At 41.6% G+C, this 72,089-nt stretch overlaps 1 long non-coding RNA gene across 2 annotated transcripts; it reads right to left on the bottom strand.

The window, feature by feature from the left end:
* Positions 1 to 36,951: 36,951 nt before the first annotated feature.
* Positions 36,952 to 63,692, bottom strand: LOC117595001. Of its 2 annotated transcripts, XR_004576291.1 has the most exons (4): positions 63,637 to 63,692; positions 39,018 to 39,131; positions 38,210 to 38,263; positions 36,952 to 37,568 (listed from the first exon to the last, which is right to left on the bottom strand). It is a non-coding gene; the product is annotated as an uncharacterized LOC117595001 (long non-coding RNA). The 2 variants fall into 2 exon arrangements; XR_004576290.1 differs by lacking the exon at positions 38,210 to 38,263.
* Positions 63,693 to 72,089: the final 8,397 nt, after the last annotated feature.

Raw genomic sequence — 72,089 nt, 5'->3', positions numbered from 1 at the left:
GGGGCCTGCGGTCCCGGAAGGGGAGAAATGGCCCAAAGATCACAGAGTGTATTTTGATGAATTGCGAGCTCTCTTTCAGAATTCTCCAATAGAGTCGGAGAACGGAGGAACCTGCACCCGCTGGACCAGAACCTGCCCCAGGCGGAGTGGGTGCTGCTGAAGGTCATCAAGCGAAAGTGGTCGGAGCCAAGGTGGACGGGTCCTCATCAGGTGGTGGAGAGAACGAGCCATGCGGTCCGCCTGAGGGACAAAGGAGAGACGTGGTACCATTGGAGCCAGTGTACACCAGCGCTGGAGCCAGGGAGGTCGCTGACGGACCTCATCCAAACCGGGAAGGAGGAGCTTTCCCCAGTGTGGACGGAAGGAGGACCAGAACCAGCCGGACCGGTGCCAGGAGCGGACCCCAGGATACTGCGGGACTACAAGCCAGAGAAGGAGACAAAGGACGGCGCCAGGGGAATAGAGTCTTAGGGGAAGGAACTGAAGAATACTGTAACAAAAGTATTGATTGAATAAGTTGAACTGTTGTAAGCAGTGTCTATATCAAAGCTAAAATTGAAAGGTTACAAGTAGAGAACAGGAAGTTTAAGAGAGCAGACAGCCTGTCTTTGACAAAAACAGGAAACAGGTTAAAGACACACACACAGTCTGGAACAGAGCTGAATTAAGAATAGACACCAGACAGAAACCACAAAGGGCAAAGATGACGCTTGTACTGCAATTACACATATAAGGTATAGAACATAAATTGGACCAATGACACACTTGCTTTGCTAACTTAACGCCTCTATCTTTTGGGCGTATTTGAAGTATAAATAAAGCTGTATGACTGTTGATCTTTGGACATTGTGCGGCGACACTTGTCTCCGGAAGCTTCTGTAATAAATGGATATACGATACGATAATTGACCTCACTCCTGATGTTTTATTCTCCTTTCCATCAGACCAACTCTGGGATGTGTTGACTTCAACACTACTTATGACAAAAACATTTGTACTCGTCTGAATCAGGCTGAAACAAGTAAGAGCAGTACAAGTGCTAACTCAAAATAAACATTATCTACCTTTTGGGCTATGTACTATGTTAGTGTTGGTTTGGAAGCACTAGGTGCAATTCCAAGGAAAAATAACTTTTTCTAATGTCCATAACACTAATAAAAAGCACAGTGTAGCCTATGACGTTAAAAAAATTTGGCCCACTTGGAACGTTTTGTAGCCTACTTGTTTTTCATGCAAGTTCTACAGCCAAAAATTGTAGAATGTCATGTAATCTTTCACATCACATATTCCCAGAAAGCAATCGCTGGCGCACCGCAGGCGTTTTGCTGCTGGCGGCCACCTGTGGCTATAATGTCGTACAGCCAGCGGGCCACCAGCTTTTGCCACTTTTCTCCAGATCTCAATTTGCATAAGCTAATTTGCATCTCATGCGGCTTTCCAGCAGCGGCCCGACTGTGTTACGCTGGTGGCTAGCCGCCGAAAAGAGGGCGTGTGCTTTAGTCTGCTTTATCTGCTTGTGTTGCCATTTTCTTCCAGCAGAGATGCTATTGTACCCTTTTATTCTTGTACTGATTATTTGATTTATTTTAATATTGTTAAATCTTAGTGTACAGAATTTTGGTCAACATTGGTAGTTTTTAAATAAAATAGACTTTGACACTATTGCTTGTGTAAAGGACTTTGTGTAGACATGTACAGTAAACACATCTTGCCATTGCTTACCATAATATTTTCACGAACTAATGGCCATTTTTCACTACATTTTTCAACTTGATCTGAAGCCTCGACTTTTTCTTCATGGGGGACAGTTGTTTACTGTGTTTAAACACCGCCGTGTCCGTAGATGGCGCTATAGTAACGAATTGCGCATGTTTAAGGCAAGACCATATGGGCATCTTGACGCTATTTGGATTCCTCACTGTTGTACCGTGCTAACTAGAACATTCATTTTAGCGACTTGGTTCTTTCGTCAACTCTTGTTCAAAGTTTATAAGCTATATGCTCTGAATTGGACAATACAACATGTGGATTATCACATTGTTTTACTACAATTTGATGAACTCCCGAAACAAACGAAGATCAAGGATTTTTCTGACATCAGACCGAAAATTGTTGAACGCCGAGTCACCAACATCTATGGTGAGTTCTGTTCTATTATAAGTAACTAGCGTTAAGTGTTGTTAGGTTACTGAGTAAGAACGTAATAACTGTTTTGTATTAAACAATGACTGTTTGCAATATTCTATTAACATTCTAATTATTTAGTCAAGTTGCTGGTAGCTGAACGCAAGTTTTAAACCGTTGGCGGGAAAAAGAGTTAGAGAAACTGAGTTTGAAAAAACCAGTGTTGTCCTGAGATTAAATACCTACAGTAACCCTTGTTTATTCATGTACTAACACGTTTGGTTGCTTACTATATTTTGTTTCTTCATTTATCCTCAAGTTTGGATGTTTTGTGCTTCTTCGCATATCAACTGTTGAACAGGTATGGTAAAATCGTTAACTAACTTGTCTAAATCGTGTTTCTTAGTGTATCAACAAGTCAGAATTTTATAATATGTGCTTACTCCTTGTAACTTTTATCAACTTGGATGAATCTTGTTTCTTTGTGTAACGTTATCCACATCATGTGGGTAACGTTACCCTTGGTAGTCAATTTAGATTAGCTGGACCTGTTGTCTGTGTATCCACATTGTTCTTAGCTAGCCTGTGTGTGTCTTATGCTTGCTGTTTTTTTTTAAACTTATTTTCTAAACATTGCTTTGAGGTGATGACGTTTCCTGTAGTTTTGTTCCCGGAGGAGGATGACTGTGTGGCAGCAGTTCCACGCCAGGTATGTGAATTACATGTTGATCTCGTAATTGCTGCAATGTTTACTTGGTTTGACCATATTTACCTGTTCACCAACTTTCATGTTTATTTTTAGGATGGAGCAAGCACAGTACTCCAAGGCACCAGAGAGGTACTCCGCGCCACCATGTAGAGGATGGCTACATAGGTAAGTGTGGGTTCATTCACTTAACCCAGATGCTTAACTTGTTATTAAAAGCATGTTGCTTCCAATTTTATTTGTCAATTTCAGTTTATTTTTAAGGGCAAGAAGGCAGAGGTAGGGGGAAGTTTTAGCTCTGCACATGAAGGTAAAAATGAACATTTTGGTGGAAAATAACCAGATATTTAGGACTGAAAAATTAACTGTCTGTCTTTACTTTCAGAACATTTGGAGAAGATCAAGTGGCTGGCTGACTGAAGAGAGGGTCGAGCTGAGGGCACAGCTGGCACAACAATCAGGTAAAAACAAGACTATAGTTACGCTAGCATCTTGTCATAATGAAACTGCATTTGTCTGAACATGAGCCCTTTACTGAAATGCAATACTGTACAGCTTTTCTGAAATTACATGTATATGGCAGTTTTGTTTATTTCACTATTAAGTTATTGATATTTCATTGTGCTTTTTAGCTTCTGATAAACGTCTGACTGAAAAGAATGTCAAGCCGAGGGCACAGCTGCCTCTACAATCAGGTAAAAACAAGACTATGGTTGCGCTAGCATGTTGTCTTCATGAAACATTTCATTTGTCTTGAATGTCATGCAATTCTCAAAATCATGTCAGACCATTTAAGTACAATATCTGATTAATGTATTACAGGAGCCATAAGGAAGAATCTTTCTAACCGGGAAGCCACTGACGAGGCTGTCCAGAACCAAGTCCCCAGGTACCAGAAAGGGGTAGCAGACCATGCAGGTGGGAGATGTCGCAGCGGTACAAGGGACCTGCCGTGAATATGAATGAAATCTCCAGCACAACCAATATTGCTGCTAAGCTGCAGTACTGTATTACTATATTTTTTTTTACTGCTGCTATGTACAGTGTTATATATATGATTGCATTATCCTCTTAATATATTCATAGCTCTGTGTGAATGTTCTTAATTCTGACTGTAGTTGTAGTGTTATGCCACCATTCATATTGCACTTATTGCACTGATATATCTATGATATTCAATAACTATTGATTGCTGCTAGGTCATACTTATGTATTTTACTGCCATTCTAGCCTTTGTTTATTTTGTATTGTATTATGTTTATTTTGTACTTTCACATTCAAATACTGTAATATTACAATCTGTTGCTGGACATGTTTTCTTGCACTATTTGATTTTGTAAAAAAAATTAATTCAATTAATTTGCACATTCCGTATGCTTGCTCTATAATGCATGTTTTTTTTAATGCATCTTGCACTATTTGAAATAAATTGTTTAGATTTTATTCAGTTCATTGTCATTTGTGATTTGACCAAAATTATTATAAAGGATTATTATAAATAAAACCTAATATTGGGGCGTGAGACATTCCGCTGTGTTTATTGCATAAATGTGGCTAGCCACCGTTGACTGCAACTCGCGCTATTAAAAAAAAGCATCTGCCGCTGGCAAAAAATGCTAGTGGGCCACTGGCATGTTGCTTGCTGGGTACATGCGAAAGGCCAGGCTCCATATGGCGAACTTGAAATCTGATTGGTTGAAGAATATGACAATCAATAACCTCCTCCCCATTTGCTTCAACAGAAGATGGGATTAATTAACTCAGATTTTCACCCTGGAGACAGCACATGTGGAAACTCTGATTGGATAAAAGCCCAGATTTTTCTGAGTTGCACTGGAAACAGCACAACCAAGGGAGAGAAAAGCAATGAAACTACGTCAGTAGACTGATGTGAACAAACTTTGTTAAATACATCTAGCGTTAATGAAAATATATATTAAATTATAAAAATAGAATTTTCTAATTCTCATATCACATGGCCAGCAAAAAAGTCCTCTGGTCAGTAGCAGTTCTGAAAAATATCTTAAATTTCCGACATAGTTAAAAAATACAACCCCATTCCCAATTATTGTCTACCTTACTATTTTGTTCAATTGCATTATATATTTTTTTAATGTTTTATTGATGTTGCAAATGACAGGCTAGAGCGTTTTACCTACCTTACTTGCTGTCCGGTAAAGAAAAAGACTGATTACATGATGTCTGGTCTGCCGCACATGTGGTATTTCACGATTTGCAACTTGTCTGCTAAAGATTTATCAAACAAAGTCAGATACAGGTGACAAGCTTAGTGACTCAGAAACAGGAACGTAATCAAGATTTGAACTTCCGGTCAGATTGGTGAATCGTCTTGTTCAACCATCTTTGATTGCAGAGACATTTGGTCCCAGAATTCAGTGGAATGAAAACAAAAATGGCTGCGCATGTAAACAGTAATTAGCCAAACAAGCTCAACATAACCTTCATAAAGGTGTTTTTCACTGATCGTATTTGTCCATTACTATATATGCAAGTATTTTTTAATTTTTCACCCTCTTTAGTGAAAAGGTGAATAATCATGTAAATAAAGGCATTATTAACACAAATCATTGTCTGCTGGTTAGCATATGTTTTATTGATATGACAAGTGGAGTGATTCTCAGGAAAATAACACCATTTAGAAGGTTGCTCAATAAATATTCAGTATACTCACTGTGTTGAGGCTTCTGGTTGCATTGCATTGTGGGATTGTTGATATGCTGTACGCTGCCTGCTGTTACCTACCTGGATACCTGCCAAACTTTTTGAAATTACTCTATATTGGTCAAAATTCTACTTTAAGAGTTTTACCAACAAAATATTTTTTATCTGCTGACCTCTTACCCAACTTTACTACACCGGGACTCTTTTTGGACATAATTGACAGAACTACTCACCCCTGAACACCCAACGCTAAATATCATTAAAATGCCTTATCACTGTAATTGTTGTAGCAACAACACGGAGGAGAACTATCGTCTTCAGGTACAGATAGCAGAATTAGAAGCTCGGCTTCTGACGCAAATGTCAGGCAAGGATTATGTTAGTGTAGAAGTAGAAAAAAACTGCCACCAGGAAGAAACGATAGTCTTGTTAGCCCCCCGGCACAGCTCCTGCAGCCGGGCAAGATCTTTATCTTGGTCACTGGGAAGAAATGCCGTCAACCAGTTAAACCTGAATCGTTGCTAAATCCAACTGAGACTTTCAACAGGTTTTCCCCACTGGAGTCGGAGTCAAGGCCCAAGTTGTCTTCGGAGGGGAATGATCTGCAGGCATGTTCTACCGGTGGCCTTGAAAAACTAAAAACTTTAGTCATCTGTGATTCCATTACCTGCAGTATTAGACTAAAGAATCAGCCGGCGATCGAACACTGTTTACCGGGGGGCAGAGCCACCGACATAGCCACAAATCTGGGGCGGGTGCTAGCGAAGTCTAAAACTGGCAAGTATAGAGAGTACAGAAATATTGTTATTCATGTTGGCACCAACAACATTAGGATGAAACAGTCAGAGGTTATGAAGCAGAACATAGCATCAGCATGTAAACTAGCTAGAAAGATGTGTCAGCATTGAGTAATTGTCTCTGGCCCCCTCCCAGCTAGGGGTAGTGACGAGCTCTACAGCAGACGTGCGCAACTCAATCGCTGGCTGAAAACTGATTTCTGCCCGTCGCAGGAGGTAGAGTTTGTAGATAACTGGCATTTTTTTTGGGACTCTCCCAGAAATAGGGCCAGGCCTGATCTGCTGAGGAGCGACATCCTAGCTGGAGTGGTGCTCTTCTTTTATATAGGAACATTGACAGGAGTCTCACTCCTATAGCCTCACCATGAGATAACATAGTGGAGTCTGTCGATAGCATAGCATCCTGGATTATCGGATCACTGTTTTATTACAATTTGCCGTTAAAACATGAAATCCACTTGCTCCGCAAACAATGAGTTTCAAAAGCCGTACTATAAATTCTCGGACTACAAATACATTCCTTGATATTCTTATATTCTCAGTGAACTGCTGAAACCCTAATAAATTTAGCTGCAAGCAGCAATGAAGGAGTCCAAGCAAACAGAGTGCTAGACGAGGATTGGCCTTTTAAATCTGATAGGTCTCATAGGCCTTGTCATCTGTTTGTGTAAGCAATAAAGAGCATTTAATAGATTTTCTGGTATAGTGACCCCACAATGCCGATTAGTGCCAAACAGCTGGCCTCTTCTGCACCTTATTCCAACTATGAATATCAATTTTGGTGCCCATCAGATGAAACGTTGCTGAGATATTGCCTCACTTCCTATGAAGTAGTAGAATACAGGAAGTTGTTAACATGTGACTTATGCATACCTCCGCTGCACCTCATTCCAACCAAGGATACCAAGTTTGGTGATATTCGGTTGCTGAGATATTGTCTCACTTCCTGTTTGGCGGCTTCACTGCCGAATTTGATTGACTGTAATAGACAAATGATTATGCAAATCTTTTGTTAGGATTGGTTTGAAGAGCCTATGTGCCACGTTTCGGAAAGATTGGACAGAATTTGTGGACTGTGAAAACTTTTATAGGTTTTTCACAAATTCCAAAATGGTGGAAAATCTAGTTAGGCAGAAATGATGGTCCCAGAGATATAGCAAAGCATTGTTTTGTTTGATAAAATCCATTTTTAAATTGATAAGGATTCATGTTCTTCACAGCGAAATCCAAATCTATCAACTCAGCGCAAAACTATTCATGAAATTCTAAACCCTTACTAGGTTTTAACACAGCATAATTGGTATTTCTGAAAAGAAGAGAGTCTCTAGAATTTAACCAGACATAGTTTATCCTTCTACTTGGCCTTTATGCTTCACACAACGTCAACAAAGACAATGCAGTCTGGAACCGTTTACGCACAAGCTTTTGTTTTTTGTAGCATGTATCTTCCTCAAATGACCAATGGATTTGAAACTTGCTAGGTTGAGAGCACACGAGCCACACTTTAAGACAATTGTTGAACGATCACCTTCAGACACACAGGACACACCAAGAGTGCACACCACCCCCAAAAATATTCTACCAAACTTGACTATTGCACAAGACTCATAGCTGTCGCTGCTCACGGAACTATACTCAGCATTAAAAGTTTAAATGGCTACTCCTAAGTGGAAAAGCAACATAGGAGACCGATTTGGACTCAAGCTTTTGAAGAAATATGGACTGAGTCAAGCAACTTGGTGAGTACAATAAGATAGATTACCCAAGACATGCAGTATATTAGCATTAGCATGTTAGGCTATGTCATATAGTTTCCTACTAACAATTGGGTCACGTCATTGACACGTTAGATCATTGGATCCGCCTGCTTGTTGTGCCTCCTGTTTGTACCATTATGAAGGGAAGCAAATTTTCCATCATGTATAACATTCCTGGGAGTGTGTAACCCTTATTTTAATCACCTTTGCACTGTTGTTTGTTCTGGGTAGGTATGAACTTGAAAATTCATAATGTGTCCAAAGTGTCCAATTTGGCACAAAGTGGCAAATCTGGAAAGGACACTTTGGCCTTGCTTTAAAAATGACTAAGTAGATCACTGAATTTTATATGTAATGGCCATGAAACCATACCCAGATCCCTGCTGACATCTATTGAATCAAGTGGAAAGTTCCTCTAGGTTCATAATCCATGTTTGGCCTTCCCCACTGCAATTCAAACATGAGGAGGAATATTTTTTTTTCTTACAAAGAACGCATGTTTTTGGTTTGTTTAATCTTCTGCCAAATCTATTGTGTTATACTTTCCTGCATTCATTTATAATTGCTACTAACTACAGAGTATCCCCTTTCAAATGGAACCAAAAATATGTTTCTACTATATTCAGGTCATGAGCTACAAGCATTTAGATTTGGGTACACCATTTTAGGCGGAAATTGACTTTTTTTGCCTTATCCATGAGAAGTTACGGCTATAAGAACACCATTCGTGGATAGGCCTTATAGGCCTGATAAGATGTGTAGGCCTGTTTGTGTTCAGGATGGAGTGTTTAATGTGATTTACTGGAAAAGCACCCCCAAATGGCCAATTGGCGCCACACACTGCACATGTCCTTACCTTGTCATACCAATGATGCATACCAAATTTGGTGAGAATCGGACGAGAGATATGCTTTTACTTCCTGTGAAATTGTAGGACTCAGGAAGTTGTTGACGTATAACTCAAATAAACTAACTCAAATAAACCTACCTTTAAAATTATAGACTGATCATTTCTTTGTCAGTGGGCAAACATACAAAATCAGCAGGGGATCAAATACTTTTTTCCCTCACTGAATAGCCGGGTGCATGTGCATCGCTTACCTGAAGAACACATGGCACCAGGATGAACTATGGGAAGGGGGCAAGCTGGTGATTGCAGTGTGATGTTTTGGACAATGTTCTAATGGGAAACCTTGGGTCCTGCCATAACAGACTGTGTTGTCTGGCTTGATATAAACAAAGGAACAAATGCTGTAGGTCTGATTCATTTGCATGTTTTAATCCCAGATGAAGTAAAGCACAAGGTGCCAAGGATAATGGGCATTTGCTTTTTTGCAGAAACACCATGTCATAATGGAATAGCTGCATTGTTTGTACACTAGAACTACAATGGCAGTCATTTTGACTGCAGGTAATAACTTTGTGGAAATAAAACCCATGTAACTATAGGACCCTGACTTTTCATACGTATGTGTATCTTTTATTCTTAAATTGTTGTTTCATTAAAAATCTATATGGATTTTTTTCCCCTTATTTCAAGGTTGTGATCACACCAAACAGCCGCTACATGGCAGCAGTGGACTGGTAGCGCAGTTTGTATTCATTATTATAATGCAAACGACATAATACAACAGTGAACTACTTACTTGTTATCCAGATGGGTATCGTAGCAAAAAACCCATACCCTTACGTTATTCCCAAAAAACACACACCTTTCCCATAACTGTAAACACTCTTCACCTGTTTCCACATGATTCAATGTTCAAAACTCTTTCTGCAAAACCTTACACAAAAGTGGACAAATAAAAAAGTGATTGCACTGAATATCCAGACCTCAAGTGTGAGTTGAACAACAGCTCCCTCACCAGGTTGTAGTTCTTGAGTTTCCTGCGGCAGCTCAAGAAGTACAACCTACCAAATCCAATGGTGGTGCACTTCTACACTGACATCACATCTACACCCTCTCCCCACCACCTCCATCACCATCTGATACACTGCCACTGCCTAGGATAAGGGCATACTACAGTGTATAATTTGCTTTGCTGAGAAAGTGATTGGCTGCAACATGACATCCCTTGAAGAGCTGCACACCTCCATGGCCCAGAGACGGGCAAAAGAGATTGTGGCTGACCCCTCCCATCCTGGGCATAAACTCTTTGAACCACTGCCCAATGGCAGGAGGCTGAGGTCCATAAGGACCAAAGTAAATTTTCTTTCCGACTGCAGTTGGCCTCATCAACAACCCGTGTCTCTCACTGACTCTGACAGTAATCTTGAGCCCACTGACACCAAACAATCATATAGAATCTGATTCTGTAAACACTTTTTCATATATTCTATTATTGTGTCACTTAATTGTACTGTATTGTACTGTATTTGGAACTTATGCATTTGCCTGTTATTGTCCGTGCACAATTTTTTTATTGTTATGCATCATCAGACCAAAGCAAGTTCCTTGTATGTGAAAACCTACTTGGTAATAAATCTGTTTCTGATTCTTTGTGCTATTGTGCTTGAAGTGATATTGAAGTGATATAAGTGATATGTCCAACATGTGCACATTTTGTGTAATTAGAATATGATACACACTTTGAAATACATTTGGTCACTATAAATCAAAGGTGATCAAAGATATGGTGATTACAAAATCTCAAGTTTAATGATGCACTGTAGATCCCCCTAAAAGTTTTTGGGGGACTGTTTTGGTGATGACAGAACTCATTGATGCGAGACACAATTTTTGTTTGGCTCAACAAGCAGCACCATTTGAGATAAGTTTGGTGAGCACAGAGAAATCGCAATTTGAAAATCTCAAGTTTGACCATACACTGTAGTGCCCCCAATTGCCAATTTGCACCTCACTCTGCAGGTGTCGCTATCTTGTCGAACCTATGATGCGTACCAAATATGGCGAGAATCGTACATACGTTTGTGGAAATATACTTTCACTTCATGTGAAACTGTAGAAACGCAGGAAGTTGTTGACATATGACATCTGCTGTGTTGGTAATATCCAATTTTCTTTTAGTAATTATTGATTGGAAGCATCCACAGATGCTATATATGATGTTTTGTGGAAATCGGATGAACAGCCTAGGACTGGTTTGTTTCGGTTTCGTTTTAATGTATTTAAAATACCTGGAAATGAAGATGATGCAGCTCATAGGTGCAAGAGGCAATTTTGTTTCACTCAATACAAAGCACAATTTCAAATTGGTTTCGTGACTTCAGCCCTAAGGAGCACAGAGAAATCACTATTTGAAAATCTCAACTTTGACGTTGCACTGCAGCTCCCCCCAATGCCCGATCTCGTCTATATTTGTATTGGTTGTTGGGAGCCTATAGGAGCCTAAACTGATAAAGTTTGATAGCAATAAAAAAAATGTAAAGCCTTTGATTTATAGCTTGAATTTCATTGGCCTGTGGCAGTCACATGGTTTGCATTACCAACTTCTTATTTACTGCAGTACAACAACTTGAAACAGCTGCTGCAGTACAACAACTAGAAACAGCTGCTGAGATACACCCTCACGTTCTGTTTGACGGCCTCATTGCCATATTCGATTGGCTGTAACTGACAAACAGTCTCGCATATCAAAAATCCATCAAAAATCATTTTTTAGGATTGGTCTAAAGATCATCTGTGCCATTTTTCAGGAAGATTGCTCAAAATGTGTTTCCTGTGAAAGATTTTTTACCCTCTGAGTACTGCGCTTTAAATTTTTGAATTTTACTACTTTTATATTTGGGCTTATAAACAATATGTAATTTAAATTGATCATTGTGTATTTGGCATCAAATTATTCCAAAGTACTTCAGCTAATATAAGCATGCATGTTAATGTTCTTATAAGGTAGTGTTTTAGGGAAAAATGCACAATAAAGTAAATCATTTCATAAGCGAAATCAATTTTTTTCAATAAAGAATCATGTATTTGGTATCTATGGACTCAGAGGAACACAAGCTAATATAAGCATGAATGTTCATGTACTTATAAGGTAGTATTTGAGTGAAAATATGCAAAACAATAACGAATTTCTAAAAGTTTCAAAAAGTTATTATTGAAATTGCACCACACAAAACCATGTCAAACAGGTTTCAAACTATGTACATATTTTTATAAACACTTTCTTACACAAATATGGATTCCAACAATAAAATATAAATAGAAAATGCAATAATGAACATTTTGTGCAAGCAGTCCAAATCGTTTTTTTTTTCAGTCAAATGACTCAGGTATGCCACTGAGTAAAGCAAGCCCTCTCCAAAAGGTTGCAGAGAGGGACCTGGCATTCGCAACACTGCCAGGGGGTCTTGTTGTAGTTTTTGCTTTTCTTGCAGAGCTCACAATACCTCCTCACATCATCAAGGCCTGTGTGCAGGGTTTGCTGGGTCCAAAGGTGCAATAGGCACAGGTATGTGGCTTGTCTTCCGTTCTGCAGCCACTGCTTCCGGAGTCACCCCAGCAAGTTGAGCTGTGAGCAGCTCCATAAAAGCTCTGTGTGCCAGGGACTTAGTCTTTTGTCCTGCACACAGCTCTTTGTGCAGAATGTAGCTGTTGCATATGGCTATGTCCACAAAGTGCATGAATATTGTCTTATACCACCTCATCACTTTGTGGTGAACAGAGGTGTATTGGATCCGCTGATCTAACGTCCACACCTCCCATGTATTTGTTATACTGCACAATTGGACTGGGTACGGGAACGCAGATTTTCTCCCAGGCTCCAGCTTTGTTCTTCTTTCTTCTCATGACCTTGCCTGACTTGTACACTTGATGGATGGTTGAACAAATGGAAACCTCTCGTGTCCATCCACTTGACAAAGAGCAGGTTGCCATCTCTAATCCACTTGATCGCACCTCTTTGGGTTTTTTTTGACAGGGCATTCACCGTGGTCTTATGGGTTTCCTTCCTCCCGTCTCGATAGGTACCACAGGCTACAAAGTTCAGAGAAGACAGGTGCTTGAAGAGTTGAGGGCTTGTATAAAAGTTATCACAGTAGACGTGATAACCATTTCCCAAAAACGATTTGTCCAGGAGGCCCACAACTGCATCATAAGAAAGTCCAAAGCCTGTCTGGAATTTGGCCTTCACAGTGTACAAAGTGAAGTTAGATGTGTATTTATTTCTGTCATCAGAGGCTTGAGACGGAACAGGGGGTCATATTCTGGAGAGCCCTTTTTGCTGTCATTCACAGCGTCCTCGGCCGGGTCACTCATATGCAGGTTTGATGAAATGAAGAGCCACCGGTCCCTTGGCATCACTGTACACAGAAATGACACAGAGAAAATGTTTTTTAGCCTCTAGTAGGATTTTACTGATCCAAGCTTTAGAAGTCCCATGAAAACCACTATGGAAAGATATTTTAGGAACTCTGCAGGGGTGACATCTGTCCATTTGAATCGAAGTCCTTGGGCGAGCCTCTTTTTGGCTTGTTTATTGAAGTTGCAGCACAGCCATCGAACAACACTTATGCTGAAAAACAGCAGGAACAAATCAAGAGGACTGTATGATTGACTTGTATCCAGCTGAACTCCCGGAGGCCTGGCAGGGGCAAATCTGGGGTGAGTGGGTGCCACATCTGGCATTTTCTGAAGGTTCAAAATGGCTGGAAAATCTAATATGGCTGCAGTGAACTGCTGAATCACTAATAATGAACTGGTACAAAAACCATAGTGTTTCACCAGTGAACTGCTGAAACGCTAATAATAATAGTAATAATTAATTGGTACAAAAACAATAGTGTTTCACCAGTTAACTGCTGAAACACTAATAATAATAATAATGAACAGGTACAAAAACAATAGTGTTTCACCATTGAACTGCTGTAACACTAATTTAAGGTGCAAGCAGGATCAAGCGTGTTTCAGCATTCAGCTGCTATTGGCCTTATTTCACTATTGTGGATCCATGTGAACCATCTATTCATAAATTCTCAAAATAAAGCATGAATTTTATTTCTCGTCCAATGATGTGGCCAAATTGAGCCAGAGTTCATACTTTAGCTAGATTGATTACCCTTCTTATGTGTGCTAGTGTGCCCAACTTATTGTGGGAAGTTTGTGGAAGGTTAGCTGAAACATTTGACCCAAGTCAAACAATTTAAAGGCAATCTTACCAAATACTAATTGAGTGTATGTCAACTTCAGACTCATTGGGAATGTGATGAAAGAAACAGAAATAAATCATTCTCTCTACTATAATTTGGACAGTTCACATTAAAAAAAACTGACCTAACTGACCTAAAACAGGTAGTTTTTAATAGGATAAAATGTCAGCAATTGTGAACAACAGAGTTTGGGCTAAGGTGTATGTAAACGTCCGACTTTAACTGTATGTACCATATGACAAGATACATTACTAAAGAGCTGTAGGCTAAGCAAAAATATTATAGGCTAAACTCAATTGCTTCATCCCCTGACTTGTAAAAATACCAGTCAAGAGGTCACAAGGACAACAAATGTACAGTACTAGTGAAACATTTGTACACACCGACTCATTCAAGGTTATTTCTTTATCTTTACTATTTTCCTCATTCTAGAACGAAAGTGAAGACATCCAAACAAATATCACATATGGAATCATGTAGTAACCAATAAAGTGTGACAGCTTTGCACACTCTTGGCATTCTTTCTACCAGCTTTATAAGGTAGTCACCTGGAATGCTTTTCCAGTCTTGAAGGAGTTTCCACATATGCTAAGGACTTGTTGGGTTGCATTTCCTTCACTCTGGTCCAACTCATCCCATAACATCTCAATTGGATTGCGATCTCATGATTGTGGAGGCCAGGTTATCTGAAGCAGCAGCACCACTCTACTTCTTGGTTAAATAGCTTGACACACAGTCTCCTCTGAACAGATAATGTTGCGATGTGTCTGTTACTTGACCACTCTGAAGCTTTTATTTGGTCTGCACTCTGAGGTGCAGTTAATTGCCAATTTTTGAGACTGCTAAATCTAATGAACTTACCATCTGCAGCAGAGGTAACTCTGGGTCTACCTTTCCTGTGGCAGTCCACTTGAGAGACAGTTTCATCCTAGCACTTGATACTGCAATGGAAGAAAGTTCTGGAAATCTTCCAGATTACCTGAACTTCATTTCTAAAAGTAAATATTTACTGTATTTTCTCTTTGCTTACTTCAGCTGTTCTTGCCATAGTATGGATTACCAAATGTATACCAAACCTACCTTGACCCAAAACAACTGATTGGCTCAAACGCTATATGAAGGAAAAATAATTCCACAAATTAACTTCTAACCTTCACACCTTTTAATAAAATGCATTCCGGGTGACTACCTCATTAAGCTTGTTGAGAGAATGCAAAGAGTTTGCAATGCTGTCATCAAGGCAAAGCTGTCATCAATGGCCATCTATTCAGTGGTGTAAAAATTAAAAAGTAGAAGTATTTGGCTGTGTTCACCAGTTTTGGGAAGTTGCTAAGGATTAGCTAAATTACCTAAACAGAGTTCATAACTAACAAATGACCTTAATTGATAATTTACACTTTTATTTTATTGATCACTGGTTTGTTTTGAACTCCCTTCAACCTGGTAACTTATATCTTAATTAGATACCTCCCTAAAGTGTTGAGCACAGCTGAACCCAGTTGAGTACTTTTAATTTGTACTTTGTACACCTCTACTTCTATGTGATTGTTGTGATCTTTGATCATGGATGAAATAGACAAAAGAGGACTTAGTGATCATGTTGAGCTTCTCTGTTAATTCTTTTTGTTGATTTGGATACCTATTAGCTGTCTTTAAACCATCAGCTAATGCTGGTCTCCACACAACAAAAATTACAAGATACAGAAAACACAATATAGTTTGATGAGACAAAGAGACACGAAACATCAGTTGTTTAGCAAGAGTAAACTGGACACTGTTTTGGAAGTGTTCCCCTGGCCATACAACATGATAGGATGAAACCAAAGCTTACAGAATCCGGGCAAAGCTGAATAAACAGTACATTAAGAAACAGTTTGGTTTTGTCAGTGTTGGAATGTAATGTTTAGAATATTTGATTGGGTGATTTAATGTTTAATTGTCTAACTGGCATATCATTTAATTTTGTATTTTTAGGTTATGCCATTAACTTTAAGATTTTGGGCAACATTTATTGACTTTCAGTAATGTCTGTTGTGCTTTTTTGGACCTGTTCTACTTGTAATTTATGCAATTGAATCAACTTTTACGATAAGGGTTAAATTAGACCTCAGATAATCAATTCAATGTAACACTTATATTCCTTCCAACAATGTTAAGTCCATAACAACGTCATTACTCTAGAATAAGAAATATGCTTGTTCCAGGCACCCCCAGAAAAATGTATATTTCTGTAAACAGATGTTGACCTGACCTCTACATGAAACTTGCCTCCTTTCTGCAACAGGCTATAGAAAATTCAATTACCAGTTTCAACTTTCTAGAACAATGTTGTTAAATTGAACCGTGCAAGTCTAAGGAAGGAGAAAACATTACAAGGATTTGTATGAAAACTGATCAGATTTACACAGCAGAACACACAGATCTCTGCAAAGGACCTTCAGCTCAGTGTCTCATTCTTGACTGTAACCAAAACATTTAAAAAAAAAAATTCGAGACACTTATATTTCAGTTATATGTTATCTAACAATTTTCATCCTGAAACAAAATAAAATTAAATGGTATTGGACCTAGTGTTAAATCTTGACAAAAGATATTAAATGAAATCACATGGACTCATGTGGATAAAGTTGTAACATTAGTTAACTCTTCTTCCTCCATTAGTACACTCCACGTAATGACATCAAACCCATACATGACACCTAGCTTTGAACACTGTGTCAAACCAGGATGTCCCCAAACCGACTAATGGCCAACATCAGTTGGTGTAACTTAATATTCAGGATCCCCCATATTAAGTAATGCCCTCGACTTGCGGTCTGCAGATATACCTTATTGTTAAAACCAGAAATACTATACTGTATACTCTCCTAATTGGTCAGACTACCTTTCATTTACAGTTCCTGTTCTTTTTCATTCTACAACACTGAATAAAGCTTGAGAATAGAGTTCAGTTGTTGGAGAAACAAAATTATTATATCCTTATTATGACTGGCTTTTCTCTGTTGACTTGGGCAAACTATAAAACCAAAAACATGATACTGTATTTTCTGCTTCAACATCTAAAATTATTTTTTACAAAATACTAGATTTACACTTGTCTAGAACTGCCAGGCCTGTCAGACCCCCAGTATCCACGTGGTTCAGCTTCGTTAACATTAGATGTGAAATGAATTTGAGGAATACAATAATGTATTTGTATTTCAGATCGTATGATAGGAATATGAAAAAAACAATAACTTCAAAGAACACACATAGAATTTTTTTTAGGCTCTAAAAACTGATTAAATTAAAATACACCACACGTAAATACTTCAGAATGAATCCAATAGTCTTGTTTTTTTTTTTTACTTATTTTTATGATTTTCACAGGAGGTGCTAAGGGGGTGGTCTCTTGATGCATGGAGGTGCTGACATGAATGGCTTTAACGAGCGCTGACGCAATTGTTGCTACTTCTATAGGAGGAAACAAAAGGAGATTTCACTATCTCAAATATCTAGGCCTAATACTCAAAGACTCATAGACAAATCCGTACGATTGACAGAAAATGCGGTTAAACGGCTTAAGAGCCTGCACTCCAATTGACCCCATTATAATCTATTCAATTATGAGAATTGTGAATGAATGCTTTATATCTCAGGAATTATGCAATACATCATGTGGAATTTATTTAGGCTTTAGGTGAAATTGGCCAATACCTTTCTTCTAAAACATTTCTGATAGTTATAAATTATTGCCTTTTGTTTTTGCTACTCTGTTTTCACACAAAACTCAAATGATTAAACAACAAAATAGCATATGGAGTACGGCCTTTACATAAAGTACACATTTTCAACATCAACAAATAACTAAATTGCAGGACGTCTAGGCCTATAACTTGTATTTGTAAAATAATTTATTAAATACAGTGGGGAGAACAAGTATTTGATACACTGCCGATTTTGTAGGTTTTCCTACTTATAAAGTATGTAGAGGTCTGTAATTGTTTTATCATAGGTACACTTCAACTGTGAGAGACGGAATCTAAAACAAAAATCCAGAAAATCACATTGTATGATTTTTTAATAATTAATTAGCTTTTTATTGCATGACATAAGTATTTGATCACCTAGCAACCAGTAAGAATTCCGGCTCTCACAGACCTGTTAGTTTTTCTTTAAGAAGCCCTCCTGTTCTCCACTCATTACCTGTGTTAACTGCACCTGTTTGAACTCGTTACCTGTATAAAAGACACCTGTCCACACACTCAATCAAATAGACTCTAGCCTCTCCACAATGGCCAAGACCAGAGAGCTGTGTAAGGACATCAGGGATAAAGTTGTAGACCTGCACAAGGCTGGGATGGGTTACAGGACAATAGGCAAGCAGCTTGGTGAGAAGGCAACAACTGTTGGCGCAATTATTAGAAAATGGAAGAAGTCCAAGATGACAGTCAATCTTCCTGGGTCTGGGGCTCCATGCAAGATCTCACCTCGTGGGGCATCAATGATCATGAGGAAGGTGAGGGATCAGCCCAGAACTACATGATAGGACCTGGTCAATGACCTGAAGAGAGCTGGGACCACAGCCCCTGCTGCAGTGTGTGCAAACCTGGTCAAGAACTACAGGAAACGTAATTCCTGTAAATTATCTCTGTAATTGCAAACAAAGGTTTCTGTACCAAATAATAAGTTCTGCTTTTCTGATGTAGCAAATTAATTATTTAAAAATCATAATGTGATTTTCTGGATTTTTGTTTTAGATTCTGTCACTCACAGTTGAAGAGTACCTATGATAAAAATGACAGACTTCTACAGGCTTTGTAAGTGGGAAAACCTGTAAATTGGCAGTGTATCAAATACTTGTACAAGAACAAAATATAAAGTATTTCCAATTCACATGGCCTATCGACTGCCAAGAAAATTAAGTGCTAATTTTTAGGGAACATTTTGGTCATAGCATGTAGAAAATAAAATTGGAAATGTACTTGATTGAAATTAAGTTAAACAAAAAAAGCCTTATCATACAGCCAAAAATAAACAAAATATAAACTCACCTAAAGGATTATTAGGAACACCATACTATTACTGTGTTTGACCCCCTTTCGCCTTCAGAACTGCCTTAATTCTACGTGGCAATGATTCAACAAGGTGCTGAAAGCATTCTTTAGAAAGGCCCATATTGATAGGATAGCATCTTGCAGTTGATGGAGATTTGTGGGATGCACATCCAGGGCACGAAGCTCCCGTTCCACCACATCCCAAAGATGCTCTATTGGGTTGAGATCTGGTGACTGTGGGGGCCATTTCAGTACAGTGAACTCATTGTCATGTTCAAGAAACCAATTTGAAATGATTCAAGATTTGTGACATGGAAGTAACCATCAAAGGATGGGTACATGGTGGTCATAAAGGGATGGACATGGTCAGAAACAATGCTCAGGTAGGCCGTGGCAAGGGGCCTAAAGTGTGCCAAGAAAACATCCTCCACACCATTACACCACCACCAGCAGCCTGAACAGTGGTAACAAGGCATGATGGATCCATGTTCTCATTCTGTTTACGCCAAATTCTGACTCTACCATCTGAATGTCTCAACAGAAATCGAGACTCATCAGACCAGGCAACATTCTTCCAGTCTTCAACTGTCCAATTTTGGTGAGCTCGTGCAAATTGTAGCCTCTTTTTCCAAATTTGTAGTGGAGATGAATGGTACCCAATGGGTTCTTCTGCTGTTGTAGCCCATCCGCCTCAAGGTTGTGCGTGTTATTGCTTCACAAATGCTTTGCTGCATACCTCGGTTGTAACAAGTGGTTATTTCAGTCAAAGTTGCTCTTCTATCAGCTTGAATCAGTTGGCCCATTCCCCTCTGACCTCTAGCATCAACAAGGCATTTTCGCCCACAGGACTGCTGCATACTGGATGTTTTTCCCTTTTCACACCATTCTTTGTAAACCCTAGAAATGGTTGTGCGTGAAAATCCCAGTAACTGAGCAGATTGTGAAATACTCAGACCGGCCTGTCTGGCACCAACAACCATGCCACGCTCAAAATTGCTTAAATCACCTTTCTTTCCCATTCTGACATTCAGTTTGGAGTTCAGGAGATTCTCTTGACCAGGACCACACCCCTAAATGCATTGAAGCAACTGCCATGTGATTGGTTGATTAGATAATTGCATTAATGAGAAATTGAACAGGTGTTCCTAATAATCCTTTAGGTGTGTGTATTATCATCTTTTTTCATGTTAGAGCTATACTGGTTACAATGATTAAAATTGTGGATAAAGCTTAACTAGTTAATTCAGATTGTTGTTGATGTTTGACAACCAAATATATTGATATTTCCTATTTTAAAACTAATCACGATACAATCAACCTAGTCATAATGTCTGGTCGACTCAGGTGTTGTTTGTTCCTTCAGAATAATAGCATTGCTCATGTGATGTGTGTTCTCTGTAGTGCTTTTGTGGATTACAAACTTTGTATGAGACAAGGGATGTTTATAAACCTGAATATTGTACTGGACGCCCCGCCCACCTGGGTCATAAATCAAGTAACAGAATATACCTTACATTTACTACTACTGTAAATGACACAGAGGGATTTTGTTTAACAACAGAAAAGGACAAATCCTGAATTTGGATTGGGTGGGAAAGGGGCTTCCCTAGCATACGCCAAGTCACAAACAAGAGTTATCCAGACATCAGAAAAAAAAATCTTAGCTGAAATACTTACTAGTAACATCTGAAATTAGGCAGAGAAGTTCCTGCACCAAGCATCAATGTCCTTAAAAAAGGTACTTGGGGAGGAAGCTTAAGGCGTTGAAATTGAGGGTCAGAATATTATTTTAATGACTGAAAATCATTCATGAAGACTGATGAGCTGGGGTCCAGTTATTTACATTGTATTTGGTTTTGTCAAGGGGATGCTCTGAAGTTGTCATTAATGAAGAGAGGGAGAGAGGTTCTAATATCTAAGTTCCAGGTAAATAAACTCAAAAACTTTCCTATTCTACTTTTTTGGAAAGGAAAGAAAAAGGTGCAGTGGTCTCTTCATTTTTTGCGGAGCTGTATTTAACCCATTCTTATCTAAAATCCTAGAGAACTTTGTGGCAACTCATCATCACTAACATCAGCACTAACCAGCTTTATGAGGTTTTCCAGTCTGGCTTCATGCCAATACATTTTACTGAGACAGCATTGGTGAAAGCTGTCCTGATCTGCTCATGGCTGCAGATACAGGATCCCCCTCCATTTTGATTCTTCTGGACCTCAGCGCTGCTTTTGACGCAGTAGAGCACAACATTCTACTGCAGGGAGTTAAACTGGTTCACCTCTTAGCTCTCTAATCACAAGCAGTATGATTCCCTTGGTGAGACAAGATCAGAGGGTTTCACATTAACCTGTGATGTCCCACAAGGGTCGGTGCTACACTCTCACCAACTTCTACAGGTGCACCATAGAAAGCATCCGCTCAGCCTGCATTACTGCTTGGTACGGCAGCTTCTCCGCTGCAGACCGCAAGCGTATCATCGGCTGCCATCTACCTTCCATGCAAGGCATCTAACATACATGATGCCTGAGGAAAGCACAGAACATCATCAAAGATCACAGCCACCCAGGCTATGGTCTTTTCGCACTGCTGCCGTCTGATAGACACTACTGGAGTATCGGAGCACACACTTCCAGACTCTTTCTCAGGCCATAAGGCTCCTCAAACCAGCAACACTGATCCATGAGCGTACTGATCACACGAAAATTCCAGATGCTCCTTTCAGGTACTTTTAATGGGCATTAGAATATTCCTTTGCATGTACCATTCATTATTATATTACACTCATGCATCTATATGTGACGGTGTGGTGACCGACAGCCCCGTCATCTCCTGCTTTTCCTGGTTTACTTTTCCTTCATGAACACATCCCGGACTTGTCTTGTGTCTTTGATTATCACCCACACCTTGTCCAAATAATACAAAATAGATGCTAAATTTCATTTTATATGTATATTAGTGCCATACTTGCCATGTCTACAATATTCAATACTACTACCAATATTGCTGCTAGTTTACAGTACTCTTTTTAAACTGCTGCAGTGTACAGTGTTATGTATATTATTGTTTTGTATTTTTTTACTATATTTTTGCGGTGTGTAAATATTTCTTCTTAATTCTCACTATGTAGTTGTAGTGTGCTGTGCCACCATTCATAACTTATTGCACACGTATTTATCTGTAATGTTCAATAAATCTACCAAATGCTTCTAGTTCACACTGTTATGTACAGTTAACTCAGGAAATATTTGGACACTGACACAGTTTTCATTATTTTGGCACTGCACGCCACCACAATGGATTTGAAATGAAACAATGCAATTGAAGTGCAGACTTTCAGCTTTAATTCAAGGGGTTGAACAAAATTATCATCTGAAACATTTAGGAATGCAACCATTTTCATACACAGTTCCCTTATTTCAGGGACTCAAAAGTAATTGGACAAATGAACACAATCATAAATGCTTGAAGTCTGGAACGTATGGACATCACCAAACTCTGGGTTTCCTCTGTGATGCTTTGCCAGGCCTTTACTGCAACTGTTTTCAGTTGTTGTTTGTTGTGGGTCTTTGTCTTCAGCAAATGAAATGCATGTGCGATGGGGTTGAGATCAGGTGATTTACTCTGACATTGCAGAATATTCTACTTCTTTGTCTTAAGATGTATTAGCAATTATATATACTGACTCGATGTGATGAACCTGTTGTGATGGCGGTACTGCTTGATGTTGCTTTTAGGGAGGGGATTATTAGCAAGAATAGTGACATTATGAAACTTCTTTTATTTATAGAAAAGTGTTGAGAAATTGACAAATCAGCTACGACTAGTACCGTTGGCCGCTTAAGGCTAGTTAAACAAAACCTCTCCATACTGTATTTTGCATAAACTTTCATCTCAACTGTGGGAAAAATTGTAAACAGGGGGGCGGGATAGGGGTGGTGTGACGCACTCTTCACTGAAACTCATAAGTAGACTAATATTGAAAGGTACAGAAAAGAGCACGCTGGCGGGACAATTTGTTTGAGAGTGGGAGTGAGGTGGTTATGTGGAAGACAGCGAAAATGCCACGCAGCAATGCTTTTGCTATGCTCTATTTTCCCGGCTACCCGGCCTTACAAGGGTCTTTATTTGCAATACACAAACAGATTACACGACAAGTTATGAAAATTGCCTCAAATATATCCTCATCTGCGCAGGTTTTTCTCTAATCGGGTAGGAAAAAATCTGAGGATTTTCATTTCTCTTCCTTATGATGCCATTTCCTGGAAGTATATAGTACCTTCATTTGGAAAAAGTTTCTACCCTATCAGTAGGTTTATGGACATCCTTACTAAACTGCTAATCAGAATTGTCCTATAGCATCTAACATTTGCATTCACCATTTCAGAACACATTACTTCCCGATCACTGAACCTGCCTATGTTTCCCTATGTAAAAATGCTATACATTCGGACGATGCTTTCTACTTCAGATCTCTGAAATGTATATTTTCTGATTTTTTTTACGTTGGGCACCATTCTAATCAGAAGGACCTCCCCTTTTTAATAAGACAGGCCAGCGGGCTTTCATGTCATCAAACACAATACTAAATAGTCCGATATTTTTAGAAATACTTCCTTGTCACGCTTAAGCGCAATTAATACCATAAAGGACCAGGTGTTTACTTCCTTTATCAGCGGTCACAAAATACATTTACAGTAATAAAAAAAAAAAGGGGACACCTCTTATGGTGCCATTTTGAGGAAATTGAATTTTAAGCTTCATTCAGGGCAGAAGAGGCTCAATGAAGGTTCGATTCAATTCATTGGCTATGGGCTCGCACTAGCACTCCAGCTCAGTCAGGGTTCTTTGGCCGTTTTAGAGGCTTGGGTGAATTTTTATGCATTCTATTGTCAAGCCAAACAGGTCAGGGGCTAATGACATTTGTTAGATTTTGTCCATTTTTTATCCATGAAGAAAATATATGCAACCGATAGTCAGGAGAGAACCTTTATTTAGCATGAGTCCAAGATGATGATCTTCCATATTTCTTACATGTTCTCCAATAATGATGAAGTTAATAGTATTTTATGCCAATACACATAGTTGGCGGTCAATGGTCATAGCCAATCTGCTTTGGCCTGTGGTCCTCCTGAGCCATGTATGGAGCCAACACAAGGCACTAAAAGACAGTCCAAGGGTCTATTCATAGAGTCTATGACAGTCACATGGAAAACTCCTATCAGGAGGTATGGACATTTGCTCAGAGTTAGTCAGCTCATATGCGTTGTGTTTCTCATGCCCATATTTCCTCTTCACACATGTAACACAATCATTACATGTGGATAAAACTAGCACATTAAAAGTACAATCCAATTCCTAATGAACTGAAAAGGTCCAAACACTTCTGTTAAAAAACAATAAAGAAATAATATAGCTGCAAGCAGCGATTAAGTAATGACAAAAGGAAACTGAAGACCCTTGGAATGTATATGTTACTGTAACTAAGCAATTGTCTTTACATTTGCAACTTCAATTTTTTTTTTAGCATTTAGTTAGCATGAAAATTATGCAATATGGTATGTAGGGTAAAAGAAATGGCACACGTGTAAAACATTAACCCAATGTTGGATGTTTTTTATTGTCCAATGGTGACCCCATGTCGTTTTTTATATACTGGTCTCGTTTATACAACCCTTGAAGATCTTCACACATAGATACCAAATGTCAAACTACATCAAGATTGGTCATTTGCTGCCATATGAGTAGTGTTTTAAGTGTTTTTCAAAATAACTAAGATGGCTGAAAATCCATGATGGCGATTTTTGGGTCTCAGTGGCAAAAATCTTCATAGTGAGGATACCTTTACACCATTTTAACTCAGTTTTTTGACAGAAGAATAATAGTCAATTGGAACAAACAATATGATTTTGGCATACTGTTGAAACCCTAATGCACACATTGTCAACATTGACTTGTTGTTTGTGGAATAGCTTAGATTATTACAACAAAATATTCTCAGCATCAGTGTAATAAAAGATAGATGAACGTCACACTCACAGAAATCTTATATAGTGAAAAGCTTAATTTTTCTAAGCTACACATTGAAAATGGAAATTACCATTTGAAAGGTTAAGTTAAAAATAATATTAAAACTAGCCGAGCTAGATAATGTAGGTAATAAATTATAGACGTTACTTCTGTACATTGATAACAATCACAATTACCAGAATTGAGTAGTTATGGCAAATCATTTTTATTGCTAGTTTGGCAAGTTTCTTATAAAAGAATCAATTTCCATTTTTGTTTTACTCCATTTTGAAGATTGTAAATAAAAAGTGTTTACACACAAATCAAATTCATTAATATAAAAAATATGCACAAGTATACATTTTTGTCATTTAGTAGACGCTCTTATCCAGAGCGACTTACAATGAGTACAGGTACATTTTCCTGGAATAAATTAGGGGGGAGTACCTTGCCCTAGGACACAACATTTGGCTCAATTGGGAATCAAACAGAACTTAATTACAAATTTCACTCAAACTATAGAGCCACACACACACAAGGACAGGCTCCACACCCAAAGACAAGCACAAAACACTCAGCATAAATCCAGGTTTGCGTGACATCCATAAAACAAATCTTGTTAGTCAGTTTGAAATACATTTAATGGAAACCTTTATTTTAGCCTTGGAATTGATCTGAAATCTAACAGGACAATAAAAGTTATACACTGAAAAGTTTGAAATAATTTACAAATGTTGCTGTTTTGAAAGGACATTTTTACTTTTATTCACCAATGTGGTATTCAACTGATCAAAGTATAGTTGGGGCATTAATGATGCAAAAATAATTAAATAATTAATAATTATTTGATTAAATCTACACAGGCCTCATTTCCAACAACCATTACTCCAACACCTTATTCTTGAGTGATCATGCCAAATTGCTAATGTGGTACTAGAACATCACTTAATTATATCAAAAGCTATTTTCTTTGATAAATTAAACTTTATATGGTCTTTTTGTTTGTGGCTTTTTAAATGAATTGTTATTCATTCCTAGATTTATATCTGTTATTTTTCAGTTGTGGCTGACTATCGAACTAGACAATAAAAGAAAGTTTAATGTTTTTCTTTTGCTGTATTTATTCATTCCTCACACACAGAGGATTTAACCTGAACCAGGCTTAACTCCTGAACTACTAGCATTACTCTCTCTGTTCAGGACATGCTAGCAGTGTACAAACTCGACAGTGCTCATTTGCATAAATATTTATAAAAATAGAGTCGCCATAATCGTCCGATTTCAATGGTATATTATTTGTAGCCACTTTCGTGAAGCGTTCCATGTATAATTTGGGTTGTCCGTGTATAATTTGGGTTGTCTGTGTATTGTTTGGGTTGCTATGGGAACCTTTCACCAGGCAACGACATTGACCATACATCTTAGAAAGGCTAATGTGTAGACAAGAATAGGGATTACAAGGGTGTACATCACTATATATGATGTTTTGAACCATAATACATCATTTGTATTATAAATATGATATAAAAATAAATATTTAGTCAACATAGTATGGGGGTGTTCTTGAGTTTTTGGGAAGAAGTTGGTAATTTTTCTGAGTTTATAAATTATATAAGTCCAAACGTAACTAGCCATCTGGTGGCCGTTCTGCGTCATTACATGCAAAAAGAAGTGATATAAGATAATTATCTTTCATTTTATTGTGTTTTATTTCTAGGTAGAAGAACCAATTTTTTTGGGGGTGCCTATATTTTATACCTTCTATTATTTAATGATGTCATTATTTTCAACCTAATACAGTGTAATTTTATAGTAAAGGCATGAAAGTATGAGGAAATACCATTGACACAATTCTTTATAATGCTTTCAAAAAAAATCTTTATGCTGAAAGGCAGAAATGTTTTCCGAAAAATATTCTTTTTGCCTTTCCAATAGATTCGTTTTTAAAATGGTGACCCAAAAGTCTGTTTTTATGTGTTTTTACTGAAGACAAGGGGGTTGTGATTACCAGGATACATCATAATAGGTTGTATCTGTTACAGAAATGAATCTAGGACCCAAAATGTCCAAGTAGTGAAATCCAGCCGAAATCCCCACCGAAGGCAGGGGTTTGCAAATGCAGTCCACATTCAGAAGCAAACCGGGGCTAATAGGCCTGTGGCCTGGTAGTCACCGGCGGGATGCCAACCTGTGACCAAGGCCTAGCTGCCGCTGCCTTCGCACTGATGACATCAGCATGCCTCACCCAAGGCTGTCAAATTACCCTTCATGTAACACACAGCATCGCTGCACTGTTGGAACCAAGGACTCAACACATGACTGCCCAACTGGATATGAGATTCTGTTGACTGCCCCAAACATCACCATCAAACGATGCAACACCGTGAATCCTGCTGCCTGTATATCAACAGCCACTGATTGAGAGGAACATAATTCCTCTCCCACTAAAATTGCACAAGATTCCAAGCCCTGAACAGACCTCCAGGACAATCTCCTGTCTGATGCAGAACTAGAGTTCTTCGTAGATGGCTCATCCCGGCGAATGGATGTGGGAGTGTCGGTTTCTTTGTTTCATTGTTGGAGAAAACAAAGGAAGATGGCATTAGAATTTGACGCCAGTTCTCCTGAGTTTTCACGCCTTTTAGTAACAAAGAAATCAACCTTTTGGTCAAGAGTATATAAAGCCCCCTGTAACCATAAGACTTCGAGCAACCCATCTGGGATTGAATACCTTTTATTGTAAATCATATTACAGAGAGGAATTAGTTGAGTTTCAACATAACCATATGTCTTTGACCCACCACTAACAAATGCGATGCTGTCACCATCTGGTAGATCATCGGTCAAGTCACCCAAGAATGCCCCTAGATCCCCGTGGCGGGTGACAAAGATCACTGAATCAGTGTCTGTGTAGAGTACATATCTATACAAGAGTGAATAAAACTTGAGTCTAGCATAAGCGGTTGTGAACGTAGCAATACAAATTTTGCCGTTACGTGGTTTGATTGATGTCTGTTTTGTATAACGCCACTGTACCATCGCAACTGTGTCTGAGATTAATTAAAACTTCTATTTCACTAGAAAAACGGTAATGGCTTAACTCCTCTGGATCTGTAATTAACATTGTATTCATAAGGTTAGACCGCTCACCCATCTTCCCCCAAAGACTATTCATTGCCAATTTAGCCAAAGATCGTCTAGCACTGTTTACAACAATGTTTGCCTCAAATGAATTGCGTTGGTATCACCACCGAAAAGAGCATCCTGAGGGTCAAGGCGCTCAGTTGCATCAAAGGTCTTCAAGAAAGCTTGGACATTTGCAAATTAGTTTTTAAGCTGATTCCAAACACACTCCTATATGTATTGAACATGTCCGTTGTGTTGTTCTTTTAAAGCCTGAAGCTTTGTCAGCCATTATTGGGGCATCAACCTGTTCTGAACCTTCGTCACCTGGTTGGTGCTTGTTGAATAATAACACTTTGGGTGAAACAGCCTAGAAATTCGTAGACTGTGCACACTCCATTGCATTCAGCATATCCATCAACACAGTAGGCACCGATTTTCATTTCACCCTGGTTCAGGGCGTGCTGTATCGATATATTCTCATTAGAGGCCACATATTCAAGCCATTGGATTTCAGCTATTTGAGAATGTATTCTGACCACGATTGTAATTGTCTGAGGGGACCAATGCAAATGTGTCCTTGGTGAAGAATCTGTTGCAAAATACTTTCATGCAAGCCGAAGCAATCGTAATTGACCGGAATGGGTCAACACCACCACACTCCAGGAACTCAAGTCTGTAGCGCATACAACCCTCTCTCAAGATGACCACATCATTCACGCAGTAAGCCTTTATTTCATCCTTCATGACAAAGGTGTCTGTAGAAACCGTTTTGTACCATTGCAAGAACTCTTTCTTTAGCCATCATGGTATTCACACCATAGTATTGTGGTTCCGGATGGGGGCCAACATAGTTCTCATTCTCCTTGATGTTAAAGGAAAGTAGCCTTTTTTCGAATCCTTAAAACCCATAGCATGTGGCAGTGCCGCCAGCTTCATCAGTAGGAAGCAATGACTATCAGTGTATCTCTGATTGAATGTGCTGTCTGTAAAAATCATGAGTTTGCTACCATTAGCAATAAGTGTCATGCCAATACCATTGTTACCAAGGTACTGGATCAAGATGTAACCATCGAAACTTTTTCAGTTTTGTGCTATAAATGGGTAGTCAGTGTATTTCGGTTGCCTAAACTTTTGGAAAAAAGCAGCGACACAACCATGTCCGGCCGAACACATTACATTTAACCCCCAAAACAGTCCCTGCTCGGGAGGTACGACTTTCCCAGTGTACCAGAACCTTTGGGGTGGGGCTTGCGGTGCTGAACATTTCTGATTGGTCGAGTAGTAGTAGAGTTTAAAGTTTTCAATGTCTGCAGCCGTCCTCAGTGTAGTAAAGGAGATAATTGTGCTTACCAATAACTTTTTCATGGAGAAGAAATCGAACGACAGATGGACCGACGATATAGAAAATATAACATTAGGATAAATATAAGAAGAGGTCTATCATAGAATGTTTCTGAAACCCTGAACTCACACTTTATGAATGTATATGTATCAATATAATCATCACCGAATCATGGATCATAAATGCACATTAATAAAAGTTACTCAAGTGTAATGACAAATACATGGGTAAATCAGGTATAATGGGCAAGTAACACAGAGGGCCCTAATGGCTCTATTATTTGTATACACATTCTACAAGCCTGCGCCACCAATATTTAACAGGGAACGGATCTTGGACGGTTGAGAAACAATGGTGGCAGATAGAGAGAGAGATCCGCCCAATAATTAGCATAAGGGGATGGCCAGGAAGGTTATGCAAGATATCACTGTATAAAGATGTGTGTCCCGTGTTGACAAGACAGTTGTTCCTGCAGGTCAACTCGGCTTTTATGATTGCTCATTAAAAGTCTGATTTGAATCCACAAACTCCTGAGTTATTGCATCTTTTTGAGTTGTTGCATCCTCAATCAATCAATCAATCAACATTTATTTATAAAGCGCTTTTTACAACAGCAGTTGTCACAAAGTGCTTTACAGAGACACCCGGCCTTAAACCCCAGGGAGCAAACAACAGCAGTGTTGAATTTCAGTGGCTAGGAAAAACTCCCTAAGAAGGTCGAATTTTAGGAAGAAACCTAGAGAGGACCCATGCTCAGAGGGGTGACCAGTCCTCTTCTGGCTGTGCCGGGTGAGATATTAAGTGCCCAATTGGAATAATAAATAAATTTCTCTTGGCTAAATCCAGAGTATATTCGATTTTAGACTAGGTCAGAAGTATGACCAGGTGGACAAGGACAGGAACAGCAACGGTCCCCCCAAACCAGGTAATCCGCCGGTGTGGACCAGGACCTCATCTCCTTCTAAAATTTAAAATTGGAGGAAACTGAGAAAAGTTAGTAGTACATCCCTCATGTCCCCCAGCACAATAATATAGCAGCGTAACACCTTGGAAACTGAGACGGGGGGGTCCGGTGACACTGTGGCCCTACCCGGGGGAGGCCCCGGACAGGGCCCAACAGGCAGGAAATCAATCCAACCACATTGCCAGGCATCAACCAAAGGGACACCCACCAACCGCAACCCCCCTGAATGAGGGCCGAGTATTGCTAGCAGCGTACAGCCCAACTGCACAAGTGCGCAATAGAGAGTCAACAACAAGCCAGTGACTCTTCCCCCGAAGGGCATTGGAGGGAGGGCATCCCAGTGGCGACGAGAGCCCACCTGGCAAGACAGCAAGGGTGGACAGTATCAAGCCTACTGGTCACCTTCACGCCCCCGGGCCAGGCTACACCTAATTATAAACCGTGCTGTAGAGATGAGTTTTTAGTAGACACTTGAAAGTTTGCACTGAGTTTGCATTTCTAACCTTAATTGGCAGATCATTCCACAGGAGTGGAGCTCTATGAGAAAAGGCCCTTCCGCCAACTGTTTGTTTAGAAATTCTAGGTACAATTAAAAGGCCTGCATCTTGCGATCTAAGGTTACGTGTAGGTATGTATGGCTGGATCATTTCAGCAAGGTAAGTAGGAGCAAGTCCATGTATTGATTTATAGGTTAAGAGTAAAACCTTAAAATCAGCCCTAACCCTAACCCTTTTTTTTTTTTTTGTTCTAGTTAGGATTCTAGCAGCTGTGTGCAGAAGACATATTTTTCCACTACATATTCTTGGAGGCACCGCTGTGATTGGCAAGGGGCCAGGACCGTGACGGCTGCCAGAAGGCACTGGGGGTCAGGTTACACAAACAACGCGTGGCCACACTGAGAGGTAAGCATGTTCCTGCTTTAAATTTGTGTGAGTTTGTTTGTGTGACTTGACCTTCCAGGCTGGGCAGACGCACCACGTAAGGCCTCTCCAAATTTAACGAACTATGATTTATGAAAAAATTAGTTTTTGAATTAAAAAGTAACGTGTGAATATACTAACACTCTGTAAATACATTTGTAAATAAGTAAGGAAGTTGCAACTAAGAGAGGTCTGTCGAATACTGCTGAGGGTTGGGATGCGGTTTGGGTGTGTTGGACAGTTCTATATTGATGACGGCTACCTGCAAACCAGGGAAGTGACGACTAGGAAGAGACGGGATCAACAGACTGTAACATGAGTGTGAGAAAGTATGAAATAAAGAATTGGGAAGTTGGTCTACTGGTGAATGTAGAGTGAGCGTGGATAGTCGTTGTTGGAGAATTGCCCAAGGTCGCAAGGAGTGTGTGAGTTGAGGGCTGAGAACACACTGAAGTATATGGCTGAGTGAATGTGAGTGGAATGAGTGGATTGGTTTTTAGGAAACGTGAAAAGAGAACAAGGCACAACAAGAAAGATATACTGAGGATATATGGGCGTTTAGCCCCAAAAAGGTACGTGGTCCATATAGGCAACATCACTGTCATAATGTTTGAAGTAACCATACTAAGCGAAAGGGAAAATATAAATCGAAACGTGAGTGACGGGAGAGAACTAGTAAGGTACCCGACTGCGTGGACATTTACACAAAAAGTAACTTGGATAGAGATCAGTCAGATAAGGATCTGGTCAAGTCATCCAGAACTGAATGGGCCTATGGGCAGACAGTTAGAGCAGCCTTGTGAAATATTTCAGTTTAGTGATCCTTATGTGAAAAAGAGAAAAACTGATGCAGTATTGAATTAGTAGCTGTGTAGATGGGAAAAATTTCACGAACAACACTTTTTGAGAAAAAAGACAGGCTGTGGCTATACAGGAATATAGTTACACAGAAGTATAGGAGAAGTGATAGCAATATAACAGTCACTACATTCTCCCTAACCGTACTAGTTAGACGCGTATATCTACAGCAAAAGAGCTACAAAGATACAAGACAGCCTGGACGGCAAGAGTAGACGTAGTTTGGATAGAGGTACGAGAAATCAGAATAGGGTCCAGCTATCCAAGTTTGGACGCCCATATAACTAGACAGCTGGAGCAGCCGTTAAAGATAATTTGGTTTGCCGATCCACATGGGCACAAGAATACGGTTTGAAACATTACCAGAAAAATGAAGAATTTGTCTGCCAATTATAGTAAATTATACCCCGTGAGAGACAACATCACCGCAACTACTATCTCTGTGACAATATTTAAGAAGGAGGAGCTGTCTGCCGTGATCCAGACACTGGCAATGTATTGATTAGGCTACAGTCCACACGCACAATAGACAAGCAGATAACGTGGATAGAAGTAGCAGGTGGAAGAATCTGTTCTAGTGACCCTGAACTAGACATACCCATAATTAGACAATGGCAGAGGCCATTAGAAGAAATGTGGTTTTAGCTAACTCTAGGGGAAAATACATGAATAGGCCATACTCATATAAAAAGGTGTTAGAAAAGAGGAGGCTTCATGATAGATGGGTGCAGAGAACGTACAAAATCTGGAGGGAGGATGTTTTGATCACCCTGTTTATGACTAAAGTATACAAGGAAGAGGTGTATGTACACAAATATGAGGATACAGGTGAAATAATAGCAAGGAGAGTGATCACAGATTTGCAGGATCGGGAAGTGATTTGGTTGTCCTACCGAGGTTAGGCAGATGCAAAGACCAAGAGAGTGCATATAGTTTTAAGAGAAGATGAAGAAAGTGTAACATTGGATTTGTGTATTGTGATGTGGCATAAAGTTAAATAAATTGAATTGCGGCCAACAATAATTGCTTCAGTTTGTCTTATTGCGGTTGTTGTTGAGCAGTAGAATTGTTAGACCGGACTGAAAACAATCAGATAGATAAGAAAGGCTCTGGGCAGTTGTCCCAGAGGAGAGGACAGGCCAAGTTAAGTGGCAGGCATCCCAAGAACTAGCTAAAGGAAGAGATTAAGACCATTTCTGAGACCCTAGAGAAAAGGACAAGAAAGATGATGACAAAGTGGCCGAAAGAAGGGACATTTGATGTGTCGTTATGCGAAGAGATACTATAAAAGTACTGACGTAACAGAAAAGCGGAAACGAAATCGAAGCAAGGAAAGGGAGGTGATTAAACTGTTCTTAGAAGAAGGAAAGGGTCAGTTGGCCAGCATAGCCAGAGCTAGGAGCATGATAAAGAAAGATGAGGAGAAGTCAGGAGAAAAAGTGAAATGGACTGATAGTCCCCTGTCATATGGAGGGATACAGTATCCAATGGTAAGGGGGATGGTGAGAGTCAAAGGAGAGATTGAGATGGAGGAGGAAAAGAGACCCGTGAAAGTCTCCACGCCAGACAAAGATAAGGTAAAGGAAGGGCCTACATTAGATGTAGACTGTTATAAGGGGTGTATTGAATTGCTAAAACCAAAGGGACAAGAAAAAGGGGAGCAGAGACCAAAGGGAAAAGAGGTACTGGATATGGGTTGGTCCCTTCAAAGAAATAGCAGGAGTTGAGAGAAAGGGTCACGCGGTTGCAACAACAAAAGGACGAGGAGAGCTACAGTTATGAGAAAGTAATTAGACAACTTAGTGATGAACTAAAAACTGTGCGCAACCAGAGGGATGAAGAAAGGCAGAAAACAATAGAATGGGCAGGAAGGCAGCTGCAACAGGCAGATGAAGAAATGCGGGCATGCGAAGGGGCAGAAGGGGTGGAAGTGGCCTCAAAAGGCTATTTATTGCGGAGTAAAACACAGACCTCAGAGGATGAGACAGCCGTGCAGTGCCCGATTCTGATAAAAGGGGATAATCCCCAGTACCTGCCATAGGCTACTCAGGACCTAGAGGGGCTGATAGCTAAGTTACTCACCCTGCATAATGGGGCTGGAAAATGGATAAGGAGATTGGAAGAACAGACCATGGGGAAGCTGCTGGCGGTTGGGGACCTGAAGGCCCTGCTGGCCAGAGTGATGGGGACGACCAAAATGGAGGCAATGCTAAGGGATGGTGGATTAACAGAAATGATAGGGACAGTCATGGGAGATGGACAATCCTTTGATCCCTTCCGACAGCAGCTGTGGAGAACTTTGAGGGAAGAATATCCGGCTGTAATAGACTCTAATGTGCTAAAGGGGACACCCCTGGGGGAGACCGAGAACTCAGCCGAATACTTACAGAAACAACTGGAGCGGTGGAGGCTGGAGACTGAAAAAGACCCAGAGACTGACGATCTGGTGGCCTTCATGTTCAGAAAGGCGCTGGTGGATGTGCTGCCTACACCAGTAAAGACTAAGCTGGAAGACGAAGTGGCACTGATGAAATCCAAGCCACACAAGGAATTCAGAGACTATTTTGTCCACGCTGTGGAACGATACAGAAAGAATTAAAAGAAAATGGCTGAGCAGGGTAAAGAGATACAAAGAAAGCTAACCCAGCTATAACTGGATGAACTGACAAAAAAGAAAAAGACTCAAGCCCCGGTGACCACTGCTACGGGCACCGAAGAGGGCACCATGGGAGGTCAACAACCACCACTACAGCCGCAGGCCCCACGGTTACCCACCTCACCAGTAGTAAATGTGTTTACTCAGCCCCCAGGGCAGGGTAGAGTATGTGGTGCTGGGTCGAGATACCAAGTTAGAGGACCAAGGGGTCCAGTGGGTGTGTGTTGGGGAGGTAACCAGGCAGGGCACAATAGAGGTTTTGTCCCACAAACCCGTGGCCTGATAGAACTGGGCCGGACCAAGGGCCCAACAATTAGGGTAGAGCATGGCAACAGCCACAGCCCCCTCGGGGTCCTGTAAACCCTTGGGCAGGACCAAATCAAAGATACTGAGGGTGCCCAGAGAATCCTGAAGAGGAGGGTCAGTTTACAACGATAACGGTACAAACTGATAAGCAACCAATGCTGCAGGTTCAAGTAAATAACAGAGGCACAACAATGATGGTAGATACTGGAGCCACTTACACTTGTGTAAGTCCAAATTATGCCTCGCACCTCCCCATGTCAGGAAAATAAGCTAAGACAGTAGGATTCTCGGGACAAACGCAGCTAATACTCATGACTGCTCCAGTACACCGGTAACACTTTACAATAAGGATACAGTAATAATCATTATTAAATGCATTAATTGACATGGATTCATGAATTATTAGTGCATCTATAAAGCCTTGATCATGTGTGCATGTGTTAAAAAACACATTAACTAAGTATTAGTTAACTGTTGGAACACATATCAACAAACATTAACTAATACATTAAAACATAGTGTAAACTAATAGTTAATTAATGCATCTACAAATAATGAACTGTTTGTGGTTGTGTCAATAAACATTACCAAATGAATAGGTAACTAATAAAAGACATGTTAAAAAACATCAATCAATACATCCATATATTGCAATCCAAATCTTAATTGATGCAAATTATCATTGGTGTGCATGTGTTAATAAACATGAATATATCTAGCTAACGGTTGAGTGGCCCAATAACAAACATGAATTCATACATTATTGTAAATGATTTCATGATGACATAATGCAACTACAGATTCATGATTTGGTGTCTTTCATCATAGCAAAAACAATTAAACGTTTATTATTGAACATAATCAGTTCAAATGAAGTCATTTCTTAGAAGGCAACATATAGAAAAACCCTAATTCCTTTAACAAACAACACCTTTCCCCCAAATACTGTTTTGTTGCTGAATACTGTCCAGTCACAAAAGCCAGGCTTTTGTCCTTCGTGAACATGACCTTACTTGTTACTCAGTGACCTGTTGCTTACTTACTTGCTTTTTCTTGTGTCCATCATGAACAATAATAGCTGTTGTCAATCCTGCATATTATTTCTTGTTGATATGTCATGAGGTTCAAGAACTCATGTGTTAAATTCCAAATGTATTGCTTAATTATCACATGTATAATTCTGCTGATTCAAGAATCTGTTGATGATTATGAACTGTTACATACTGATAATTAATAATTAGTTAAGGTAATGTGTTATCCTTATTGTAATGTCACAACTATTCATTTATTAATTGCTGAATAGAACTTGCAAATGGTTATCAACTATTAAGTTCTGATAATTAAGTATTAGTTAAGTAGCTTTGTGATCCTTGTAAACTGTAAAGTCATAATTACGTTTTCATAGCTTAAAAGCACTTGCAGACAATAATAATTTGTTTGATTATAATTAAAGATTAATAAAATGTAAGATCTTTATAGTAAGGTTGTCACAATGCAACAGGGGTAGCCGGACACAGGCACACACTTAAACTTAAACAAATAGGTATTTTAATAAACAGACTTCAAAAAATAATACTAAAGGACAAGCTGCATTCAATATCAAAGGACCAAAACCAAACAGACCACAGTAAAAAACAAAAGCAAAATCTAAACCGAGCACAAACAGAACCTAACAAAGCTAATGAATTTCCCTATGATTACATGCATGATCTACAAATGATACACCTTATAAGTGGAACATGTGCCGAATGTCCTTCAACAATCTCCCAAGTGGACCATCTCTGTGGCGGTTGCCAAGCCAATAGGTCCACTCAATTAGGATTTTAGCATGGACTCAGTTCTGTTCCCTCTCATCCGCCATACACACCCTTTGAAAGTTGACCATGCTCTCTCTAGATTTTTGTATGGCCTCCTGTTCTTGGGTCCACAAACCATTGTCTGTGGTTCACAGTGAAATGCTGATAGCGAAGCCTGGTGAGTATGCCTCTGTAAGCCCGCCATTCGTCACTGATGATTTGGCCTCCAGGATACACATGCCGCTCAATTAAGGGTACCAGGTGATGTCTAGACCTACGCTTAACCAGTCTCAGAATGGGCCTCCTTCTTCTTTGTGAAACGCCAAGAATCCCGAACACCCACTTTCTTCTAGCCCATGTCTGTGCAAACCTTCCTCGTCCATACTGGAGAAAGAAACAAGAATGAACAAATATTTCACATTTGTATTCATGTCAATATTTTAACCAACATCTAAAAAAGTTTTTTTGTGAAAGTTAACTATACATATTTATACACTACTGTTCAAAAGTTTGGGGTACATTGACAGATTACCTTGTTTTTGTTTAAAAATCAAATTTTTCCATTAAAGTGTAGACATAGTTAATGTTGTAAATGACTACTGTAGCTGGAAATGACTTTTAATTTACACGTTTCAGAAGAAAGTTCCTCTATTTCTGGCCATTTTGTAATTGAACCAACAATTGCCAATTCGCTAGATACTCAACTAGCCTAAAGAAGGCTAGTTGTATTGCTTCTTTCAGCACAACAGTTTTCACCAGAGCTAGCATTAAAAGGTTTTCTATTCATCAATACTGGTTCAGAGAAATGAAGACTATTCCACGCAATAAATTGCCAAGAAAATTACAACTTTGTACAATGCTTTGTACTACACCCTTCACACAACAGCACAAACTGTCTCTAACCAGGATAGAAAGAGGGGTTGGAGGCCCCGGGGTAGGACTGATCAAAGGGACAATACATTAGTGTCTAGTTTGAGAAACAAACACCTCAAAGTTCCTCAACTGACCGCTTCATTAAATTGTACCTGCAAAACCCCAGCCTCAATGTCAACAGTGAAGATGCGTCTTTGGATGCTGGCCTAGTAGGCAGAGTTGGAAAGAAAAATCCATATCTCAGATTGATAAAAACAATAAATAAAAAGAAAAGATTAAGGTGGGCAAAAGAGCACAAACACTGGACAGAGGAATATTGGGAAAAAAAGTGTTATGGAAAGACAAATCTAAGTCTGTGGTGTTAAGATCACTAAGAAAATTTGTGACACACAGATCAAATTAAAAGATACTGGAAGAGTGCTTGACGCCATCTGTAAAGTACGGTGGAAGCAATGTAATGGTCTGGTGGTGCTTTGGTGGTGGTAAAGTGGGAGATTTGTAAAGCGTGAAAGGGATCTTGAAGGAAGTCTATCATTATTTTGCGATGACATGCCATAGCCTTTGGTCGATGCATGATTCGACACAATTTCCTCCTGCAACAGAACAATGACCCAAAGCACAGCTCTAAACTATGCACAAATTATTTAGGGAAGCACTCAGCTGGTATTCTGTCTATAATGGAGTGGCCTGTACAGTCAATGGATCTCAACCCTACTGAGCTGCTGTGGGAGCAGCTTGACCGTAAGATACGTTATAAGTGTCCATCAAGCCAATCCAACCTGTGGGAGGTGCTTCAGGAAGCATGGGCTGAAATCTCTAAAGAATACATATTGACAACTAGCATCCCAAATTTCTGCAAGGCTGTAATTGATGCAAATGGAGTATTCTTTGAAGAATGCAGAGTTTGTTGTTATCATAATCACATATTGTTATTATACTATACAGTAGAAAGTTACCTACCTTTCGTTTATGACTCTCCTCAGTGTTTTTGTCATCTTGGAGAGTGTTCGAGAACTTCCAGTAATCCCTTCACTGAGCATATCAATTTGCCTCAAGCGAAGCTCTTGTGCAAATCTGTTGAAAGAAAAAGGTTGAAGACGTTACACTTGACCTTACTGAGTATGATTGAGAGAGAAGTAGGAACTGTAAGGTAATTGCTTCCAATAACAAAGTTTGCTACTAGTAGACTTCTGCAAGATCCCACTGCTGCAAAACCCTAGCAGGTAGTGCAGGAAAAGGTTTTGACAATTTTTCAGGAAAAAGCTTTATCACGCATGTGCATTTCCTCAGAAAAATGTGCAGTTGCTGCATAATGAATGTAACTTTACATCACATCATAACTCCTATGATGTGCAGCCACTTGACTAACTTCAGGGTCCTTTTTTGTTGGGTTTTCCACCAACGAGAGAAAGTATTTTTTTCTCTAATAGCATCTCTACTGTTCACTACGAATTTATTATTAATATAACTTCGATCTCTTACCTAGCTGATCTTTCTCGGCACTATACCGTTCAAATCAATTACATCACTTCCTGACAAACTCCCGCTCAGACAAGTTTCGTCCATGTTCCGAAAATGTGCGGTCTACTACGCGAACGCTCTCCTTTAGTCCTCGTGCCCGCATCTGCGTACGTATCTTCTCTCACCTAAAGGATTATTAGGAACACCATACTAATATTGTGTTTGACCCCCTTTCGTCTTCAAAACGGCCTTAATTCTACGCGGCATTGATTCAACAAGGTGCTGAAAGCATTCTTTAGAAATGTTGGCCCATATTGATAGGATAGCATCTTGCAGTTGATGGAGATTTGTGGGATGCACATCCAGGGCACGAAGCTCCTGTTCCACCACATCCCAAATATGCTCTATTGGGTTGAGATCTGGTGACTGTGGGGGCCATTTCAGTACAGTGAACTCATTGTCATGTTCAAGAAACCAATTTGAAATGATTCGAGCTTTGTGACATGGTGCATTATCCTGCTGGAAGTAGCCATCAGAGGATGGGTACATGGTGGTCATAAAGGGATGGACATGGTCAGAAACAATGCTCAGGTAGGCCGTGGCATTTAAACAATGCCCAATTGGCACTAAGGGGCCTAAAGTCTGCCAAGAAAAAATCCCCCACACCATTACACCACCACCACCAGACTGCACAGTGGGAACAAGGCATGATGGATCCATGTTCTCATTCTGTTTACGCCAAATTCTGACTCTACCATCTGAATGTCTCAACAGAAATCGAGACTCATCAGACCAGGCAACATTCTTCCAATCTTCAACTGTCCAATTTTGGTGAGCTCGTGCAAATTGTAGCCTCTTTTTCCTATTTGCGTGTTGTGGCTTCACAAATGCTTTGCTGCATACCTCGGTTGTAACGAGTGGTTATTTCAGTCAAAGTTGCTCTTCTATCAGCTTGAATCAGTCGGCCCATTCTTCTCTGACCTCTAGCATCAACAAGGCATTTTCGCCCACAGGACTGCCGCATACTGGATGTTTTTCCCTTTTCAAACCATTCTTTGTAAACCCTAGAAATGGGTGTGTGTGAAAATCCCAGTAACTGAGCAGATTGTGAAATACTCAGACCGGCCCGTCTGGCACCAACAACCATGCCACACTCAAAATTGCTTAAATCACCTTTCTTTCCCATTCTGACATTCAGTTTGGAGTTCAGGAGATTGTTTTGACCAGGACCACACCCCTAAATGCATTAAAGCAACTGCCATGTGATAGGTTGATTAGATAATTGCATTAATGAGAAATTGAACAGGTGTTCCTAATAATCCTTTAGGTGAGTGTATAGTATACTATAGGAGTACACCCCTCACATTTTTGTAAACATTTGATTATATCTTTTTGTCTAGGAGATAGGGTGCAGGTCAGGCTGCAGGCTGTTAGCCAGCCTGCTAGCATAGTGGAGTCTGTCAATAGCATAGCCAGAGTAGTTAGTACAGCTTTACCTATTGCCACTGTGACTCGTTCCAGGCTGAGAAAAGTTAAACAAGGTAGTGCTAACAAAAACAACCTTATTAAGATAAAGCCTTCCTCCACCTCGGTCAAAAATAAAAATAATTGTATCACTTCGCATCTCAAAATGGGACTCCTAAATATTAGATCTCTTGCTCCAAAGGCAGTTGCGGTAAATGAATTAATCTCTGATCATAAACTAGATGCTATTGGTTTATGTGAAACGTGGCTAAAGCCTAAAGAATTCACTGCCTTAAATGAGGCCTCTCCTCCTGGCTATACTAGTGATCATATCCCTCGTGCATCCCGAAAAGGAGGGGGTGTCGCTAATATTTATGACAGTAAATATAAACTTACTCTCAAACATATCACAGAGTTTCATTCTTTCGAAGTTTTACTCATGAAAGTTAACCAGGCCGATAAATCATTTTACATAGCTACTATTTATAGGCCCCCCGGGCCATACACATTGTTCCTCAATGAGTTTCCAGAATTCTTGTCCAACCTTGTAGTCATGGCAGATAGTATTCTAATTTTTGGCGATTTCAATATCCCTATGGAAAACCCCCATGATCCTCTTCAAAAAGCCTTTCAAGCCATAATCGACTCAATGGGTTTCATCCAACATGTCTCAGGTCCAACACATTGCCACAATCATACCTTAGATTTAGTCCTGTCACGAGAAATAGATATTGTAGATCTAATAATTTACCCCCAAAATCCTGGATTATCGGATCACTGTCTTATTACATTTACCGTTAAAACAAGATATTCACTTGCCCCCCAAACAATGAGTTTCAAAAGCCGTACTATAAATTCTCGGATTACAAATAAATTCCTTGATATTCTTACTAGTTCGCTCTTAAATGACAGAGTAAATAAATCTGTAAACGATCAAATCGAGGATCTAAACTCAATACTGCGAAATACATTAGACATAGTTGCACCACTAAAAACTAAAGAAATACGCAACAAGAAACTTGCTCCTTGGTACACCGACAATACTAGAGCACTTAAGCAAGCCTCCAGAAAATTGGAGCGAAAGTGGCGCTCCACCAAGTTGGAAGTATTTAGACTAGCCTGGATAGACAGTACAGTACAATACCGAAAATCACTCACGTCTGCTCGATCAGCTTATTTCTCCAACCTGATTGAGGCGAACAAAAACAATCCAAAATTTCTCTTTGATACAGTTGCAAAGTTAACAAAAAAGCAAAGCTTAGCATGTGAAGTGGGTCTTCACTTTAGTTGTAATGAATACATGAACTACTTTGATGAAAAGATCGTCACCATTAGAAAACAAATAACTGAATCCCTAAATAGTTATGGTCCTAAAAATCTCGGTTGTCCGGAAAATTTCCGGAGCCTCCCTGATCAGGTGTCAATGGGGACACTTGAGTTTTTTGATACCGTATCGCTCGACACATTTACAAAATTTGTAATGAGTTCTAAACCCACAAACTCTCAGCTAGACCCGATTCCTACAAAATTACTTAAGGAGTTATTTCCTGTGCTAGGTCAGCCAATGCTGAACATAATAAATTGCTCCCTTTCCTCCGGATGCGTACCAAACTCACTAAAAATTGCGGAAATTAAGCCTCTTCTAAAAAAATCTAATCGAGATCCCAACATATTAAACAATTATAGGCCAATATCGAACCTCCCGTTCCTCTCAAAAATCTTAGAAAAATGTGTTTCCCAACAACTGAATGCCTTCCTAAAGACAAAAAACATTTATGAAATATTCCAGTCTGGTTTTAGATCTCATCATAGTACTGAGACTGCACTCGTGAAGGTAACAAATGACCTTCTAATGGCCTCAGACAAAGGTTCCGCATCCGTCCTGTTGCTTCTTGATCTTAGTGCTGCTTTTGACACTATTGATCACTCCCTTCTCTTAGAGAGACTGGAAACCAATATTGGGCTACGTGGACATGTTCTAGCCTGGTTTAAATCTTATTTATCTGAAAGATATCAGTTCGTTAGTGTGGATGGCATATCCTCTGACAAGTCAAAGGTATGCTTTGGAGTTCCTCAAGGCTCGGTTCTGGGCCCATTACTTTTCTCACTATACATGCTCCCTCTGGGCGATGTAATCCGAAATCACAATATTAACTTTCACTGTTATGCTGATGACACACAGTTATATATTTCAATGAAGCATGGAGAAGCCCCTAAATTAGCTATTTTGGAAGCATGCGTTTCAGATATTAGGAAGTGGATGACAGAGAATTTCTTGCTCTTAAACTCAAATAAAACAGAAATGCTCCTTTTAGGACCCAAAAAACAAAGAGCGTTGTTAGCAGATCTCACTGTGAACCTCGACGGCTGCATGGTCGTATCCCAAAAAACTGTAAAAAACCTTGGCGTTACCCTTGACCCTGACCTCTCCTTTGAAGAACATATAAAATATGTCTCAAGAGTTGCTTATTTTCATCTTCGAAACATCGCAAAAATTAGAAACTTCCTATCAAAAACTGATGCAGAAAAATTAATCCATGCTTTCGTTACTTCTAGATTAGATTACTGCAATGCTCTTATCTCTGGTTATCCAGACAAATTAATAAATAAACATCAATTAGTGCTGCACACAGCTGCTAGAATCCTAACTAGAACAAAAAAATTTGAACACATTACTCCTGTCCTGGCATCCTTACATTGGCTGCCTGTTAGGGTTAGGGCTGATTTTAAGGTTTTACTCTTAACCTATAAATCAATACATGGACTTGCTCCTACTTACCTTGCTGAAATGATCCAGCCATATATACCTACACGTAACCTTAGATCGCAAGACGCAGGCCTTTTAATTGTACCTAGAATTTCTAAACAAACAATTGGCGGCAGGGCCTTTTCTCATAGAGCTCCACTCCTGTGGAATGATCTGCCAATTAAGGTTAGAAATGCAAACTCAGTGCAAACTTTCAACACTGAAGAAATGACACTTTGCCACAATGTAAAGTAGTGAGTGTACAGCTTGTATAACAGGGTAATGGAGTTCACCAGAGCTTCACAGGTTGCCACTGGAGTCCTCTTCCCCTCCTCCATGATGACATCACAGAGCTGGTGGATGTTAGAGACCTTGCGCTCCTCCACCTTCCATTTGAGGATGCCCCACAGATGCTCAATAGGGTTTAGGTCTGGAGACATGCTTGGCCAGTCCATCACCTTTACCCTCAGCTTCTTTAGCAAGGCAGGGGTCATCTTGGAGGTGTGTTTAGGGTAATTATCATGTTGGAATACTGTCCTGCGGCCCAGTCTCAGAAGGGGGGGGGGATCATGCTCTGCTTCAGTATGTCACAGTACATGTTGGCATTCATGGTTCCCTCAATGAACGGTAGCTCCCCGGTGCCAGCAGCACTCATGCAGCCCATGACCATGCCACTCCCACCACCATGCTTGACTGTAGACAAGACATACTTGTCTTTGTACTCCTCACCTGGTTGCTGCCACACACGCTTGACACCATCTGAACCAAGTAAGTTTATCTTGGTCTCATCAGACCACAGGACATGGTTCCAGTAATCCATGTCCTTAGTCTGCTTGTCTTCAGCAAACTGTTTGCAGGCTTTCTTGTGCATCATCTTTAGAAGAGGCTTCCTTCTGGGAAGACAGCTATGCAGACCAATTTGATGCAGTGTACGGCGTATGGTCTGAGCACTAACAGGCTGATCCCCCACCCCTTCAACCTCTGCAGCTGGCAGCACTTATACGTTTATTTCCCAAAGACAACCTCTGGATATGACGCTGAGCACATGCACTCAACTTTTTTGGTCGACCATGGCAAGGCCTGTTCTGAGTGGAACCTCTCCTGTTAAACCACTGTATGGTATTGGCCACTGTGCTGCAGCTCAGTTTCAGGGTCTTGGCAATATTCTTATAGCCTAGGCCATGTAGCGCAACAATTAGGTTTTTGCATTGAAGTGCCATGTTGACCTTCCAGTGACCAGTCTGAGGGAGTGTGAGGGCGATAACACCAAATTGAACACACCTGCTCCTCCTGAGACCTTGTAACACTAATGAGTCACATGACCCCAGGGAGGGAAAATGGCTAATTTGGCCCAATTTGGACATTTTCACTTAGGGGTGTACTCACTTTTGTTGCCAGCGGTTTAGACATTAATGGCTTTATGTTGAGTTATTTTGAGGGGACAACAAATTTACACTGTTATACAAGCTGTACACTCACTACTTTACATGGTAGCAAAGTGTCATTTTCATGTGCCATACACATTTTTAAACATGCACTTTTTTAACAACTCTCTCTCTTGTTTCAGTTGGCAGCCCTGCAGAGGTTGTGGCACGATACAAAAATTGTCACAATTTTTTTGTAAGGGAAAAAGCATGTCAGGTGCATTTAAAATGTATGGCGTGGACCGAAACACCATTGTTCTTACTGCACCAAATGCGGAGTTGGCCATTGCGGCACCCAACAAGTACAGCGCCCTCCTGGAAGCTCATGGCAAAGACAAACTTGCAGTGTTTGCGAATAGGTGCAAGAAAGCTGTAGATGAGGATGCAGACATTTCTGCTGCTGTCAAGAACATGAAGACAGAAAGGAAGCTGTCACCTAACAAAACAAACAATTAGCTTTAGAAGCTGAGTTCATTTGAAATTTTAGTTTAAGCAGTTGATAAATATATGGCACAATTATTTGTTTTCATCTATTCTTTTTACCAGGACCATAATTTTTTTTGTTGTTTGTTGATGTTGTTCTGTTGTAATAAAAATAAATCTGAAATCTGTCTGTCTGATAAGTACTACACTAATATTTAATTATCCATTTGTAACCATTTGCGAGTTCTATTCAGCAATTAATAAACAAATGAATAGTTGTGACTTTACAATAAGGATTACAAATGTACTTAACTAATATTTAATTATCAGTGCTTCATAGTTTATAACCATTTGCAAGTTCTATTAAGCAATTAATAAACATAAATAGTTGTGACTTTACAATAAGGATTACAAATGTACTTAACTAATACTTAATTATCAGTACTTACAATAAGGATAAAACATTAACTTAACTAATTATTAATTATCAGTATGTAACTGTTCATAATCATCTAAAAGCATAAAAAAACTAGACAATAACTAAGAAATAGATGAGTTAAGCATTACAGACACATTTTAAATACAATACATTTCTGCTTTACAGTCATTAGCATGAATAAATGAGATCTGCATTTTTGCACAAAAGACTATAAAAAGCATCAGACATTTGGGTAATATTACTTTGGAGTTAAGGAAATGCAGTTTTTTGTGAGAACATTCAAGCATGTTTAAAGTATATATATAACAGATTCTTGAAACAGAATTATACATGTGATAATTAAGCAATACATTTGGAGTGTAACACATGAGTTCTTGAACCTCATGACATATCAACAAGAAATAATACACAGGATTGACAACAGCTATTATTGTTCATGATGGACACAAGAAAAAGCAAGTAAGTAGGCAACAGGTCTCTGAGTAACAAGTAAGGTAATAGTAGTTAGTGTAGGGTATATTGTGTCAGAATGGTGATTTATGGCCCTGGGGGGCGGGAATTCCATATTGATGTGACAGGTGGGCGGGACATCCGGTTTGTAGGGTGGGACTTCCGGTATGACGTATGTTAGGGTGGGACTTCCGTTATGACGTATGTTAGGGTGGGACTTCCTGTATGACCTATGTTAGGGTGGGACTTCAGGAGTGACGTATGCATGTCCGGTGACTTTGTGATTTATGATTACATTGATGTGTCAGTGTTTGATGTTTTACAACGCCTGATGAGCAAACCAGACTGGTGTTATAACAGGTGGGTTATGTTTGATGATTAATAAATGGGGCTTAGGGTTCCGGAATGTTAAATTCCCAGGCAGTAAATAAGTGTTGTGTCAGCGGTAAGGTGTTTGGTGTTAAACAAAAGGAGGCCAGGGTTCCAATGCCTTGTGGTACAGATGTAAACTTCCATGTTTTGCAATGTGGTGTTTTTCCACAAACACGGAGTTACACGTGAGAGATGTTTTTCTGTAAGATATAAAGAAGGGGATGGGGCGGGACTTACGAGTTCGGATAGTTTTCAGCCCAATATTCATTTTAACAAGAGATGGGCTTCAAGGTTATATCTGCCCAGTAGTAATGGTCCCTAAATAACCACTTATACAAACTGTAGTATATGCAGGTTAGAAACCATCCCGTGTCTCACGGTTTGTAGTCCAACACAGCATTACAGCAAGTTAACATCGCATGAGCAATGCTTTTATTTTGAAGGAGCATCCATGGCCCAGGGCCAACCACACATTTCGCAAAGGTAGATTGTGTAGCGGTTGGGGGTTTTAAAATATTGTTATAAATAAAAACAAGTGTATGTATGAGCAATGTTGAGTTTTGTAATAAAAATGGTTAAGTCTGCATTAACTTCTAAGTTGCATCCATCCATCCATCCATCTTCTTCCGCTTATCCGGGGCCGGGTCGCAGGGCAGCAGTCTAAGCAGGGATGCCCAGACTTCCCTCTCCCCAGACACTTCCTCTAGCTCTTCTGGGGGGACACCGAGGCGTTCCCAGGCCAGCCGGGAGACATAGTCCCTCCAGCGTGTCCTAGGTCTTCCCCGGGGTCTCTTCCCGGTGGGACGGGACCGGAACACCTTCCCAGGAAGGCGTTCCGGAGGCATCCGGAAAAGATGCCCAAGCCACCTCAGCTGACCCCTCTCGATGTGGAGGAGCAGCGGCTCTACTCTGAGCTCCTCACGGGTGACCGAGCTTCTCACCCTATCTCTAAGGGATCGCCCGGCCACCCTGCGGAGAAAGCTCATTTCGGCCGCCTGTATCCGGGATCTTGTCCTTTCGGTCATGACCCAAAGCTCATGACCATAGGTGAGAGTAGGAACGTAGATTGACTGGTAAATCAAAAGCTTTGCCTTGCGGCTCAGCTCTTTCTTCACCACGACAGACCGATACATCGACTGCATTACTGCAGAAGCTGCACCGATCCGTCTGTCAATCTCCCGTTCCATCCTTCCCTCACTCGTGAACAAGACCCCTAGATACTTAAACTCCTCCACTTGAGGCAGGCACTCTCCACCAACCTGAAGTGGGCAAGCCACCCTTTTCCGACTGAGGACCATGGCCTCGGATTTGGAGGTACTGATTTTCATCCCCACCGCTTCACACTCGGCTGCAAACCGTCCCAGTGCATGCTGAAGGTCCTGGTTAGAAGGGGCCAACACAACAACATCATCTGCAAAGAGCAGAGACGAAATTGTGTGGTCCCCAAACCTGACACCCTACGGCCCCTGGCTGCGCCTAGAAATTCTGTCCATAAAAATTACGAACAGAACCGGTGACAAAGGGCAGCCCTGCCGGAGTCCAACATGCACTGGGAACAAGTCTGACTTACTGCCGGCAATGCGGACCAAGCTCCTGCTTCGGTTGTACAGGGACCTGACAGCCCTTAGCAAAGGACCCAGGACCCCATATTCCCCAAGCACCCTCCACAAGATGCCGCGAGGGACACAGTCGAATGCTTTCACCAAATCCACAAAACACATGTGGATTGGTTGGGCAAACTCCCATGAACCCTCCAACACCCTGTAGAGGGTATAGAGCTGGTCCAGTGTTCCACGGCCCGGACGAAAACCACACTGTTCCTCCTGAATCCGAGGTTCTACTATCGGCCGTATTCTCCTCTCCAGAACCCTGGCATAGACTTTCCCGGGGAGGCTGAGAAGTGTGATCCCCCTATAGTTGGAACACACCCTCCGGTTGCATTATATGGCAAAATGTTACAAAGTTACCAGCAAGGTCACGTATAAATTTGCATGAACAACGGGGAATCGTTGACAGGTAAGGATAGGTTATTTCAGGTAATTAAAACATTCGTAAAGGCGTCTTTTGAAATTGTACAACAGAGATCAACGCAAGATTGTTTTCTACACATTGGTAGAAATGTTTAATAATAGGCAACGTTGGTTAAAAAAAAATACTATAGTATTTGTGTTAGTATGGGGTTATGCTGTCACTTCCGGGTGAAGATGTGCTGCATTCTCTTAATGAACAACTCGTGAAATCTGATTTTGTATTGCTGTATTATGGTCCTGTGTTTGTTAAATGTTGAACTGATTAATGGCGATATGGTGACAATAGCAAGCGTTTATATGTAAGCAGATGAGTTTATCGTTAATATATACAATTCTATGACGTGATGTCACGGCTGAGCCGCGAAAATTAACGAGAACGGCTGTTCTACCAGACAGGATATAGCAATATATTTGGTTGCCAAATGGCTACAAATATCAGAACTAAATAGTTAAGTTTTATCCTGAATTTGTATCATTGCAGCATGTATAGTTCTAACACAATTTGAATCTAACATGAAGAACGATGACATGTAACCAATGACAAAGTTAAGAGGCATGACTTGCTGGAGGAGCCCCGGCTGCGATGTGAAGTAATTAAACCCCGCAGCATCCACAAAAGACAGCGGTTGTTTCAAGCGTGGAGTATATCGTTTCTGTTGTAAGTACAAGTTATTTTATTTGAAGTAATTTATTTGAATTGTGATGCAACTTTTTAAGAATTTGTAAATCAATTTTACGATTGCGCAATCCATTCATTTTTAGCTGTCTTTCATATTGCCTGTTTAAATCTGCGGTTTAGGTTGAGCGGATTTGAACACTGACCGTGTTTGGTAAACAAATTTTTGGACCTCCAAATCTTGGTAAGTAGACTTTTGACATTATTGTTAATCAGCTTTAATTACCTGTATACGCTTGTTAATCCTATTTGTATTTAGTTCAAGTGACCGGCATCTGCGTCAGTTGGACTGGGTGGTCAGACTGTGATCTTACACAACCTGAGCAGATACTTTGTGTAAGTTTAATTATTTACAGAAATTTTTAGTCTTGTTCTAAAGTGTTATTAACAATTATGACTATGCATACTGACCCTTGGTACAACATTCTATATTCCAACAGATTGAGGACAGCCGGGTGATGATACAAAGTACATTACCACAATGGGGTCAGTTACGGACACCCTTCCTTGTGGCTGCACAGCGTGAGGGGATTTTTGTTTTCTTTCAGGCTTGAAAGCTGAAGGTAATACAGCCAACTCTTCAAAACTGCGCTGTATGTAAATGTATGTTTGAGTTAGAATATTTAAATCTGAAAAGTGGATTGTTATTTACACGTTAAACCAGAGAAATGGCGAAAGATAATGCTAACGACAGTCCAGACACGGAACAGCCAACAACCTCTACAAATAATCAATCGACCATACCCCAAAATACAAATGAACCAACCGCTACTTTGTTACACAGCGATGCGCACAATAATCCTCAGATACAAGGCTTGTTAACCGAGCTTAGTAGCCCCCATTTTTCACACGATCTAGTTGACACTCCTTCGAGCTCTCTGATGCAAACTCAGTGCAGTGATGGCAATGTTAGAGTTATACAGCGTAATGCGTTTGACAATGTTGAATTACGACAGTTGATAAATTTACAAAATACTGGTGATGTTGGTGATTTTGGCACATTCTACACAAGTATTATGGCAGGCTTGGATACTTTGATTGTTAGAGCCTCAGACTTTGTACAAGGGCCCGGTGATCGTCTGCAGATTGAGTTGATTGGTGAATCTCTGATAGATCCCGTACATGTGACCATGAGAGCGGATGAATATAATGAACGCACGTTTGGTAATTTACTTGAAAGTGTTATGCAGAGTAATACGGAGCTTATGATTGATGAATCACTAGAACTGGTGGTACAAATTGTCAAAAACCGTGAGGGTGGTGCCCCACGACGTAAAGCTCAAACATTGTTGATAGATCAGATTATCAATAAAAAAAGAAGACATTTATATGCGGCTGTGAATAATGATTCTACGTGTTTTTCTGTTTGTTTGATGGATATGTTGAACCCGCAGTACACATATCCCGAGGCCCTGGTTAGTGGTCGTGAGCTACATAAGGGGGCTGGTTTAGCGTTAGATGAATGTGTGTCATTCACAGATATTGTTCGGTTTGAAGAAATGACAGGGTGTAAAATTGTTGTCTTTCACCAAACACGGGATGGTCAATTTACCAAGTTTCAAAACAGCAAGGAAACCCACCCTAGAACTGTCTTTATGTACTTACACGATAACCATTTCTACGGTATCATGAATCTGAAGGGTTTTCTGGGTGTGTCTTATGTTTGTGACTGGTGCTATACCGGTTTCAACACACGTGGTGATCATGGTTGTAAACATAGCTGTAGTGTCTGTCTTCATGAAGATTGTCACACCCAACCCCGTAACACAAAGCAGTGCCCTGACTGTAAAAGGATATGTTATTCAGATTTTTGTTATAGCCAGCAAAAACGTTTGAAGCACCACAAAAGTGTGGATCGTTGGGTTAGCAGGTGTGACCAGAAGAAATACTGTGTCGATTGTGGTCGCTATTACAATGTCAGTATTACCAACTATAAAGCACACAGGTGCATTGCTAACATGTGCCCCAATTGTAATGTGGATCTAGCTTTTGAAATGAATCATCAGTGTTTTATAAAACCCTCCAAGCCCGAGGACCCCAGTGAGCGCTACATATTTTATGATTTTGAGACTATTGCCAATCCGGTGAATGGTGTACACACTGCAAATTTTGTGTGTGCAATAAGCTTTGATAACAAGACGTGGTGTTCAGCCGGAGATGGTTGTGTCACTGCTTTTTTTCAAAAGTTTAGGCAACCGAAATATAATGACTACACATTTATAGCACACAACTCTAAAGGTTTCGATGGTTACATCTTGATGCAGTACCTTGCTAACAATGGTATTGGCACAACACTTATTGCTAATGGTAGCAAGCTCATGATTTTTACAGACAGCACATTCAATCAGAGATACATTGATAGTCATTGCTTTCTACCTATGAAGCTGTCAGCCTTGCTACGTGCTATGGGTTTTAAGGATTCGAAAAAAGGCTACTTTCCTTACAAATTTAACATCAAGGAGAATGAGAACTATGTTGGCCCCCACCCGGAACCGCATTACTATGGTGTGAATACCATGAGGGCTAAAGAAAAAGATGAGTTTTTGCAATGGTATGCAACTGTTTCCGCAGACCCCTTTGTCATGCAGGATGAAATAAAGGCTTACTGCGTGAATGATGTGGTCATATTGAGAGAGGGTTGTATGCGCTACAGACTCGAGTTCCTGGAGTGTGGTGGTGTTGACCCATTCCGGTCAATTACGATTGCTTCGGCTTGCATGAAAGTCTTTTGCAACAGATTCCTCACCAAGGACACCATTGCATTGGTCCCCTCAGACAACTACAACCGTTGTCCGAAGACATTCTCAAACAGCTCAATACAGTGGCTTGAATATGTGGCCTCCGATAAGAATATATCAATACAGCACGCCCTGAACAGGGGTGAAGTGAAAATCGGTCCCTACTACGTTGATGGTTATGCTGAACGCGATGGTTTTAGCACGGTCTATGAATTTCTAGGTTGTTTCTGGCACAGTTACCCAAAGTGTCATTGTTCAACCAGCATCAATCCAATGACAAAGATTCAGTATGGGTTGATGCACCAGCAATGGTTGACAAAGCTAGAGGCTTTGAAAGAACAACACAACGTACATGTTCAATACATATGGGAGTGTGAGTGGAACCGGCTTAAAAACACATCCGCAGATGTCAAAGCTTTCTTGAAGACCTTTGGTTCTCCAGAGCGCCTTGACCCTCGGGATGCTCTTTTTGGTGGTCGTACTAATGCGATTCATCTGAAGTTTACGGCTCGAGAAGGGGAGACTATTCAGTATAACGATGTCTGTAGTCTTTACCCATTCTGCAACAAGACAAAGACTTATCCGATTGGACATCCAGACATAATCTTTCGAGATTTCAAACCCCTAGACACTTACTTTGGTATTGTTAAGGCTACAGTGTGTCCACCGAAAGGCCTTTATCACCCCGTTTTACCACACAGGGTTGGTGGTAAGCTGTTCTTTCCATTGTGTAGATTATGTGCAGAGTCTGAAAACCAGGTAACTGATTGTTCACATACTGATTCAGAAAGATCTTTAACCGGTACCTGGGTTTCTATTGAGCTGGTTAAAGCTGTTGAGAAAGGTTATCGCATTGTGGAAATATTTGAAGTCTGGGATTTCACCAGGACATCAGATGATCTTTTTGCAGATTACATGAGAACATTCCTGAAGCACAAGCAGGAAGCTAGTGGCTTCCCACCATCTGTGGTTGACGATGAGGCTAAAGACCGGTATATCCGTGAATATCATGAAAAGGAGGGTGTGCAGCTTGACAAGGAAAACATTGTTGTAAACAGTGCTAGGCGATCTTTAGCTAAATTGGCAATGAATAGTCTTTGGGGTAAGATGGGTGAGCGGACTAACCTTATGAACACAGTGTTAATTACAGATCCGGAGGAGTTTAGCCACTACCTTTTTTCCAGTGAAATAGATGTTGGTTATTTCTCGTTCATCTCAGACACTGTTGCGATGGTACAGTGGCGTTACACAAAACAGACACCAATCAAACCACGTAACGGCAACATTTTTATTGCCGCGTTCACAACCGCTTATGCTAGACTCGAGTTGTATTCACTCTTGGAGAAGTTGGATAGACGTGTACTCTACACAGACACTGATTCCGTGATCTTTGTCACACGCCATGGGGATTGGGTCCCCCCACTGGGCCCGTACTTGGGTGACTTGACCGATGAGTTACCGGATGGTGACAGCATAGCACAATTTGTTAGTGGTGGGCCAAAGACATATGGTTACAAAACCGTTAAAGGTCTGACCTGTCTCAAAGCAAAAGGCATTACGCTCAACAGCTACAACACAACCATTGTTAATTTGGAGACGCTGACACGACTGGTTGACAACTTTGTACGGGGTGAGGGCGGTGATGATGATCATGTCCTTGCTAATGCAGACACAATTGCTAGAGATAAAAGAACATTCACGTTGAAAAACCGAGTAGTGTCTAAGCGTTTCAGAGTTGTGTACAACAAGCGTGTACTGCTCCCTGATTACAGCACAAGGCCTTATGGGTACTAAACCACAGTCTAGGATGGATAGCGGTTTTGACCCGCGACTACAACACCCGTTCAGCTGTGTCATTAGTGGCCCCAGTAACTCTGGTAAAACATATTTTGTGAAGATGTTGTTGGATAATGCAGAGGTTGTATTCTCCAAAGAAATTCAAAATATTCATGTTGGCAACCGCTGTATGACGAACTGTTGAAAGTAAGGGAGATACATTTTATAGAAGGTCTACCAACATCGCTGTGTGATGACAATCTGCTACCGATTCAGAAAAACAACCTTTTAATTATTGACGATTTAATGAAAAGTGCATCAGAGAGTTTGGAGATGGAGAGAGTTTTCACACAATATTCACACCACCGTAACCTGAGTGCAATTTACCTCGTCCAAAACATGTTTGTTAAAGGCAAATCTAGTAGAACTATTAACTTGAACACAAACTACCTCATCTTGTATAAAAACCCCCTCGACAATCAGCAGATTAGTATTTTAGGCAGACAGATATACCCCGGTCTTTCTCGATTCTTCATGGAGAGTTTTAAAGATGCAACACATCCACCTTTTGGTTATTTACTTATTGACTTTAAAGCTACAACACCAGAAGACTACCGTCTGAGAACAGGGTTATTTTCAGGGGATTGGCCTGTCGTGTACGTTCCTAAGAAAGTTTGATCATGTCTAAACGCATTCGTAGAAATTTACCACTTTTGAAAATGATATTTAAGGCACCGGCAAGTCAACGAAAAGTTATTTTAGAATCAGCATCCACCAACCTCATTCTATCACTCTGTGAAATAGCGCTTAATCTAAGGCGCGGTAATATACCCTTAACCGAGTCGCAGCTCCGAAAAGTAAAGAGACAAAAAGCCAAAATTATATACATGTCTAGAAAGAACACTTCAGTTGCAAGGAAAAGAAAAACCATAAATCTGGAGGTTTTCTACTGCCGTTACTAAGCGTTGCAGTTCCATTCTTAACCAGTCTAATTGCATCGAGACAGGGTTAAACAACATGGAGCATGCTCAGAAAATGTTTCTGGTGCCACAACATCAGTTAGAAAAACTGCGAGAATCCAAAACGACTAGCACCAATGTAAGACAATCTGTTGAGAATGATTTGGACTCATCAATTCGCAATATACTGTTGAAGCCTGATATGGATTTACATGAGAAAGCTAAAAGATACTCTGCCATTTTACAAAGATTTTTGACTGTTGTGCGCCAGGGGGAGCTTGATACAAACACCCTGACTTTAAGTCTACCCGGGTCTGAGACCGGGTCTGCTGTAGTAAACTTGACTGAGAAAAAGCAAACTGTTGACCGAAATGTTGCCCTTGTTGATGAAATTTTGGATAATGTGCCTGTGAAGCATAGAAAGAATGTTGAATATATTCTTAATAGAATGCACAGGTCTAAAGATTTGACTTCATGGAATTCAAATGGTGAATTAGTTTTCAAAGGAGAGATAATCAAGGGCTCGCACCTATTGGATCTTGTTAAAAGTGTGACAGCTACCAATAAAATTGCTGACGATAGAAGACCGTTGGGGTGGGGTGTGTTTTTAGAGGCCATGGCATGTCTCAACATGCCTTTTACAACTATTCCAAATGCGCATGTAAGACGTAAAATCAATTTGTATAAACAAAAGTCTGGTGACACAATGGATGATTTAGCCACACCACCAGCAACTGGTTTTCAAACAACCAAAGCTTTCTTTGAACCTCATACCACGGACCCCGCAAAATGGCTTCCATTTTAATGTGTTTTTATTTTATTTGTGATACATTGTATGTTTGTTTTATCTTGAATAAATGTTGTATGAAAAATAATATGTAAACATTGATGTGGTTTTTATTTTTGTTTTTATTTTTGAATAATACATTTGACATACACGTGATTGGCTTTTCTATTTCTTCAACAACCATGGCACAAATTAAACGTTTCACAAGATTGAGCTTGTTGTATGCAATTAAACATTTGCTTATCACGCTTACTCTGGTATATCTTAGCTACAAACTTTGAGACTAGGGCATCATTTTCAGAAAGGCCTTGATTGAAATATGTAAAATCAGGGGGGTTTCCAAAACTGTCATAAAACCTTCCAATGCCATCATCCGTTATGTAAATAGCAAGCCAGTGCTCCCCAGGTTGATTGCTTGGGTGTGTATTAACAATCATCATTGATGCAACATCTCGGACAGGCACCCTAGGTAGTTGGTCACTTGCCAACACACCATAGAAATGGGTCCTAGATGAAAATTGGTTCACCACACTGGTCAACTCTGCGGTATTCATTTCCACACAGTTCTCCTAATAGTAGTCAACCATGACTTGTCGCCGGTTTGACACTTTGATAATGGAGTCAAAGATTGAATAAACAACTAAATTAATTGTGTGGGGTAGTGGTTGTCTGAACCTCATCTCAAGTCGTACATTCCCAGACTTGATCAAGGATATGTGCTGACCACATTCCTCGTCTGGCGCGCAGTTGAATGCATAAAGGGCATAGCCGTGTAAGAAGTCCGACCTGTCAATAGCCAAGGCTTGGTCCTTTAGGTGTTTTCCTGAAGCTAAGGCCAATTGGTAAAATTCACGCACTGCTGACCCTGTTGTGTAATTTGGTTGGAATGGTTTGCTAGGAAATTGCTGACCATCTACATACATAGCCATAAACTCCAAATTAAAATGTTTGAAATTAAATGGATTCTTTGTGTAACTTCCGGTAAAACTGTCATTGTCCACCAATCCGATTACAATACATTTTGGCAGAGGTCCTAAAAATAGGTTACAAACACGACCCCCAGCCGGTAAACTAAATGTCTTCATACACACTCTTTCTATTGGGTACTTGGCATTGGTTGAGAGTAGCGCTTGAGCGTGTCCAAGTTTCACGGCTGGCGAAACAGACACTTTCTTGACAAATAGTGATGCTGATAGTATATGCAAACGATAACGCACATCCCCGACCCCCATAAGACAGAACTCATCTTTACCGCGCACCATCCTAACCTTTATGTCAACGCCGTTTAACATAAGTTTCTCTTGAAAGAAGATATTGCTATGAACAGGGCCGATCATTTCAAATGTTGTGCTATCCGCCGAATAGGCTGCCCTTTTCGTAAGTCCATCATTCTCGCCTGCAGGGTCCGTAACATCCATGTGACCTGCGGCATCCTTGTAAAACAACCCAGCTGAAAACTGTGTCTTTAATGTATCACATCCATAATTCAGAATGCTCTCTATAACGGCTCTGTAGGGGTATGTGTTGCTACTCTGGCTAATTAAACGATCACCCAAGGAGACATCCACTTGTGAAAATAGGGTGGCTATCGGATAGTTGATAACCCCAACACGTGCTCCGGCATCAATATTAGTTCCGTCCGGTTTAGTGACTTTTACACGTAGGTACAGCAAAGTATTGTTTAGATCAACGTAGTCTTCGCCATTCCCGGCAATAAAGAACTCCAGAGGGGCTGCGTCTGATATTGCTGATAGGGTCGGTATTTCAATGTATGTATTTTTCTCAATAGATGTCTGTGTGAATGGAACTGTGAATAAATCCAACTCTGTCTTCATACATTCGCCAGACATACAGTGTAGGAGTGCCATCTCTCTAAAATATATTCTTAATCAGATTTGTCGTGTTCCCTTTGAGTGTCCTCCGGGGTGTATGTCCTCTTTTAACCTTGGCTCTTGTTTTTGTCTCATTCTTGCGTTTTTTACTCTTGGGTAGGCTCCGCCTACCAGGTGGTCTCTTTCTAACACCTCGAGACATAACCATCAATCCAGAACCATCCTGCTGTTTTGTTTGTCGTGACATAACACTGTTGACAACATCGCCGACTATATTCCTAGCCGCACTCTTCAGATGTGGTTTTGCTATGGATAACCCGCGCTTCAACAAAGGTATTGCCATCCGGAAAAGCCCTCGGAAAAGTCCCCCTAGACCGGCCCCATACATTGCTGAGCTACCATGATACCCTGGTAAACCGTTACCGGCCTGTGTTGTGTAGTATTCAACATACCTTTGAGGATCCTCATAGAGCTTCTGCAGCTGCATCTTAAACTCTAAAAGATTGTTTGACGGGTCTGAAGTGTAATTTTGCAATCACCTTCCCCACTACAAATGAAACCAGCTGGTTTTGATCAGATTTTACTTCAATACAGATCTCATCAAATTGTCTCTTACTAAGAGGTACGTAGTGTGGCTTGTCGTACGTCACTGTGACAACTTCATTCTTTCTCCCTGTAATATGTACAGTTCGCAGCAGTGGGACATGACTGTCACCAACACATTGATAATCAATTATATCTGTGTAAATGTATAGGGTGTTAAACCCCGCCAGAATATCTGTGGGGTATGTTCCATACCATGTGGCGTACCACCACTCGCCTGGTTTTAACCCCAATATCTGTTCCAGTTTTGCGCTAAATTTCAAACTAAACTGGGGCTCACCTTTTAGAAACACTCTATTTTTAAATTCATCGTACCCCACCGATAAACCATGTGTTTTTATATGACTGTTGAGCTCTATCACTAGTTTTAATATGCTGGTGTAATAACCGGTGTCGAGTTCATATTTCCAAGTTTTGTCGTTTTTCAAGTCATGTAGTTCAAATGCGTTTTCACCCTGTGTAAAAGTTTTCCACGTATGCGGGTATTGGAACTCTATCAAAGATACTTCCCAATCGCCTTTCAAATCTATACCTTTGGCAAATTTTGTGGTATAGCACGAACTCGTGTTGCTTGGATAGACATGTCTCGATGAGTTACTGGGCAGCGTTATGTAGAAGCCACCGTCACCCATGCTGATCGCAGTCAATGTAAATGACGTGATCCTGTAAATCCTGTAGTTTTATCCAGTTTCTAGGTCAACCACTTGTTCCGATGGTATCCAGCTGTTGAATTTCGCAGGCCAACCTAGCCACTTCACAAGACACATTTTCCTCCCTTTCTGTACTTTCTCATTCAAAACTGCTTCCACTTTAAAAGTTTTATCCTTGGCCACGATTATTTTCAGCAATTCCTGTTTATAAAAGGTCCCAACTATCACATCACCATCGTAATCTTTTATTCTATATACAGGAGGTACCCGAGGAATGCATTCTGTTATTGTAAAATATTCATCTGTGTACCCTTTTTCATAGCCTTTTGTAAACGCACCTCTCAGCTTTGAGAGTCTCACAGTATCCCCAACCTGGAACTTGTAGCTTTGATTACCATTTCTCGTTAATGTTGTGCCATACAGGTTCTTGAGAACTAATCTAACATTTTCTTCACAAACGTCAGCAGGCTTCATCTTAATAGACCGATGGTAGCTATGGTTGTACCCACAAACTAAATCTTGAATAACCTCAACATAGCGGTGAGTGTTGGCTGCTGTCAGATACCTCCACATTCGTGATTTAATTGTTTTATTAAACCTCTCAACGATACTCGCTTTGACATAATTTCCTGTAGCAAAATGTTTTATGTTGTACTTCATCAACATTTCAAAATGTGAATTAAAAAACTCCTTCCCCTTGTCCGTTTGGACTTTTTGTGGTGTTCTTCCTTCTTTTAATATGTCTTCAAATGCTCGCTTTACCTCTATAGCGCTTTTATTTCTCAGCACGCGAATCCATGCGTATTTGCTTAATACATCTATGCATGTTAACATAAATTTCATGTTATCGTTTTCCACACTGTAAGCACTCATGTCAACCAAATCCAGCTGAAATTGTGAATTTATATCATGAACAATAACTCTATTTCTTTTAAAATATATAGCTACAGGCCTGTGTAGCGTGTATGTATCCTGGGCAAGCAGCCAGTCATCGGCCTCACCATTTTTGAGGTTCTCCCCGGTTTTTTCCAAGTATGCTCTTTTCAAACCCTCTCTACCCACATAAGCACCAGGGTTTGCCGGGTCATAGTAAATACTTTTCATAACCTGTTCAGACATCGTAGAGTGTTCGAGCAATAATGAGAATTAATACATGTTTAACAATGTTTTATTTGAGTTTTCGAAATTACACAACCAATATATTCAGAAAAGTTACACAAACATTCAGATTTCTCATAGTCTTTGTTTATATACATGTTAACATGAGAACTGAAGCTACCCTGGCCTTAGACAACAGGCTCTTTGCTTTCATCACACCATGACCCCGCTGCGTCGCATACAACATCCTCATTAAATTTGTCCATGTACTCATCCCTGTTCTCACTCAGTCTCTGTGTGATGTTCGGCTCCAACTTGATCTCGTGCAGAAAATTCTCAGCGGCCTCGTGAACATCAGTCATCGGTGTGTGAAAACCAGATGCGTTCAAAGCCTTGACCAACAAATGTTTCAGTCGCGGTGTTAAAACTGTCGCCACAATGTCATCATAATGGGCCTCAAAAAAATACTCAGGCGGTTCAAGACATGAATGTCTTGTCTGGCTCGGGTGGTCCACTTCGCATCCGATGCATGCTTTGTGTAGAATAGCCCCAACAACGTTTTCCAGAATCATACCCATTGTTGCTTTGATGATCTTTAAAATTTTTGGTGCAAGTTGTTTGTCCATTTTGTGATAACTCTTGTTAGCATTTGAAAGGTATGACAGGTTAAGAGGACCTAGTTGATCACCAACCCTGTCAATCCAATGGTAGTTTCTTGTTGGGTATGCCGGTGGAATCGAGCTGTCTGGGTCAGGGGTTCCGTAGAAGGCTTCAGCGTTGTCATCCCAGGCGTCACACAGCCAGTCCTCAGCCTTGGGTTCTTCAAACAACGCTTGGTTGTAATCTTGAGACATGTTTCGTAAATTCTTCCGACTGCTTGAATGTCAACGGCGGTCTGTCGGTTTTTATGCTGTGCTGATGAAGGTGTTGGCTTAAGGCGGGGCTTCGGGGTCTTAGGTCAGTCGATCAGTCCGCAGTCACAAACTAACCCGCCGATATTTTCCGGAAATAACTCCAATCTGACAGAGTCATACTCTTTCAGCCCCTCGACAACTTTAAACAGTACATCTACTGTATTATGTGGGCCTTGTTTTGGCCCCAAATAAAACACTTTTCGAAAGGTGTCCCATAAACTGGCATTAAAAACCATTTGATCAGTCACACCAGCCTTAAACACTTGGCCTTCGGGTAATTCATAAAATGCAACCTCCGGTTGTTCTGGGTTGAAGATGTATCCCCCGATCCGACCATCGTCCAATTTCCACTCCTGTGCCACCATATCCGGGTGTAATTGATGGATTCGGGTTAAACTCTGCATCGGTTTCTTCGGGGCTAGCATGTTGATTGCATCTCTGCGGTCCATTTGCAATTTCTTACCAAATCGCTGAGCTGCGTTTAAGATGTTAGCTTTCACCGGTGTTTTTATAACATACGTCATAACGGAAGTCCTACCCTACAAACCGGATGTCCCGCCCACCTGTCACATCAATATGGAAGTCCCGCCCCCCAGGGCCATAAATCACCATTCTGACACAATATACCCTACACTAACTACTGGTAATGTTCACGAAGAACAAAAGCCTGGCTTTTGTGACTGGACGGTATTCAGCAACAAATGACAGTATTTGGGGGAAAGGTGTTGTTTGTTATTAGGGTTTTTCTATATATTGCCTTCTAAAAAATGACTTCATTTAAACTGATTATGTTCAATAATAAACGTTTAATTGTTTTTGCTATGATGAAAGACACCAAATCATGAATCTGTAGTTGCATTATGTCATCATGAAATCATTTACATTAATGTATGAATTCATGTTTGTTATTGGGCCATTCAACAGTTATCTAACTATTAGTTTACACTCTGTTTTAATGTATTAGTTAATGTTTGTTGATATGTGTTCAAAAGTTAACTAATACTTAGTTAATATGTTTATTAACACATGCACACATAATCAAGGCTTTATAGATGCATTAACAGGTCATGAATCCATGTCAATTAATGCATGTTTGTTATTGGGCCATTCAACAGTTTGCTAGATATATTCATGTTTATTAACACATGCACACCAATGATAATTTGCATCAATTAAGATTTGGATTGCAATATATTGATGTATTGATGGATGTTTTTTAACATGTCTTTTATTAGTTACCTATTCATTTGGTAACGTTTATTGACACAACCACAAACAGTTCATTATTTGTAGATGCATTAATTAACTATTAGTTTACACTATGTTTTAATGTATTAGTTAATGTTTGTTGATATGTGTTCCAACAGTTAACTAATAGTTAATATGTTTTTTAACACATGCACACATGATCAAGGCTTTATAGATGCACTAATAAGTCATCCATGTAAATTAATGCATTTAATAATTATTATTACTGTATCCTTATTGTAAAGTGTTACCAGTACACCTAACTATGAGCGGACGCTCGGCAAAACTTCCCATTTTGGTCTCAGCACATACCCTGTAAATTTACTGGGAAGAAACGCGTTGTGTCAATTAGGATTACAGATACAGTGCTGGAATAATTATAGAGGAGACAGGGTTTAAAAAGCAAATGATGATGCAGCAGACATCATTAGCAAATGTCTACTGGATAGGGGACATAGAAGAAGTTAGTAAGGTTATTTCAAAATGGGGGAGATACATTGAAGCGCAAATGCCGGAAGCCAGGAGATCCTCAATGGACTACCACTGTACATTAAGATATGACCCAAATCAAAACATATTTCTAGAACAGTTGTGGCTGATACATGTAAATGGGAAACCAGCTCCTATTACATCTCAATATTTTGTAATAGGGAAACAGGGGGCAGCAATGGAAGCATGTGATTCACAGGGATCAGAATTAGTCTCTAGATGGTTTGACGTGCCTGGGTCAGACCCGCACATCACCTTGCTGATAAATAAGGGTTGCAAAGCTAAAGATTTGGGCCCAATGATGAAACGAGCTAAGCAGGAACAGTGGGAAAAGACAGATAACCCACTAATCTTTTGCTCTCCCGAAAGGGATTTAATCAAGGTTCTCTGTTTTGCAGAAATGATTGGGGAGCCACAGGAAGTGAAAATCACTACAGGCCAACAAATGCAAGTAGGGGAAATTATTGATAAGCAGGGGAAGCTAAGAAAAGAAATGGAACAGGTGATTCTGGAGAAGGTATGGTCACAACATGACACAGACGTTGTGCTGGTAGAATCTGCAAACCCTGTATACATACAGGTAAAACCCGGCACTAAGCCTGTGTGGAAAAGACAGTATGTAAGGATACGTTTAGAAAAAGCAGAGGTTACCCTTCCAACACCAGGCTTGAGGATACTGGGTAGACATGAATGTTTTCAAGCACAATGAACTGTTGATGTTGGACATTTTCCAAAATGCAAAATGACTATCGCCTTGGATAGGATAGAGTTATCCATAGTTCAAACAGGTAAAGGCTTTGCTTTGCGCCAAAGGGCAGGAACCCAAAGCATTTATATGGAGCAAGACCAGGCCTTTGCGGACATATTTTGGATGTGTGGAGGAAGGTTGTTGCGCTCAGTGTTGCCACGTGGTTGGTCAGGCACAGGCGCTAGAGTTAGAGTAGCCCAAGATGTGACCATAATACCTCATGTTCAGTTACAAACAAATGCAATACAGTACCTTGAGGGGAAACTGGAGAGGTCACGAAGCAAAAGGTCCTATGTACCAGATCCGCAGGTTACCATTGATGCAATCGGACAACCAAGAGGTATTCCTAATGAGTTCAAAGCAAGGAGTGAAATTAGTGCAGGGTTTGAATCTATAATCCTATGGATAGCACCAGCTAAGAATGCAGAGTGGATCAATTACATATACTATAATCAACAGCGATTCATCAACTATACGGATACAGCCCTGACAGCCCTGGGAGAACAATTACAAGCTACAAGTAAAATGACATGGCAAAATAGGCAGGAGTAGGTGTGACAACTGCGCCCTCTGCTGCTTCACCTCCCCCTGCAGCGGACGGGCTCCGGCGTTCGACGTCACCAGCCTTCTGTCACCATCGCCCATCTCATCATGCTTGTCATCTGTGTCCTGTTTAGCGCACCTGTTCCTCATCCTCATCATTTCCCCCCAGTATATATGTTCCCTCTGCTCCCCCTGTCTTTGTGTGTAATTGTCTCTGTATGTACGAAGAGCAGTGTACGCTTCGGTTCGACTTCATTCTAATTTCTCGTTATAGCATTAAAAACTGTATTCTATCACGCCATTCTCCTGCTCCTCCTTTATCCGCCCCCCGAAGACGTGACAGTTAGACTGGATCTTAGCAGAAAAAGGTGGCGTTTGTGTGATGTTTGGAGAGCAGTGTTGCACTTTCATTCTGAACAACACTGCCCCAGATGGTTCCTTTACTCAGGCTATGATCAAACTCGAGCAGTTGAGGAACGAAGTGAAAGATAATGCAGGCTCAGATGCCCACACATGGGACTGGCTGGAAATGTCATTAGGACAGTGGTGCACTACCTTAACTAAAGTAGGGATCGTGATAGGGATTGTATTGGCTGTGTTGGCAGTGGTGGCATGCTGTGTGATCCCTCTCCTTAGAGCATTTTTGACCAAGACTGTTGTATCTCAAATGCCTTTAAGGGCAATGGACTCTGTTGCTCGATTACTATCAGAACTCTATGTCAGCAGGTAACATTGCAGTGGTGGTGCCAGTTATGAACAGCAACATGTGTGACGATTCTGTGATGAACGTGGTTAACCGGGGCTATGAGGAAATGGAGCTTCAGGCCTGACTAGGCCTAAAACATTACCCCTGCCCATATAGAGGAGCATGGTGCCGATATTGTAGTAAGGGATATTGACGGAAAATCTATGGAAAAGTATTTTTGGATGGTCATGATCATTATCCAGAACCTTATGATTGTGCATTATGTCAATATTGTGTCTATATTGTGTCTATATTGTGCTGAGAAAGATTGTGCTCCAGTTTAAAGAAGGTTAAGGACACCTAAGTGGCTGGTAGCCAACTTAGTACGGGGATACTCACAGTTGGAGTTGATGGTTTTATTACTTTTGTTCTTATATCCCTTGTATGTTCCTGATTATGAGTGATTTATGTGTTGTTCTTTGCCAAATATCATGTACACCATTTTTATTCATAATCATTTGAAGACCACACTATTGCAAGGCTTCAAGAAAACCATAGCACATGCTTACACTCATATTTGATTGATTGATCGAAAGGGGCGGGAGGTCTTTTACTTCCTCTCAGTCCACAGGGAGGAAGAGGTTTGGCTTCCTGACCCTCTGGGATGATGATTGACAGAGGGGATTGTTTTAGTTGATGGAGCTGATTTCAGCTCTTCTTGCTTAGACTGAGTTCCCCTCCATTCCCAGTTCTAGATTATGGGGCTTGGGGAAGCCCCAAAGGGGGGAATATATAGAATATGAGAAATATAAGAAGAGGTATATCTATAGGATGTTTCTGAAACCCTGAACTCACACTTTATGAATGTATATGCATGAATATAATCATCACCGAATCATGGATCATAAATGCACATTAATAAAAGGTACTCAAATGTAATGACAAATACATGGATAAATCAGGTATAATGGGCAAGTAACACAAGAATTAGCATAGGGGGATGGCCAGGAAGGATATGCAAGATATCACTGTATAAAGATGTGTGTGCCGAGTTGACAAGACAGTTGTTCCTGCAGGTCAACTCGGCTTTTATGAGTGCTCATTAAAAGTCTGATTTGAATCCAAAACTCCTGAGTTATTGCATCTTTTTGAGTTGTTGCATCCTTTTTGGCGAGGACCAAGTTAAATTAGCTGAAAAATGTTCACACCGGGTAACAGTGCCAGGAGAAGCTTAAAAAATGAAAACAAAATTACAAGAAGATCGAGGATCACAATAACTGAAGTGGTTCTGACTGGCGGTGCAAGTGGTTTGACTTTCTAAATGTGTTGCTGGGTCACAGGCCGGCCTTCTCTGGCACTGTGGCAACGACTGACTCGGCTGCTGCGTTGTTGGAAGCCATGGTGGAAGACGCAGAAACCGGATAACCAGTCAGTTTAAGGTAAATCACATAATGTTTCACATGATGCATGTTAAATGCTATAACGTTATGTTTTTGATGATTTCTATTCTAGTCATGTTGCTTATTGTCAAGCTATTGTTCCTCTAACGTTTGCTACAGGCACATCATGTTAGCCTAGCTTACGTCCCCCTATTATCGGCGACCCCCTATTTTTTATAGGGATGTATGGAGGTAAATACTTACAAAATATATTATATAAATCGTGAAATTTGCGACAGACCAGACATCATCATGTAGGCTATTATCAGGGATCTGTCTTTTTTTCCTTCTTCACCAGAACTGATGGCATGAAAGATAACTAAAACATTCTAGTAAACACGTAAGTGAAACTGTGAGCAGGCATTTGTAACAAATAAAGAGGAAATAAAAAATTATTGAACATAATAGTAAGGCAGCCGATAATAGAGGATGGTGGCCGATAATAGGGGTCGTATTTTTTTGCCACGTCGCTAACCAACTTGCTGAAAATAGTAAAATTTCTACTGACATTTCAGAAATGATAATTAATGACATGCTAGTAACATTTGTATTTCTAATAATTACTAAACATTGACAGTTTGATCAAATGATTACTCGGTATAATAAGATATTGGTGTCACGGTCGTGGGATGGAAAGGACACAGGCGCAGAGTAGAGGTAGGGAAGGTAATCCATGTTTAATCAAAAAAAAGAAAGAAGGACTCCAACAAACAAAAAGGCAGCAACCAGTGACGTGGGTCTTCCTTACACAGGATACACAAAACAAAAATGAACCACACCTTGGGGCCTACAAACTAAACTTAAATAGGGTCCCCAATTGGAGGCAATAACTAACACCTGCCTCCAATTGGGGAAACCAAAAAAAGGAGTAGAGGTGGCTAAAGGCCACCTCCTGTCCTGTCCTGGCTATGCCCCGAGCCCAGCGCAGAGATGGCTAGGGGCACAGCCAGGACGTGACAGTACCCCCCCCCAAAGGCGCGGGCTCCCGACCGCAAGACCGGGACGACCACACCCGGACCGGCGGAGGCTCAGCGCCCGGAGCCGCCGGCACAGGCCGGGGAGGCGGAGCCGCAGGGGCAGGCCGGGGAGGCAGAGGGTCAGGAGACGGGAGAGCCGGCGGAGGGACAGGAGCCGGCAGGAGAGCCGGCGGCGGGTCGACAGCCGGCGGAGGAGCAGGAGCCGGGGGAGCCGGCAGAGGGTCGACAGCCAGCGGAGGAGCAGGAGCCGGGGGAGCCGGCGGAGGGTCGACAGCCGGCGGAGGAGCAGGAGCCGGGGGAGCCGGTGGAGGAATAAGAGACGGGGAAACCGGCGGAGGGTCAGGAGCCGGCGGAAGAGCCGGCGGAGGAGTAGGAGACGGGGAAACCGGTGGAGGGTCAGGAGCCGGCGGAAGAGCCGGCGGAGGAGTAGGAGCCGGCGGAGGAGCAGGAGCCGGGGGAGCCGGCGGTGGGTCCGGAGCCGGCGGAAGAGCCGGCGGAGGGTCCGGAGCCGGCGGAAGAGCCGGCGGAGGAGTAGGAGCCGGGGGAGCCGGCGGAGGAATAGGAGCCGGCAGAGGAATAGGAGACGGGGGAGCCGGCGGGGGAATAGGAGCCGGTGGAGGAGCAGGAGCCGGGGGAGCCGGCGGAGGGTCCGGAGCCGGGGGAGCCGGCGGAGGAATAGGAGACAGGGGAGCCGGTGGAGGAACAGGAGCCGGCAGAGGAATAGGAGACGGGGAGCCGGCGGAGGAATAGGAGCCGGCGGCAGGTCGGCAGCCGGCGGAGGAGCAGGAGCCGGGGGAGCCGGCGGAGGGTTGACGGCCGGCGGGGGAGCAGGAGCCGGCGGAGGAGCAGGAGACGGGGGAGCCGGCGGGGGAATAGGAGCCGGTGGAGGAGCAGGAGCCGGGGGAGGAGCAGGAGACGGGGGAGCCGGCGGGGGAATAGGAGCCGGTGGAGGAGCAGGAGCCGGGGGAGCCGGCGGAGGGTCAGAACCCTGTGGGAGAGCCGGCGGAGGAGTAGGAGCCGGGGGAGCCGGCGGAGGAATAGGAGCCGGCAGAGGAATAGGAGACGGGGGAGCCGGCGGGGGAATAGGAGCCGGTGGAGGAGCAGGAGCCGGGGGAGCCGGCGGAGGGTCCGGAGCCGGGGGAGCCGGCGGAGGAATAGGAGACAGGGGAGCCGGTGGAGGAACAGGAGCCGGCAGAGGAATAGGAGACGGGGAGCCGGCGGAGGAATAGGAGCCGGCGGCAGGTCGGCAGCCGGCGGAGGAGCAGGAGCCGGGGGAGCCGGCGGAGGGTTGACGGCCGGCGGGGGAGCAGGAGCCGGCGGAGGAGCAGGAGACGGGGGAGCCGGCGGGGGAATAGGAGCCGGTGGAGGAGCAGGAGCCGGGGGAGGAGCAGGAGACGGGGGAGCCGGCGGGGGAATAGGAGCCGGTGGAGGAGCAGGAGCCGGGGGAGCCGGCGGAGGGTCAGAACCCTGTGGGAGAGCCGGCGAAGGAGCCGGAGACGGGGAAGCCGGCGGAGGGTCAGGGAGAGCCGGCGGAGGGTCAGGGAGAGCCGGCGGAGGGTCAGGGAGAGCCGGCGGAGGGTCAGGGAGAGCCGGGACAGCGGGAGGAGCTGGCGGCTGCGGCCACTGGGCAGCGGGAGGAGCTGGCGGCTGCGGCCACTGGGCAGCGGGAGGAGCTGGCGGCTGCGGCCACTGGGCAGCGGGAGGAGCTGGCGGCTGCGGCCACTGGGCAGCGGGGGGCGCTGGCGGCGCTGGCGGCGCTGGCTGCGGCTCCCAGGCAGCGGGGGACGCTGGCTGCGGCTCCCAAGCAGCAGGGGGTGCTGGCGGCGCTGGCTGCGGCTCCCAGGCAGCGGGGGGCGCTGGCAGCGCTGGCTGCGGCTCCCAAGCAGCAGGGGGTGCTGGCGGCGGCTCCCAGGCAGCGGGGGGCGCTGGCGGCGCTGGCTGCGGCTCCCGGGCAGCGGGGGGCGCTGGCTGCGGCTCCCGGGCAGCAGGGGGCGCTGGCTGCGGCTCCCGGGCAGCGGGGGGCGCTGGCTGCGGCTCCCGGGCAGCGGGGGGCGCTGGCGGCGCTGGCTGCGGCTCCCGGGCAGCGTGGGGCGCTGGCGGCGCTGGCTGCGGCTCCCGGGCAGCGGGGGGCGCTGGCTGCGAGAACCGGTACGGCGGGTCCCGATAGCCCCACCAGTCCTCACATCTCCCTACATCAGGGAAAGCCCTCATAGGCCCCACCGGCGTTGTTGCCCGACGCCTAGGAGCTGGCACCGGGCAGGGCTGGGGCACCTGGACTACCCCACACGTGAGCACGGGTGGCACGGCCGCGTCCTTCCACTCCGCCTGCCCCCACAGCACCCCGCCAAGAAATTCTTGGGGCGGACACACAGAGGTTTGCTTACGTCGCCTCCGTCGACGTCTCCTCCGTCGACGTCTCCTCCGGGGTGGATGCTGTGGAGGCCCGGTGTGCCGCAGAGGACAGTAGGGGTTCTCCTCCTCCTCGGTGTCGCTGTCCGGCCAACCGAGGAGTTCCCCTACCGTCCATTTCTGCTGTGTCTCTTGGTGGTGGTTCATTCTGTCACGGTCGTGGGATGGAAAGGACACAGGCGCAGAGTAGAGGTAGGGAAGGTAATCCATGTTTAATCAAAAAAAAGAAAGAAGGACTCCAACAAACAAAAAGGCAGCAACCAGTGACGTGGGTCTTCCTTACACAGGATACACAAAACAAAAATGAACCACGCCTTGGGGCCTACAAACTAAACTTAAATAGGGTCCCCAATTGGAGGCAATAACTAACACCTGCCTCCAATTGGGGAAACCAAAAAAAGGAGTAGAGGTGGCTAAAGGCCACCTCCTGTCCTGTCCTGGCTATGCCCCGAGCCCAGCGCAGAGATGGCTAGGGGCACAGCCAGGACGCGACAATTGGCTATGCTGACTGTGCTTGTGTATTATTAATTTATTGTGGTGTGTTTGTGTTATTTTTATTCTTAAGAAAGGGGAAAAGAAACAGACTTCTTTGACGCACTGAGGGACACGGACGATGCTAATCGGGACGTCCTGCAGCGAGGACATGAGCAGCAGGACCAGTATATGCAGCTGCAATACTGAGGAAAGAGTCAGGCTGACAAGAGCTGCGCATAGAGCAATAAGGAGGCGAGAGTTGGCGTTCCTTGTGGCTCAGGCGGAAGAAAACATCTTATGACTGAGAAAGCATGTCTTAGAGGACACAACACAGAGGACACAACACAGAGTACTGCTTTGCAAATATGTGCCATTTTCTTTCCTTGCATGGAAACTGCACAAAGGTCAATGGTTGGACATGTGGTGTTCATTACCCCACACATCCCCGTACATTTTGTCCATACATTCCTGTACGGGTCCGAGGAACATAGGGAGGGTGGAACATACATTGCACTTATATGATTGGAAGACAGCCAGTGTGCTATAGGTTTGTCTAGTATATATATGCTGTATAAGACAAAGACATTTGGAGAAGCACAGAGACATCTGGAAAGACCACGAAGAGAGAGATCGGAAGAAGGCAGAACATCTAAGACAGACATATATTTATATATATTTGTATATATACACTATATTTTGTGAATAAACAACAAGAAACACTTCTCCCCCTGACTTGGGTCCTTTATTATTCTACAAAAGAGCCATAAGCCAACAGTTGGTGCCGTGACCCGGATAGGTTGGGTTCTGAGATCAAATTCATCAAACATCCATCGTTGATCAAGAGAAGATTGCTGACAGTGCACACCCATTTGGGAGTAGGTTTCCTCATCCTCTGACAGTGGTTGGTGAGTCAGAATCTACACCTTTTAAAGAACCAATGGTCAGGTTATATGTTGTGATAGTACATGCAATTGAGTGATATGTATCCAAGTACACTATCTGTAGTGTGAAATCTTCCCTGTTGTGATGGGAAGTGCTTACTAGACTGAGTAGTAAGTGACACATGTGTAAAGTCCTAATATAGGCCACTGTTTAGTGCAAAGCTTCGTTATTCATCTAGGAGTCCTTGTTATTTGGATAGCAGGTTAACACGTGTGTAGTAATTGCAATAATATTCTTGTACAAGTAAGGTGAAGAAAAGAAATGACGTCTTTAATTGAAAAAACAACATTAGAAAGAAAGGGGACTGCAGCCCCGACTAATATTACAATTGAGGAAATCACTAAAACATTAGCAGATGACATAAATAAAAAGTCTGAAATTAGATGAGTGTCTCCAAGAGATATTGAAAAAATATGCCATTTTTCCAGGAAAAGATAATTTATGGAATCTTTCTGATATACAGAAAACATGGGGAAAATTTCAGAGAATGTCTGATGGATTACAAAAAACACGCTGGTCGTTGATTGTATTATCAGAGATTAGGAAAAGGAATGATACATTTCTTAAAGATAACCATGAAAAAGCTGTGAGAAAGGAGAAAGAAAATGTTAGGGCGTTGGCTGAACAGAAGCAGAAAAAGGAGGAGGAACTGAACAAGCTGAAGGGAGAGAGAGTGGACAAATTGGCTTCTCCCTCAGTTAAAATAACCCCCTCCTCATTGTACCCACAAGCTGAAATGAAAAAAGCAGCCAAGGCATCAGGTATCTGGGATCCGACATGGAGTGACCTCCCTGGCTGGGACTCTTTAGACTCAGATGACGATTCTAATGATGACGAAATAAATGTCAGACCTCTGAAGTCCAAGTTAGTGAAACCAGACAAAGGGGGAAAGAAGGCCTATCATAACCCTGCTGAACCAAAACAACTTGATGAATTGTCTAAACATTTAAAACATCCCCGTGAGGTGGGATTGAAGACATGGGATGCTATTAAACGCTACAAGACAATCTACAATTTGCATCCCATGGATGGAGTGCAACTCCTTGGGTTTGTTTTGACAAAACGTGAATCCATGCTGTTACAAGACAAGGTTGTTTCTGCATTAGGTGAGGACGGCCAAGATAAGAGAAGTGGATGGAAGGCAGTACAGGCATATGTCAAAGACTTGACCAATGTCACCACAAATTGGGGAGAGATAACCAGATGTGTTCAAAAGCCAAAGGAATCATTCTTAGA

The sequence above is a fragment of the Esox lucius genome, chromosome 10 (assembly GCF_011004845.1).
Source record: "Esox lucius isolate fEsoLuc1 chromosome 10, fEsoLuc1.pri, whole genome shotgun sequence".
Taxonomy (NCBI): domain Eukaryota; kingdom Metazoa; phylum Chordata; class Actinopteri; order Esociformes; family Esocidae; genus Esox; species Esox lucius.
The sequence above is the reverse complement of the archived record's forward strand: the minus strand, read 5'-3'. Positions and strand labels throughout refer to the sequence as shown.